The sequence below is a fragment of the Scyliorhinus canicula genome, chromosome 19 (genome assembly GCF_902713615.1).
Source record: "Scyliorhinus canicula chromosome 19, sScyCan1.1, whole genome shotgun sequence".
Taxonomy (NCBI): Eukaryota; Metazoa; Chordata; class Chondrichthyes; order Carcharhiniformes; family Scyliorhinidae; genus Scyliorhinus; species Scyliorhinus canicula.
This window is the reverse complement of record NC_052164.1, coordinates 32,755,100-32,827,188: the sequence shown is the minus strand read 5'-3', so window position 1 is coordinate 32,827,188 and position 72,089 is coordinate 32,755,100.

The window sequence follows — 72,089 nt, the reverse complement described above, 5'->3', positions numbered from 1 at the left end:
CTGCTGGTCACCCTTCTAAAAAAGGCCCTAGGGATAAAGATGGGCAAACACTGGAAGAGGAACAAAAACCTCGGGAGAACTGTCATTTTGACGGACTGCACTCTACCCGCCAGCGATAGCGGCACCATGTCCCACCTTTTAAATTCTTCCTCCATCTGCTCCACCAGCCTGGTAAAATTAAGCTTATGGAGAGTCCCCCAACTCCTGGCCACCTGCACCCCCAGATATCTGAAACTCTTCACTGCCCTCTTAAACGGGAGCCTCCCAATTCCCTCCTCCTGATCTCCCGGGTGTACAACACATACCTCGCTCTTGCCTAAATTTAACTTATAGCCCGAGAAGCCCCCAAATTCCGCTAACAGTTCCATCATCCCCGGCATTCCCCCTTCTGGGTCCGCCACATACAACAGCAGGTCGTCCGCATACAGCGATACCAGGTGTTCCTCCCCACCCCACACTAGACCCCTCCATCTCCCTGACTCCCTCAAGGCCATGGCCAGAGGTTCAATCGCCAGTGCAAAGAGCAAGGGGGACAGGGGGCACCCCTGCCTGGTCCCACGGTAGAGCCTAAAGTACTCCGATCTCCTTCCATTTGTAACTGCACTCGCCATCGGATCCGCGTAGAGCAGCCTCACCCATTTGATGAATCGCTCCCCAAATCTAAACTGCTCCAGCACCTCCCACAGGTACCCCCACTCAACTCTACACTTTCTCTGCGTCCAGCGCCACCACTATCTCCGCCTCCCCCTTCACTGCCGACATCATGATAACGTTTAGCAGTCTCCGCACATTCGTGTTGAGCTGCCGTCCCTTGACAAATCCTGTCTGATCTTCGTGTATCACCCCTGGCACACAATCCTCTATCCTGGTGGCCAGGATCTTCACCAGCAACTTGGCGTCAACATTGAGGAGCGAGATAGGCCTGTATGATCCACACTGCAAGGGGTCCTTATCCCGCTTTAGATCAGAGAGATCAGTGCCCGCGACATCGTCGGGGGCAAAGCCCCCCTCTCCCATGCCTCATTGAAGGCATCCCCACATCCAGGCGCCAGAGCGGGCGCTGGTCCCGCGCCTCCCCCATCTCCAGATCAACCCAGTGCGGAGCATGGTCTGAAATTGCTATGGCCGAGTACTCGGCATCCTGCACCCTCGGGATCAATCCCCTGCTCAGGACGAACAAATCTATTCGGGAATAGACCCTATGGACATGAGAGAAAAAGGAATACTCCCGCGCTCTCGGTCTCCCAAACCTCCAGGGATCCATCCCTCCCATCTGGTCCATGTATCCCCTCAGTACTTTGGCCGCCGCCGGTCTCCTACCCGTCCTTGAACTGGACTGGTCCAGTGTGGGATCCAGCACTGTGTTAAAGCCTCCCCCCATGATCAGGCCCCCTTCCTCCAAGTCTGGAATGCGGCCCAACAAGCACCTCATGAAGCCAGCATCGTCCCAATTTGGGGCATATACATTAACCAGCACCACCTTCTCTCCCTGCAGCCTACCCTTCACCATAATATATCTGCCCTCCTTGTCCGACACCACCTCAGCCGCCTTGAACGCCACCCTCTTCCCCACCAGAATCGCCACCGCCCGGTTCTACGCGTCCAATCCTGATTGAAAAACCTGCCCCACCCACCCCTTCCTCAGATGAACCTGGTCTGCCACCCTCAAGTGGGTCTCCTGGAGCATAGCCACGTCCGCCTTCAACCCCTTCAGATGAGAAAATACCCTGGTTCTCTTAACCGGCCCATTCAGCCCCCTCACGTTCCAGGTTATCAGCCGGATCAGAGGGCAACCCGCCCCCTCTCCCCCGCCGGCTAGCCATAGCTTATCGACTGCTCGCCCCAGGCCAGCTCGCCCCGCCCGACCCGTTCCCCATGGCGATAACGCCTCTCCTCTACCCCCCCGGCCCACACCAGCTCCTTCCTGGTCATTCCAGCAGCAACCCGGTATCCTCCCCCCCCCCCCCCCCCCCCCCCCCAGGCTAGGACCCCTCCTAGCCGCGACGCACCCTCCATAGTACTTCCGTGAGTCAGCTGACTTCTGCTGACCCCGGCAGCTCCCGCCAAAACCCATCCCCTCCCGGCATGGGGTCATCCCCCTCTTGCCACACCTCCTTGGCACTGCTTCAGCGGGGGAAAGAAAACCAGTAGAGGCCACGCCCCCACCGCCAGCTCCGCCCCCCGCCCCACAGCGTGGGAAACCAGAGGAAATCCCGCGCTTTCACGTTGCCACACCCCACCCTTCTGACGCAGCTCCCCAAAATCCAGTTTCACCCCAACCCCCAGCCCCGTACAGAAGAGAACATATAAAACACAAACCCCCAACATTCCCCACATAACCCACAACCATACCCAACAGACAAACCCACCCGGAAACAGAGCAAAAAGAAAACCAGCATAAAAAACACACATGTCAAAGTTGAAAAACAGCAACAGCGAAAACAGCAACGGCTGAAGTGTGTCCCCAGACCCTAGTTCGAGTCCAGCTTCTCAGCCTGTACAAAGGCCCACGCCTCCTCCGGGGACTCGAGGTAATGGTGCCGGTCCTTGTATGTCACCCACAGGCGTGCAGGCTGCAACATTCCAAACCTGACCTGCTTGGCATGAAGCACCGCCTTCGTCCGGTTGAACCCGGCCCGCCGCTTAGCCACCTCCGCACTCCAGTCCTGGTAGACTCTCACTACCGAATTCTCCTACTTGCTGCCCCTCTCTTTCTTGGCCCAGCGCAGCACACACTCCCGGTCACTGAATCGATGGAACCGCACCAGCACTGCCTTCGGGGGCTCATTTGCCTTAGGCCGCCTGGCCATCACTCTGTGAGCTCCCTCAAGCTCCAGGGGCAAATGGAAGGACCCCGCTCCCATCAACGAGCTCAGCATCGTGGTCACATACGCCGGGAGATCCGACCCCTCCAGCCCCTCCGCCAGGCCGAGGATCCTCAAATTCTTTCGCCTCGTGCAAACGTCCAGCTCCTCCAAGCGGTCTTGCCACTTTTTGTGAAGTGCCTCGTGCAACTCCACTTTCCCCACGAGGACCGCGGCCTCCTCCTCCCTCTCAGCAGCCTGCTGCTGCAACTCCCGAATGGACACCTCCTGGGCCGCCTGGGTCCCAAGCAGCTTGTTGGTAGTTGCATTCAGGGAGTCCAGCAACTCAGCTTTCAGCTCCGCAAAACAGCGCAGAAGAGAGGCCTGCTGCTCCTGCGCCCACTTGCACCAGTCCTCGGGTGTTCCGCCGGCCGCCATTTTGTCCTTCTTCCCCCACTTTTCTTGGGGAGCTGCTGCAGCTTTTTCCTTTGCCCCACTCCGGGTGAGCACCATAAATTATGGGGAAAGCTCCACTAGACACCTTCCCCCACCGGGATTCGTCGAAACAGCGCCGTTTGGGGCCCTCAAATCGGCCCAAAAGTCCTTAAATAGCGGGAGCTGCCGAACGTGCGGCTTAGCTCCGCATAGCTGCAACCAGAAACAACAACTCATATTTATATAGCACCTTTATTGTCGAATCCGACGGGAGAGACGACAGGAACGCACGGTAGGATAGTAATGAACAAAAGGTTTATTACATTAGGATTAACACATCCTCATCATGTGCCAGGTTTAGCCTGATACAATTCAAGTTCATCCACCGGGCACACATGACGGTGGCCTGGATGAGCAAGATTTTTGGGGTGGAGGTCAGGTGTGCGAGGTGCACGGGAGGTCCAGCAATTCATGAGCACATATTTTAGGCATGCCCGAAGCTTAAAGGGTTTTGCAGCACTTTGCTAAGGCTATGTCCACAGTACTTAAAACATGAGTGGTTTCGAATCCAGAGGTGGTGATCTTTGGAGTGTCGGAAGAGCCGGGGGTCCAGGGGGCAAGAAAGGCTGACGTCCTGGCCTTTGCCTCCCTGGTAGCCCGGAGACAGATATTGTTAATGTGGGGGGACTCGAAGCCCCCAAAATTAGAGATCTGGGTTAGTGACATGGCTGGGTTTCTCTGTCTGGAGAAAATAAAGTTCGCCCTGAGAGGGTCAATGTTAGGGTTCGTCCGGAGGTGGCAGCCATTCGTCGACTTTCTCGGAGAAAATTTAAAAGTCAGCAGGGGCAGAAATCTAGGGAAGGGTGGAGGGAGCTAGGCTACTGCCTTACTGTTAGGGGTGTGAAGAATGGGATGGAGATGGAATTATTTTATGTACTATGTTTATGTTGCTGTTATCGTTATTATTATTATAAAAACTACAAATACACTAATAAAATGTTTTTTTTTAAAGGTTTATTACGGTATACACAAATAACAAAACTACAATTCCTCTTCCCGAAGGGCCAGGTAAGGGTTTTTAAACTGAATGCTTCCCCCTTATTCAGGGGAAACACCGCCCCCAATTAACAGGGGTGTTCATACTCAGATGTGTAAGGAGGGAATCGTATAGAGCACAGTGGGGAGTTCTGACGAGTGGAACTCCCCAGTGTATAAAACGGGGCGATGTGCAGCCTCGGTCACATGTTCCCCGTTCAGGCCCCTTACACAACGTGAATTGTGTTGAATAACCACTGCGAGTCCAGGGAAACACACAGCTAAACACGCTTGGTTTGGGACTTTGTTCCCAATTAGTTGAATCATGCCCATTAGTCAGATGATCGGAAGCTTAGTCAAAAAGGGAAGTTTTAAGGCGTCCATTAAAGGGGAAAAGTATGACAGAGAGGCAGAGAGCTGCAGGGAGAGTATTCCACCTCATAGGGTCCAGGCATATGAAAGTACAGCTGTCTATAGCAGAGCAATTTAAATTGGGAATGTCCAAAAGGCCAGAATTTGAGGAGCTCAGATATGTCAGAGGGCTATGTTGTGATGGAGGTGATCCCATGTCGATAGGGAGGGGCAAGGGCATGGATAGATTTGAAATGAAGATGAGAATTTCAAAATCAAGACTTTGCTTGATGAAGAGTCAATACAGATCAACAATCACGGGACTGATAGGGGAACGGGCAACAGATTCTGGATAAGCTGAAGTTTGTGCAGGCTAGAATATGGGAGACCAGCCAGAGTGCATTGGAATGGCTGAGCCTAGAGGTGACAAAGGCAGGGATGAGGATTTCATCTGTGGATGTGTTGAGGTAGAGGTGAGATCATGCAATGTTACAGAGCTGGAAAAATGCAGTCTTAGTGACGGCACAAATATTTTTCCTTTAAAAATGGACAACTTCACATTTATCCTCATTATATTCCACCTGCCACATTCTTGCCAACTCAGTTAACTTGTCTAAATCCTTTTACAGTCTCTTTGCATCCTCTTCGTTGCCTATTTTCCTACCAACTTCATATCATCAGCAAACATGGATAAATTACACTCGGTTCCCTCATCAAAGTCATTAAGATTGCACAGTGTAAATAGCTGAGACGTAAGTACTTCCCTTGCGGTACCCCAGTAGCTACAGCCTGCCAACCCAAAAATGACCGTTTATTTCTAATCACTAATTTCTACCAGTTAATCAATCCTAAATCTATGCTGATATATTAACCCCAAACCCATGAGACCTAATTTTATGTAATAACCTCTTATCAAATGCTTTTTGAAAATCCAAATACATTATATCCACTGGTTCCATCTAATCTACCCTCCGCATTAATATATTCTCATGCTTGAAATGCTCAGATGATCTGGCACTATCTGTGGAGAGAGGAACAGAGTTAAAGTTTCAGTCCGATGACCTTTCGTCAGAAGTTGTGGCCTCCTTCACAGGCATCCTCAAATTGTACCAACTGCATGGCACACTCTCATCTGCTTCCACCAACTGCTGTGCTATCAAATTGTGCCTGTGTGCAAGACCTGTGTGGTACTAGCTCCCAGGCTCATCAACTACTAAAGTCCTCACACTCACCAGCCAGCCAGCAGTTTGCAGTTCCTCAGGTTCCATCTGAGATTTCTCCTCCACCCTGTCTAATCCTCACCGTGTGCTGCCTCCTGAAACTCAGTGAGCTTTCCCGAAGTGAATGGATCAATGATGGTGGGCAATTTACATATGAGTGCAGCAAGATGCTGTCAGCTGCTCAACTGGACAAAGTTGCCTATTCTGCCTGGGAGCCTACAAGAGGAAAAGATTACATTTTTAAATTCTGCACCCCTTTGGAAAACAGGTTGTGTGAAAAGACAGAAATTGCAATTATGCTGCAGAGCATGAATCAGCGTAAAGTAGCAAGGTAAAGGATGAAGATTCAGGGATAATCCTGCTATAATCTAGGGTGACTCCTCCAACCAGACCTTCCCTCATTCTTTATCATCGCCACACTCAGCTATTTATTTCCCCCTTCCACTGCAGGATTCAGCGCGACCAATAGCGAGACAAGCTCTCCCCCCCTCCCCTCCCCCCCCACCCCTCCTCCTCCTCCTCCCCCCCCCCCCCCCCCCAAGGCAAGTGCAGCACCCAAAGTATGTTACCAGCTTCCACGTTCACACATTGGATATTTAGGGCTGAATTACAATGGGAACTTCTTTTCATTCTACACTAGTTATGAAGAGTCAGGCGTCTTTTAGGTTTTTCTGCAGGTCAGCGGGCCAGGAATGTCACTTAATAATGACAGCACTGTGGGTGGCATGCTGGCACAGTGGTTTGCACTGCTGCATCACTGCATCAGAGACCTGGGTTCAATTCCAGCCTTGGGTGACAGTGTGGAGTTTGCACATTCTCCCCGTGTCTGTGTGGGTTTCTTCCGGGTGCTCTGGTTTCCTCGCATAGTCCATGGATGTGAAGGTTAGGTGGATTGGCCATGCTAAATTGCCCCTTAGAGTCCAGGGATGTGCAGGTTAATCAGGGTTACGGGGCTAGGGTAGGGTAGTGGGTCTAGGTAGGGTGGTCTTTTGGCGGATCGGTGCGGACTAGATGGACCGAATGGCCTCCTTTTGCATGGTAGGGATTCTATGATCCATTAATGGAGGTACTATGGTGACAGCAACAAGAGCAAATAGATACGTCTTTAAACCTCTGGTGCTCCGTGGACATGGAGAAGCTGTTCCAGTCAGCTTTTCTTCTCGAGGATATGAAGTAAATTCATCGACATGAGATAGCGAGCTTGCACCACCAAGCAGTTTAAAATCCTCTGGTGACATCAGCACTTCTAATTCAGCTCTCAGGGATATGGGCTATACAGAGTACGGGCTGCCCACTCTTCTCAATGTGGATGGACTGAGGAAGACAAAGGATTGGAGATTGAAGAATCAATAATGGAACAAAGCATGGCCTCTGTGATGAAATACCATTCTGTGAACGAAAAAGCACAACCTTTATCACATATTAATGCAGAATTATTGATCTGGGTGAAATAATGCAGCCTCTTTACAAATTACAGAGCAGGTATTTTAGCATTTTCTCTTGATCTGCGGTGCCCTGAGAATCCATTCATGCAGAGGCAGATTAATAAACCCTAGTATTATTGAAACCCAGTTGTGAGCAGATTCAGTACCTTTAACACCATCAACTGTTCAGTCCGATCGGAAATACAAATGGTGGTTATTAGAAGAAAAGTGCCTGCTTTCCTGCAGCAGATTAAATATAATCTGAGGAATATTACATGAATAAATCCAGCACTGCACAGAGATGTAAAAAAATGCCATCAATCTTGCAACAAGTCGGACGCAATAACCGGGTTGAACCACTTTATTTCTGAAAGTCTTTTAGCTATGTTTGTTGTGTATTCATCAAGAGACAAATAAACATCTATCAGCCCATCCAACATTATTTGTCCAAAAATGTGCAGATTGGCCACACTAAATTGCCCCTTAGTGTCCGAAAGGTTAGGTGGGGGTACTGGGTTACGAGGATTGGTTGGTGGCATGGGTCTAGAAAGGATGCCCTTTCAGAAGGTTAGTTCAGACTCGATAGGCCGAATTGCCTTCTTCTACACCGTAGGGATTCCATGATTCTATGATTAGATGGCTAATACTTGGTAGGCCTCAGTCCTTATCCTACCTTCCCATTGTATTTGATCAATTCTCTAAAGTCTTATAATCCTGATAGTGCTGAATGAATGACCTGTCAGCCTTGATTGTCTTCATTCAATAGTCATTCAGTTACTGAGTGGATGACCTGTTCTGTTGGGATATTAAATTAACTGTTTCTCTCCACAGATGCTGCTGACTGTTTCCAACATGCCTTGTTGTTACTTCAGGCTTCCAGAATCCGTAGTATTTTGCTTTTGCATTAGGTAACATGTGTGTTAACCCTCCTACCTCCGGTTTCTGCCTCATATATGGTCAGAAAAATCAATGAAATATTGAAAATTGGACACAGCCGTTCTGACTACATGGGCTAGCAGTCCAAATAGAATAACCGATTTGTAAGTTACAACTGAATTGGCCGAGATCTTCCTGTCTATGGATTGTCGGAGACTGGATGCACAAGCCAAGATGCACATCGGGACTCTGTGGAGGATCTGTTGTGCTGACCTCTGTGGGAATTGCCTGGGAAGTTTGAACTTCCAATGGGAAACTTTGCCTGCTCCCCCTAACCCTCTGCGGATCTTTGACTTCCAGCAGGTCAGTGGGGCTTACCTGAATAGTTACACATGAATGTTAGACAAGAGAATCTTTGTCTAATGCCTGGGTAACTATACAACTGAAACCACAATCACTCACCCTGACACCTCCACCGACTCCCCTGAGACTCCTCAGTTACCTTAGCCAAGGTCCTAAGCAAACTGTCCTGACAATCTCCTGACCACCAAATTGTCCTCCCCAACCAGAGCAGTTGACCGTCCAACATCTGACAACCACCCAACTTGATCAACCTGACCACCCATCCTGACCCAGCCCAATTATTCCCCAAACCACCTAACGCCTCAGGCACCTGCCACCTTACCCGCCTACACCTACCACTCTACACCTGCCACATTACCCACCTGCCAATTCACTCACCTACCACTCGAGCCAACTACCACAATATACACTGAATGCCTCATCCCACCTGCCTACCTACCCACCTGCCATCCTACACAACTAACACTGGGCTCACCCTACCATTCTGCCACCTTGTGCACTGACCACCTCATTCACCTGCCACCCTACCTACCTACCATCTGTTACGACCGATCCCCCGGAGAGGTTCATAATTTGTTAGCTTCCTGAACGGGAAGTTAATCAGGCTGCCAAGCTGGATAAATATCCAAACCCGAGAATTGAAGAACTGTATGCATTCTGCTCAAAAAACATCATTGTTGGTCTTGGAAGATTTCCCAGGAGGAGCTTTCAACAGAGTAAAGCTATTGCTGCATTCCTCAAACCTGCTAGTACACTTCGACCAATCAAAAGAACTGATATTGACCTACGACTCCTCTCCATGCAGTGTTGGCACGGTGTTGTCCCATGAGATAGACAGCACTTCTGAAAGGTCAATAGGGTATGAGTCAAGAACCCTCTCAGAAGCTGAAAAAGGCTACTCACAATTCGAGAAGAAAGAACTATCAATAGCCTTTGCCTTCAGGAAATTCCACCAGTACTTATATGGTAGACACTTTACTATTGTTTCTGACCGCTCTTGGGTCTCTTCAAAGAGGACAAGGCAATCCTGCCTATCGTCTCGGCAAGAATTCAACGATGGGTGTTAACTCTGTCCATTATGAATATACTTTCAAGCACCGATCTGGAACATGCATGGAGAATGCAGATGCTCTTGGCTGCCTACCCTTGCAAGAATGTGTCACATGTCCTCCAGTTCCACAAGAAATCATCATGGCATTTTTCATTTAGATACTTTGCCAGTCTAAACAAAGCAGATCACGAGCTGGACCAATCCAGCACGGTAGCACGAGGGCAGCACGATAGCACAAGGGCAGCACAGTAGCACAAGTGGATAGCACAAGTGGCTTCGTAGCGCCAGGGTCCCAGGTTCGATTCCCTGCTGGGTCACTGTCTGTGTGGAGTCTGTACGTTCTCCCCGTGTCTGCGTGGGTTTCCTCCGGGTGCTCCAGTTTCCTCCCACAGTCGAAAGATGTGCAAGTTAGGTGGATGGGCCAAGATAAATTGCCCACTCACACACGGGGAGAACGTGCAGACTCCGCATAGACAGTGATCCAAGCTGGGAATCGAACCTGAGACCCTGGAGCTGTGAAGCAACTGTGCTAACCACCATGCTGGCCTCCGGGTGTTTCGGTTTCCTCCCACAGTCCAAAGATGTGCAGCTTAGGTGGATTGGCCATGATAAATTACCCTTAGTGACCAAAAAGGTTAGGAAGGGTTATTAGGTTACGGGGATAGGGTGGAAGTGAGGGCTTAAGTGGGTCAGTGCAGACTCGATGGGCCGAACAACCTCCTTCTGCACTATATGTTCTATGTAAGTATACATACAACATAGAACATAGAATTTAGAGTGCAGAAGGAGGCCATTCGGCCCATCGAGTCTGCACTGACCCACGTAAGCCCTCACTTCCACCGGCTCTTGGAAAGAGCACCCTACTTAAGCCGACACCTGTCCGTAACCCAGTATCTCCACCTAACCTTTTGTTTTGGACACTAAGGGCAATTTATCATGGCCAATCCACCTAACCTGTACATCTTTGGACTGTGGGAGGAAACCGGAGCACCCAGAGGAAACCCACGCAGACACGGGGAGAATGTGCAGACTCCGCACAGACAGTGATTCAAACCGGGAATCGAACCTGAGACCCTGGAGCTGTGAAGCAACTGTGTGAACCACTGTGCTTCCGTGCTGCCCATTCGTGATCCATTTCTGTCCAAAGTGAAAGACAAAATACTTATAGGATGGGTAAATGAGCTATTTTCTGAGAAAATGAAACCATTCTTTACCCGCAAGAATGAATTGAGTTGTCAGGACAGCATCATACTCTGGGGAGTAAGAGTAGTCATTCCTGTACCAGGCAGAGAGTTGCTCCTAACTGAATTAGACAGGGCTCATCCTGGCATCTCTAAACACATTAAACACATTGAAACTGCATCTTACCACCCAGCATCAAACAGATTAGCTGAGAGACCAATCCACGTTTTCAGGTCTGGCCTAAAGAAACTGTCAAGAGAAACCTTGGAGACCAAAATCTCACGATTCCTCCTCAGCTATTGCATCACTCCACCAGCGGAATTGCCAATGAGACATCGAGCCTGATCGAAAGGCCTCTCTCTGTCTCGATTTGCGACACACGAGTCGCCTTGCGAGATCTAACGAAATCTCGCGAAACATCGTAGTCCAGATCTCGCCCTTACCGGACGGGATACAGATCTGCATATTTAAGTGAGCAGTTAGGTTCACTTAAATATGCCTGTGCTGGATTCTCCCCAGGCCTGGGATTGAACAGCCACGCCTGGGAGACCTTGCCATGGTGCCGTTTAGCACTGGTCCATACAAACTGGCACATTCCAAGGTCCAGGGCTACGTGCTGAGGGACGCACTCAAGCTTGGGGCAGCTGCCGCCAAGGCGAAATGGGGAAAGACCACTGTGTAAGGTCTTACCAGCAAATGTACACCGAGGGGCTGGTAACTGTGTAAAACCTCTCGGTCTGGGTCATCAACACTCCAATGTATAAAAGAAACATGACAATGTAAATATTTAAGAAAGAATTGTAACGTAAAGAGGGATATGTGTGTAATGTCATCCCAATTGAATGGAAGAATGTACAGTCAAGACAATTCGAAATGTTCTATAATGTTTATTATAGATTTTATGGGGCAGCACGGTGGCACAGTGGTTAGCATTGCTGCCTACGGCGCTGAGGACCTGGGTTCGAATCCCAGCCCTGGGTGTGGAGTTTGCACATTCTCCCCGTGTCTGCGTGGGTTTTACCCCCACAACCCAAAGATGTGCAGGATAGGTAGATTGGCCGCTCTAAATTGCCCCTTAATTGGAAAAAATTATTGGGTACTCTAAATTTTTTTTTTTTTAATTATAGATTTTATGAATAAAGTATATTTTTTGAAAAACAAACTGGTCCATACAAACGTGGACCAGGCATAATGGCACCTGTGGGGGTCTCCTAGGCCATTGAGCCATTAGGTGGTCGGGTTTTGGGTAGGGTGGTACCCTGGCACTCCCACTAGCACCTGGGAACTTTAGCACTGCCAGCCTGTCATCTTGGCACTGCCACCAAGGCATCCTAGCAGTGTCACTTGGCACTGCCAGGATGCCTGGCTGACACTCGCAGCCTGGAAGGGGCACTGTCAGGGTGCCAGGCTGGCATGCCAAGGTGTCCAGGTGCCAAGTTGGTGCTGCCAGGGTGCGGGCCTGGGGGTGTTCCTGCCCTGATGAGGTGGGGTGAAGGGGGTTTGAGGACCCCTTAACAGGTAAATTGGGGAGTTGGGGATGTCCGGAGCCCACGGTGGGGGCTCCAGAGATCGGGGCAGCATTTAAAAATGGCGCCCCATATCCTCCTGCACTGACGGGCTAGTCATTTAAGGGCCTCAACTGGAGCAACGGCGGGCTTCTTGTCTGAGGCCTTGTCACTCCCGGCGGTTAATCACTATGTGGTTGCGGTGGGCGGAAACCTGACGGAAGCGTGAAATTCTGGCCATTAAATCTGTTTCTCTTCACAGATGTTGCACATATCTTATGAATATTTATAAACAGTCAAAGACATGTCCATTGTACGTCTGTTGGCCACAACTGATCATGCATACAAATGACTCAGTCACACTCACACTTATAAAAAGTTGTTGACAGGCTGAATTAAGCCTCTAATCCCTTTCTAATCCAGAGGAGAAACCAAACAAAATACCCGCTAATAGATCTCAGGAACTGCTGGAACACAATTTGTTTCCACATAGCACCTCAAACGGGAAAAATCAACCACGGTGCTTCACAGTCAGGCATGAGGAAAATGGATCTGGAGCCAGGGATGAAGACAGGTGGCTGATAGCTTAGACAGACAGTTAGATTTGAGCAGGTTTTCAAAGCTGAAGACGGAGATGAAGAAACAAGACTCGGAAGAGAGTTTGAGAGCATGGGACCCAGGGGGCGCCTGAAGAACAGTGATGAGCAAGAGACCAGGATAAGGGGAATGTAGTATTTGGGGCAGTCTATAGAAGTGAAGGAGGTTGCAGCAACTGTCAAGACCATGTTAGACATTTTAATACAGTAAGAAATCGTACAACACCAGGTTAAAGTCCAACAGGTCCCTGTGTTGGACTTTAATCTGGTGTTGTAAGACTTCTTACTGTGCTCACCACCAGTCCAATGCCGGCATCTCCACATCAAGGCATTTTAATGTCAATGATAAAGTACTTTAAATTTAAGGTATAATTGGAGGCCGGGGAAGCCATTATAAATCAATAAGGACAGAGGTGCCTCGGACTTGGTGCAGGACAGGGTATAAGCAGGAAAACTTTGGAGCAGTTGGAATTTACAGAAGGTAGAGAATGGGTGTCTGATCAGCGAGCAGAGCATATGAATTGTTGCACTTGTACGCAATAAAGGCTTGTACAAATATGTCAGCATTGCAGGGACTGAGACAGGCCTGAAACAGGCAAAACTATTGAGGCAGCCCATAGCTGACCTCAAGAAGTGCCTTACATACTCACATACTTGCAGCAATTAGATCATGTACCCTCAAGGGGTTGAACTAATGCACACAGATTCACTTTAATCACAGAATAACACATTGCATGATACACGGTGTCAGGCTTGTGTCTTTATAAAGCAGTATTATCATCTGACGTATCATGAGCTACACAATGGGAGGTCCACTAATGGTCTCAATGTTCCCATATGTTTGCCTCCCAATTTCCAAAGACTACTCTTAATGCGTCGCTGCTCATTAGCAAGATCTTCAATCTTACCAGCTATATTGGCCGAGAGAGAATGCCACAGCTCAGTAATTGTTAACCAGAAAGGGTGCTGTGCAATATCAGCGTATGAACATATAACATATTGGTTATGGAACTCATTCACAGTTGTTTTAATGGAAGCGTTATTTTAAACAGATTGATGCCTCCAGTAAAGTAGCAGTCATTTCATAATGTTCCAATGCTAAAATCACTCAGGCTAATTTCAAGGCTTATGTCATTATCCATCTACTAATGATCACAATGAATGTTTCAGCTCTGCAATGATTAGAATAGATGTTACACAGTGTTGTCTGCTAGAATGGGGGATGCCAAGCTAATTAATTTAGATCCCTGTACCTTATTGAAGCATAAGACTGGAACATTTATCATAACCGTAGCGATGAGCTGAGAAATATATCTTCATTATACTACAGTACCTGCCACTTGATGCTGTTACTTATATCTTTATGCCTAAATATTTCAGCATAATTTACATTTTCAGCCACATGCTTTGCAAGCTGTTCACCCATATCTCCCAGAAAAAACACAGGTGACTGACTCTTCACTATTTTGCTGCTGAACATCACAGCAAGAAACACACACTTATTGTTCATTAGAACCTCCAGGCCCCGTGATTAGATTACAGCCTGATCACGAGCTGCTATTCCATAAATGTGCTCTATATTCATATCTAGATTCTGCATCTAAAATGGCCTTCAATGACTTGCTCCCCTGACAACGCATTTTGGGAAATTCCAGATATTCTCCTTCTACCAACAGCACCAACTCAGAAAATCTTTCTACTCCAGCTCAGCTGATAGCTTTGCCACCTCTAAGTGAAAAGGGTTTGAATTCAAGACACATTCCAAGAGTTTGGTATATAATCCAGGCTGTTGCCTCAGTACAGTACAGAGGCAGTGTTTGAGGCACTATCATTTTAGACAGCACATCAAACTCTGGCCATGTCTGGTTATTCATCTCCACACCAGCCAGAGGTGAAGGAGACGTTGGCATAGGGACAATGTTGCTGGATTTAGTCATCTAGATGTCCAGGATAATAAGACCATAAGACATAGGAGCAGAATTAGACCACTCGACCCATCGAGTCTCCTCCGCCATTCAATCATGGCTGATATTTTTCTCATCCCCATTCTCCTGCCTTCTCCCCATGAGCCCTGATCTCCTTATTAATCAAGAACCTAGTGATTTGGCCCCCACAGTTTAGTGTGATTAAATCCATTTAGTCTGAGATTGTGTCGCCTGGTTCTAGTTTTTACTTCAAGTGGAAACATCCTCTCCACGTCCACTCTATCCAGGCCTCGCAGTATCCTGTAAGTTTCAATAAGATTGCCGCTCATCCTTCTAAACTCCAGAGTCCTCAACTGTTCCTCAAATAACAAGCTCTTCATTCCAGGGATCATTCTTGTGAACCTCCTCTGGACTCTTTCCAAGGCCATCACATCCTTCCTTCGATACGGGGCCCAAAACTGCTCACAATACTTCAAATGGGGTCTGACCAGAGCCTTATACAGCCTCAGCAGTACATCCCTGGTCTTGTATTCTAGCCCTCTCGACATGAATGCTAACATTGCATTTGCCTTCCTAACTGCCGACTGAACCTGAAAGTTAACCTTAAGAGAATCTGGAACAAGGACTCCCAAGTCCCTATGTGCTTCTGATTTCCTAAGCATTTCCCCATTTAGAAAATAATCGATGCCTCCATTCCTCCTTCTGGGGGCACAGGTTCAAATCTCACCATGGCAATTGGTGGAATTTTAATTCAATTAATTCAGAAATTCAGAACCTAGACTTTAAATGGTGAATGTGAGACTATGCAATTGTTGTAAAAACCACATCTGGTTGACTAATGTCCTTTTTGAGAAGGAAATCTGCTGCCTTTACCTGGTTTGGCCTACATGCGACTCCAGAATCACACAATGTGGTTGATTCTTAACTACCCTCTGAAATGGCTTAGCGAGCCACTCGGTTGTGCCAAACTACTAGACAAAAGTAAAAAAGGAATAGCTACACCACATGGGGTGCGGTGGTTCGAGAAGGTGGCTCACCTTCCCAAGGGCAATTACCAAGAGCTAACTAGCAGGAAACGGTCAAAATAAATAGGTCACTTACAGGTTGGCAAAGTGTGTCGCATGGTTCAGTGCTGGGGCCTCAACTCAACTATTTACGATCAACATTATTGACTTGGAAAAAGAGATCAACTGCATTGTCAAATTTCGGGTGACTCTTTGTCAAAGCTTTGAGGAAGACTCATCCAGACTCGAAATGTTAGCGCCTTCTCTTTCCACAGATGCTGTCAGGCCTGCTGAGATTGTCCAGTATTTTCTGGTTTTGCTATAAAAATGCAACTTTGAGGCAACAGTGTTCAACTTTGCAGCAGGACGAATGGTGTACAAAGGGACCATCAGATTCCTTAATGGGTTAATAGCTGGACAGACAAGAGTGTTTGAGAGGACAACGGATATTGACTCAATCATCCTGGCTGAGCAGGAGTATCCTGTTTATCTCTATTAATGAGTTTAAGTCCTAATGGGACAATCAAACTCAGGCCAGGTGTGTATATGTATCATGAATCAGTGCTCGCAGAACCTGGATAAAAGAAGGAATATCGGAACACATCAACAGAGACAACCTGGGGAACTCCAAGAGCAACCATTATAGAAGAGGAGCCTTGAGCTCAGAGCTCAGAGAATAAAATATCCACACCGAGTGATAGTAGCCCGGCCAGTCTCCTTCGCTATAGCGGGTAATACCTAGAGTTCAGCTGTGAGTCTGGGTCATATTCTGCGTGATTGATTTGAAGATTGTAATACCCAAATAAAATAGAGTTACAGTAGACAGTGCATGTTTTCAGATGTCTGTCCAAACTGATTGAGAAGGTTTTCTCGGTCAACACATCGAATGCCAAGGGGCAAAGGTTAGATTCTCTCTTGTTGGAGATGGTCATTGTCTGGAACTTGTGTGGCACATATGTTACTTGCCACTTGTCAGTCCAAGCCTGGACATTATCCAGCTCTTGCTGAATTTGGACATGGCCTGCTTAAGTATCTGAGGAGGCAGAAATAATGCTGAACATTGTGCATCAGCTGTCATTTATCAGCATCCCCACTTCTGACCTTACGATGAAAGGAAATTGCTAATGATGAAAGGAGATCCCAAATGTCAACATGCTGGTACAGTGTGTAATTAAGAAGATGTGTGGAATGTTGACCTTTATTGCAAGGGGGATAGAGTATAAAAGTAGGGACGTCATGCTGCAACTGTACAGGACATCGAGGTGAACACATGTCAAGTAGTGTGCACTGTTTTGGTCACCTGACTTAAAGAGGGACAGATTTATATTCAAAGAAGTTCAGAGAAGGTTCCCTATAGGCTAATTCCTGGGATTAAAGGGTTGGTTTGTGAGGAAAGGTGGAGCATGTGGGGCTTACACTCCATAGAATCCATCGAATCCCCACGATGGTGAGAAGGAGGCCATTTGGCCCATCAAGTCTGCACCAACCCTCCTAAAGAGTACCCGACCCAGATCCACTTCTCTGCCCCATCCCTGCAATCCCACCCAACCTGGACATCTTTGGACACTAAAGGGAAATTTAGCATAGCCAATCCACCCAACCTGCATATCTTTGGATTGCGGGAGGAAAGTGGAGCAACTGGAGGAATCCCATGCAGACACTGGTAGAATGCGAAAGCTCCACACACACAGTCACCGAAGGCAGGAATTGAACCCAGGTACCTAGCGCTGTGAGGCAGCAGTGCTAACCATCGTACCATTGTGGCGCCCTCATTGGAGTTTCGAAGAATGAGAGGCGATCATGTTGAAACAATTAGAATCCTGAGAGGGCTTGACAGATTAGCTGTGGAGATGTTCTGTCTCATGGGAGAATCTAGAACTAGAGTGCACAGTTTGAAAATATGGCATCTCCCATTTAACATGGAGATGAGGAGGAATTTATTTTCTCAAAGGGTCGTTAGTCTCTGGAATTATCTTTCCCGTGAGCAGTAGAGGCTGGGTCATTGAATATATTCTCAGCTATGTTAGACTTATTTTTGTTGGCAAGGGAGTCAAGAGTTATGGGTGTAGGCAAGAAAGTGGAGTTGAATCATAGAATCCCTACAGTGCAGAAGGAGGCCATTCGGCCCATCGAGTCTGCACGGACTGTTCGAATGAGCACTCTACCTATGTCCACTCCTTTGTCCACCCTGCCCTATCTTCATAACCGATCCCTGGGCACGAAGGAGCGATTTAGCATGGACAATCCACCTAACCTGCACATCTTTGGGCCGTGGGAGGAAGTCAGAGCACCAGGAGGAAACCCACGCACACACGCGGAGAACATGCAAACTCCACACAGACAGTCACCCTGAATTGAACCCAGGTCTCTGGTGCTGTGAGGCAGCAGTGCTAACCACTGTGCAATTGTGCCAACTCTAATTTAAGGCCACAAGAAGATCAGACATGGTCTTATTGAATGGATGAACAGGCTCAAGGGGCCAAATGGCTTCCTCTTGCTCTTAGGTTTTATGTTCTTAATTATGGATAAGCAACAAAAGACTGTCCTTGCCAGAATTATAAAACTGTTTTTAAAAGGTCAGACAGTATTCTGAGGAGCAGGAATATCTCCTGGCAAATATCTTTCTTTTAACTAACTTGTTATTCATACAGTTAGGATTTATGGACCCTAGGGAGTCTCCCAATGTCACTAAAATAAGGAAAACAAGCATAATTTGGGTTATCACTTGAGGGAATTATTTCAAAGCCACGCCACATGAAATGCATCAGGAAACCTTTGAATTCTTTACATTTTTGATATAAATCAAACTACAACCCCATTCTCCTAAATTAAAGCTGTGTTTGATTTAGATCATTCAGCGAACCGAAGCATTGGGATTTGGAATAAACATTCTTTCATTTAAAACATAATGGGCGCGATTCTCCCAGAGAGGGAGAAATCGTAAGACTGGCGTCAAATCCGGGCGGGTTTGACACCAGCCTCCCCCTCCCCGACCGGGAACCGATTCTGGTCCCCGGTCGGGGCTAGCATGCCGCCGCCGTAAACTCCGGCATCGCGGGCTTAACGAATTTCGTTAAGCCCGCTTGCCAGAGTTTGCGCCGGCTGACGCGTCACATGACGTCAGCCGCGCTTGCGCGGATTGGAAGACTCCAACCCGCGCATGCGCGGATGACGTCATCGCGCATTTGCGCGAAACCCGCGCATGCGCGGGCCGGGATGCCCCTCAGCCGCCCCGCGAAGTGATACAGCGGGGCGGCGGAAGGACAAAGAGTGCGCGGGTATCGGACCCGCTGCCCGTGATCGGTGCCCACCGATCGCGGGCCCATGGCACCCTTGTCACGGCCGTGGTACTGCCGTGCCAATTGGTGCCATGGTTTTAAAAATCGGGACTTTACGGCCGTTTTTACGAATGGCCAGACCAGGTGTGTTTGCCGTTCGGAAAAACAGCCGTAAAGGGCTTGGAACTCGGCCCATCGGCCAGCTGAGAATCGCTGCTGGCCGTTAAAAAACGGCGGCAGCGATTCGTATCGGGAGTCGGGCGTGCCGGGGGGGGGGAGAATAGCGGGAGGGCGTCAGACTAGCGTGGCCGTAAAATTTTACAAACCCCGCTATTCTCCGCACCGTCGCCCAATGGGTCCGTTATTACCAAATGCACCAGGCAGGAAAACATGAGTTCAGGTGGGACTCCCAGCTTAACACCCTGTCCAGCATCATTCTCCATTGAATCGCAGCGTAAATCCCAGCGAGGGTGTAAATCTACTGTTCAGTCCTATAGCTTCCCGATGGGTAGATTAGGTAAAAATTGTCCACGTTGTTTTGGATTTTTTCTTGTTATCTTCAACTTGCAAAATCATAATGAACCTCCTAGATCTTGTGGCTACACGGTGACCACTGCCAGGGCAAAGATCTTCTTCATTTCTTTGCTTAAAATTAAACCATTTTCACAAAATCTTTTTTTTTTGCAAAAAACTGGGCAATTTCTTTTGCGGTATTGGGAAATGCACACAATCGCCCTGGTTGTTCAGGCTTCAGTGAGGTGGATGAAATTTTGTCTACTATTCTTTTGTCCAACCAGCTTAATAAACCAATTTTATTTAACCTTCCCTGAACCCATTTTTGACTCACCTTCGGTCGAAAGGCCTGGGAATAGATGCACAGCTGCCACACTTCGATTTTGGTAGGCTTGTGGGTTGATCACTGCACAGATAAAATCTTTCCACTTGGAGTCATAGAGTATCTGTCGGTGGCAGCAACGTTTTTCTAGCGTAACCCTTCACCAATTTACATTTTTTAAATTTCCACCGATTAATGCATTAAAAAAAAATCAAAATAGCCAAGAGCAAAACGTTTATACTGCGGTGAAAACACCATTACTGAATCCTCCCAATAACGTAAAGTCACCATTGGCCCAGACGGCCATAGGCTGCTTTCCCCTTCGAGGGGGCGAGCTGACTGTTGGTGATTTAACCAGAGGTTCACCACACCTCACATGAGGGGCAAGGTTGCGAAGACAGGGCCCTCAGTCAGTACGGGAATTGAAGCAATGCTGGCAGCCTCGTTTTTCATCATACGCCAGCTGTTCAACCAACTGAGCTAAATTGGATTAATGGAAAGATTTCTATTGGCTAAAGGTGGAGGGAGGGAGGGGTTTGTGGAAGTGGTGTCAGTCGGTAACCACATGACACAAATTTAATATAACTGGCAAAAGAATCAGGGGGAGCTGATGGGAGCGTTTCTTTCCACGCAGGAAGTTATTATGAGCTGGAATGTGCCACATGAAAGGACAGTAAAAAGGTCTTACAACATCAGGTTAAAGTCCGACAGATTTATTTGGAATCACTAGCTGCCGGAGCGTAGCTCCTTCATCAGGTGACTCGCCTGATGAAGGAGCTACGCTCCGAAAGCTAGTGATTCCAAATAAACCTGTTAAACTTTAACCTGGTGTTGTAAGACTTCTTACTGTGCCCACCCCAGTCCGACACCGGCATCTCCACATCATGGCTAACATGAAAGGACATGGGAGCAGATTCAAAGCACCTTCAGAAGAGGATTGGAGATCAACTTCAAATGGAAACTTTTGGAGGGCTGTGCAAAAAGAGCAGAGGAGAACTGAACAAAACTTTTGAAGAGGCAGTATGGATGCAATAAGCTGAATGGTCGGGTGGGCTGTGCAATTCTCCAAAAGTATTTGAATTACTTTCTGAATTTCCAGGTTTCATTGAATGTTTTTTGGTGCCATCTAGTGGTGAATTTGCTCAAATTTAAAGCATACAACCGGGAAAACAATACAGCGGATGTTGAAAATATGCAGACAATTATTTTCTTTAAAATGCTCAGTGCATCACGATGCAATAGAGTGTTGAGTAAGTCTTGGGGCTGGAAACATCGACTTACTCCTGCTTTTTCCAGAGATGTTGAGTTTTGTCAGCTTTCTCCAGCTTTGTTTTGCCAATTTCAATATTCCGGCTAGCGGGAGCAGTGTTCTTGTTTCAGCGCTGCTTGAATGGAACTTTGTGTCAAAACTTATTATTAACCCTTTTTCCTCCTTCAGATGAACGGTTTCTATAAACTCGGAGAAATTGACTTCTAAGTTCACTAAACCTTGAACATTGCTGAAAAGTGACACACGTTGCCAAGACTTTTCATCTTGCACTGATCTGGACAAATGCAAGAATGCCAAATTTCAAATCCTCACAACAATTTATACGACAGGAGGAAAAGGTGCTGAAAGATTGGCAAGTTGAATCTGATTGGCTGGGGTGTTGCCATGGACAAAGCAAAGGGGAACAAAAGGCTTCTCAAGCTCCTGGGTAATTCAGAAAAGGTGCACCACTTGCACATATTAGTTTTGTTTTCAGAAAATGGGACCATATGTATGAATGTATGTTGCTTCTAGCAAGGGGAAATGAGCTATGTTACGAGCTCGACTGGTTTATCTTAAATTTGTTGTTTGTGTAACTATTTGTGCACTCAGGATTATTCAGAAAGTACTGCCTAAACACAGAATCACAGCTAACAGTAGACATTTTGCTTCTGGGTTTTGCATGCATGCACTGTTTGGGTGCAGCCTATATTCTGCCTATTACAACCACCCAGAATAACATGCTATTTGATTCAATCAGCCAATCATACCTATTTGTAAAAGAACTACTAAAAGAGTTAACTTATCTCAATGGAAATCAATTGATTTTAAAATTGTCTAAGCAATTGATCTATTTAAAAGCAATTCTCTCAGGTTTGGCAAATATATTTACATATAATTGCCATTTTTATTTATCTGCCCTTCCTCAAAGACAGAGTAGGAGTTTTTAACCACCTACAGACATAACCCTTCATTACACTTTTAAAAATAGAGATAAATTTAAATTGATTGCATTTTGTGCTTTTTTGTTTGTTTTTAGATATTCTCCTTCAAATCCACTCAAGCTATGCACTACTCAGCAATCAAATGAGCAATCATGTAATTTGCTTCACCTGCCTATAACACAGTGTTGATTCGCCCTCTTATTTTCTCTTTCTCTTTGTCTTCAACTTGTGTTGTCCACTTGACGATGCTACCAGGACTCACAATATATAGGATCGTTGGATGAAAGCTCGACATGAAGAGAATATAAAAACTAGAAGTGTTCCCACGGAGTGGAGAAAGCGAAGAGGAGATTTAATTGTTCAAAACCTTGAAGGAGTAAAAAGAGAGACTATTTCCAGTTGTGCAAGAGTAGATAGCTAGAGGAGACAGATTTAGGGTGATCTGCAAATATACAAGAGGGAAAAATAACACGGTACAGTGTGTTTTTACAACGTAGAATGCAGCACGGTAGCACACGTGATTAGCACTGTGGCTTCACAGCGCCAGGGTCCCAGGTTCGATTCCCTGCTGGGTCACTGTCTGTGCGGAGTCCGCACGTTCTCCCCATGTCTGCGTGGGTTTCCTCCAGGTTTTCCGGTTTCCTCCCACAGTCCAAAGATGTGCAGGTTAGGAGGATTGACCATGCTAAATTGCCCTTAGTATCCAAAAAAGTTAGGAGGGGTTATTGGATTACAGGGATAGGGTGGAAGGAAGGGTTTAAGTGGGTCGGTGCAGACTCGATGGGCCAAATGGCCTCCTTCTGCACTGTATGTTCTATGTTCTAATGCACTGCCTGAAACGGTGGTAGAAGAGGATTCAATGATAATTTTCAAAAATGAGTTGGATATCCACTTGAAGGTGGAATCTTTGCAATGCTATGGGAATAGAGCAAGGGATGATTGGATGATTGTTAATTCTTCCAAAGAAACAGCACAGGCATAATGGGACAAATGGCCTCCTTCTGTTCTGCATTGTTTTATGATTCGATGACTATTAGCTCACTTCCTGTCTTTCCACAGTACCGCATATTAGATCAGACACATGCTCCATCACTGTGCCATCAAATTGATTGCATTATTAACTTCTTGAAAGACAATGTTCTCCTCAGGCGCATAATCCATTTTGACAGCCAGTCTAAAAGAAGAGATTCATTTGCAACTGGAAACAGTTACTTAAAACACGATCAGACTGACTCCATAAAGATTCGATATTACGCAGAATCTCAGCAGTGAGGGACAGGTACAAGTGGCTCTTGAGTGATTAGCATGAGGGATACAGAGAAGAAGCTTTCAAAGCCTCTGGCGCTGTGCTTTATTTAATAAAGACGTGCAACAAAACGTTCAAACTAAAACAAATCACTGTGGCTGAAGACGATATTGTGGAATGTCAGCCTCCTTAACCAGTTAAGCCAGAAAGGACTTGATCCCCACAGCACTTTTTCAAAAGTGGTATTAAACATCATTAGCAAGAAGAAATATGTTACGGGTGTCGTTTTGAAAAGGTTGCTGATGAATGCGTCCACGGATTACAATCATTCTAGAAACAATGGGTATCAAACAGGTACATGTTGCAAGGGTTAATAACATGGTCAATATCAACTGGTCGAAACTTCCCTCTGTAACTCAAAAAAGCCCTTAAGATCTGATTTTCTCCCAAAAAGCCATTTTTGTAAATTTGGGGGTGGAGTTTGGGGGAGAGTTATAATATATATCACAACAATATTCATAATAATCTGAAAATCATGCATATCCTACCTAACCCTTCAAATTCCTTTTGGATGGAAGTCTCTGATCATGGGGTTCACTCTTCCTGCTGGCAGCACACCCCCACCAGTGGGGTTCATGGCAGCATGGGGTCCTTTTAATGGGAAATCCCATTGGCAAGTGGAGGGAATATAGAATCACGTCGGCAACAAACGGCGCGCGGCTGAGAAAAACACAGCTGGGGGAATCGGAAAATCCTGTACTTTGTCTCCTGAAATGAAGGATTCTGCAATAACGTCAGCAAGACAATTCCCCAATATCCATTCATTAATGTGGCCTGACAATAAAGGCTGAACTCACTATTCTCTTTACTTGGATATTGCTGTATTTTTTTCTTATGTCAGTTTGACCTCTGACCATAATGTGACCAAACAAGTTGATTATCAGCCTGTAGATCCCTTCACTTCGCAAAATCTTCCAGCTGTTCACGGCGGCGGGATCTTCCGGTGCCACCGACGGCTCACGTCTGCCACGGATTTCTCGGCAGCGCAGGGGGTGGATTCAATGGGAAATCCCATTGGCAGCGGCGGGACCGGAAGGTCCCTCAGCCGGCCAACGGCGGGCCACATCCCGCCTCCGAGAAACACGCCGCGGGGAGGTCAGAGAATCTCGCCCGATATGTCTGATGGAAGGCGGTAGAAGAGTGGGAGAGTTTCTGGTCAGCCATGCTGCCAACGGCAACGACAAACCACTGCAGTACTTTGCTGTGGTGGTATGATTAGCATAGCTGCCTGCCATTGGTGCAGAACAAGGGCTTACCATTGGCCCTGGTTGGTCATGTGCCTCTCGCCCAATTGGTTGAGACCAGTCATGTGACGGTCCCCCGATTGGTCGAGAGGCTGAGTTAACCCCGCCTCCAGGGCGGGGTATAAATACCCAGTACTCCCGGCGGTCGTCCTTATACTGTAATCGACCGCAGGGCTAACATCTAGCTGATTAAAGCCATACTTTTGTACAGCAACTCGTCTAGCGTTCAATTGATGGTACATCAATTTAACCAGCTAGAAATTTGAAGATGGAGCTCCGGATCAAGCCCGAATGCCTCCGCATCAGCCCGCAAACTCAGAACGCATCGGAAATCTTCAAACATTGGCTGGAGTGTTTCGATGGCTACCTGGCGTCCGCAAGCAGCCTCCCCACCATGGCACAGAAGCTTCATATCCTCCATTCCAGCGTGGGCATGGCGGCCTACGCGATGATAGGGGAAGAAAAAGATTACGACGCAGCCATGGATAAGCTGAAAGGACAGTTTCTTAAGCCGGTAAACCGAGTGTTCGCCCGACATCTGCTGGCTACTAGACAACAGCTCCCCGGTGAATCCTTAGACGATTTGTACCAGGCCCTCGCTGTCCTGGGGAGGAATTGCACCTTCCTCCAAGTTTCAGCCACTGAGCACATTGAACTTTTGATCAGAGATGCTTATGTGGCTGGGATGCAGTCCGCCGCTATCCGCCAGCGGATGCTGGAAAAAGACGACCTCAGCCTAACTGAGGCACAGACTCTCTCCACCTCCCTGGAGGTCGCCGACTTAAACTCCCGCGCCTATGTCCCCAGCCGCACTGCAGCACCCTGGGCCTCCTGGCACGCTTCCCCACCGCCATCCACCGCTCCCGACCCCCCTCATGCCTGCGCCGCGGGACGCCCCGACAAGTCCGCGGGGCCCCGCTGCTATTTCTGTGGGTTCGCCAAACACCCTCGCCCGCGCTGCCCGGCCTGCTCCACCCTTTGTAAGAGCTGCGGGAAGAAGGGTCATTTTTCGTCAGTCTGCCAGGCCAAATCGGTCGCTGCTGTGCCGCACAGCGACCGGGGATCTCCTCCTCCAGGCCTTTCCGGGCCCATCCAGCGCACCGCGCCAATCACTCCCCCCCCCCCGTCTCCGGGCCCCTGCGCCCGGCCTGCGCGGCTCTCTGTCCCCGCTCTCTGCCGCTCCGATCGGCCTGCCGGCACCGCTAACCCCGCCCCCAGCAACCACAAGGGTCCCGCCGCCGCCGCCGCCATCTTGGGCCCCGGACGCCACGTGCGGGTCCTGGGCGCCGCTATCTTGGGGCACCGACTCCACGTACGGGTCCTGGGCGTCGCCATCCTGGACTGGCACACAAGGTCCTGCCAGCACCTACTCGGCCGACGACGACTATGGATCTTCTCCACGGCTCGCGGCCATTCAGCTCGACCAGTCACGTCCACGCACGCTCGCCAAGACGACGACGCTAATCCACCTCAACGGGCACGAGACAGGCTACCTGCTGGACACCGGGAGCATGGAAAGCTTCGTACACCCTGACACGGTAAGACGCTGCGCGCTCCCTGTCCACCCTGTAAAACACAAAATCGGGTTAGCCTCAGGTTCGCACTCCGTCCGCATCACCGGGTGCTGCATCGCAGACCTCACGGTCCAAGGGAAGGTTTTTAAAAATGATAAACTCCTTGTCCTCCCCGACCTTTGCGCACCGGCACTCCTAGGACTGGACTTCCAGTGCAACCTGCAGAGCTTGACCTTCCAATTCGGCGGCCCTATACCCCCCTCACTGTCTGCAGCCTCGCGTCCCTCAAAGTGGACCCCCCCTCCTTGTTTGCTAATCTCACCCCCGATTGTCCTGATGAAGGACAGGACCTTCATCAGGTCCAAGGTCCATAGGTTGCTGAAGGAAGGGGTCTTCGAGGCCAGCAACAGTCCCTGGCGAGCCCAAGTGCTGGTGGTCCGGACTGGGGAGAAAAACCGGATGGTCATCGACTACAGCCAGACCATCAACCGGTTTACGCAACTGGACGCGTATCCTCTCCCCCGTATTTCCGCCATGGTAAACGAGATCGCGAAATACAAAGTCTTCTCCACTGTGGACCTCAAGTCCGCCTATCACCAGCTCCCCATCTGCGCGAGTGACCGCAAGTACACCGCGTTCGAGGCTGATGGGCGCCTCTACCACTTCCTCAGGGTCCCATTCGGTGTCACAAATCTGGTCTCGGTCTTCCAACGGGAGATGGACCAAATGGTCGACAAGTACGGATTACGGGCTACCTTCCCTTACCTCGATAATGTCACCATCTGCGGCCACGACCAGCAGGACCATGACACCAACCTCCGTAAATTCCTCCAAACCGCAATACTCCTTAACCTAACTTACAATAAGGATAAGTGCGTGTTTAGCACCGACCATCTAGCCATCCTCGGCTACGTAGTGCGTAACGGAGTGATAGGCCCTGACCCTGAACGCATGGGCCCCCTGACGGAACTCCCTCTCCCCAATACCCTCAAATCCCTTAAACGCTGCCTGGGTTTCTTCGCTTACTACGCCCAATGGGTTCCCAATTACGCCGACAAGGCCCATCCCCTCATTCAGTCCACGAACTTCCCGCTGTCGTCAGAGGCCTGCCAGGCCTTTAGCCGCATCAAAGCGGACATCGCAAAGGCCACGATTCGCGCCATCGACGAGTCCCTCCCCTTCCAGGTCGAGAACGACGCATCAGAAGTAGCTCTGGCGGCCACCCTGAACCAAGCGGGCAGACCCGTGGCCTTCTTCTCCAGAACCCTCCAGGCTTCCGAACTCCGCCACTCCTCAGTGGAAAAGGAAGCCCAGGCCATAGTCGAAGCTGTGCGACATTGGAGGCACTATTTGGCCGGCAGGAAGTTTACCCTCCTCACAGACCAACGGTCAGTGGCCTTCATGTTCGATATAGTAAGAAGTCTTACAACACCAGGTTAAAGTCCAACAGGTTTGTTTCAAACACAAGCTTTCAGAGCGCAGCTCCTTCCTCAGGTGAATGGCTCACCCCAGTCCAACGCCGGCATCTCCACTTCATGTTCGATAATGCACAGAGGGGCAAGATTAAGAACAACAAGATCTTACGGTGGCGGATCGAGTTGTCCACGTACAGCTACGATATCTTGTATCGTCCTGGGAAGCTCAATGAGCCTCCTGATGCCCTGTCCCGCGGTACCTGCACCAGCGCGCAGATAGACCGCCTCCGCTCCCTCCACGCGGACCTCTGCCATCCAGGGGTGACCCGTCTCTACCATTTCATAAGGGCCCGCAACCTGCCCTTCTCCATCGAGGAAGTCAGGACAGTAACCCGTGACTGCCACATCTGTGCAGAGTACAAACCGCACTTCTACCGCCCCGAGCGCGCGCATCTGATCAAAGCATCCCGCCCCTTCGAACGTCTCAGCATTGACTTCAAGGGGCCACTTCCCTCTAACAACCGCAACATTTACTTCCTGACGGTAATCGATGAATACTCCCGCTTCCCCTTCGCCATTCCCTGTCCCGACATGACCACATCGACTGTCATTAAGGCCCTCCTCTCCATCTTCTCCCTGTTCGGCTACCCCGCGTACATACATAGCGACCGGGGGTCCTCATTTATGAGTGACGAGCTGCGTCAATTCCTGCTCAGCAGGGGCATTGCCTCTAGCAGGACGACCAGCTATAACCCTCGGGGTAACAGACAGGTCGAGCGGGAGAATGGTACCATCTGGAAGACCATACTACTGGCCCTCCGGTCCAGAGATCTCCCGATTTCCCGATGGCAAGAGGTTATCCCCGATGCCCTACATTCTATCCGCTCACTCCTCTGTATCACAACAAATCAGACACCTCATCAACGTCTTCTTGTTTTCCCCAGGAAGTCATCCTCCGGATCCCCTCTCCCGATGTGGCTGGCCATCCCCGGACCCATCTTGCTCCGGAAGCATGTGCGGGTGCACAAGTCCGACCCATTGGTGGAACAAGTCCAGTTACTCCACGCTAACCCACAGTATGTGTACGTGGAGTACCCCGATGGTCGGCAGGACACGGTCTCCCTCCGGGACCTGGCACCCGCCGGCGTGCGGCCCTCCCCCCCTTCACAACAGAACCCCCCTCTGTTCTTTCTCCCCCAGCGCCCCACCCAGACCACCCCACCCCCATCCATGGCGTCTCCACCACCAGCCCGGGTTATGGAGACAGTTCAAGGACCATCGTTCCCGGAGTCCAGGACATCAGCTGAACCACCACCATCGGCTGAACCAGCGTCATCAACTCCACTGTGGCAGTCTGCCAGGACGTCACGGGCAACGAAAAGGCTAATCAAGTCCATTTAACTTTCAACGCCACCATGGACCTTGTATGGACAGTATGTACTGTTGTTAAATGTCTGGGCCAGTGGGAAGCCAAGGATACATTTTTTTTCCTTCTCTCATTACTACTCATACCATCAGTTCTCCCCCCCCCCAGCTCTCGTTGACACCCCCCCCCCCCCCCCGGCTTCTTTCTCCGCAAGGGGTGAATGTGGTGGTATGATTAGCATAGCTGCCTGCCATTGGTGCAGAACACCGGCTTACCATTGGCCCTGGTTGGTCATGTGCCTCTCGACCGATTGGTTGAGACCAGTCATGTGACGGCTCCCCGATTGGTCGAGAGGCTGAGTTAACCCTGCCTCCAGGGCGGGGTATAAATACCCAGTACTCCTGGCGGTCGTAAACCGCAGGGCTAACATCTAGCTGATTAAAGCCATACTTTTGTACAGCAACTCGTCTCACGTTCAATTGATGGTACATCATTTGCCATGCATAATCATGGATCAATCCAATGGAAATTCATGGTTGCAAATGCCCTCTTAGGGATGGCACCTGGAGGAGGAGACGGAGATATTAACATCTTGACAGATGATCCTTTGCTTGGTTTTCATTTCCTGGGATGCAAGAATTCACTATCAGAGCACATTTAATTTTTTCTGAGAACGGACGAAATATTTCAAACAAAATTTGAGTTCTACAGAAGATACTTGCACAAAGATTTACAAGTCCATAGAGCAATAAAATATCCTTGAGAGACTTTCAAAGAGGTAATCCACACAAGAAGGTACATTTAAAAAGCAATTCTAACAATATTAAACAGCTAGAATTTCCAATTCTGCAACTCAAATCTGACTCCTAAGCCTGAATTAACACATAACTTTATCAATGATTTAAAAACATCCACTGCATATTATGACGGGGAGAGAGAGAAGGAAATTATTCCAAGGTGTAATCTAAGCTGATGATTAATGTGCACTTACAAACCAATCATGTTTTGTTCTTCCAGTTGTTGATCATCTCATCTTTAGTTAAGTTCCAGCTTTGTAACTCACTATTTTCTGTCATTAAGGCTTACGTATTGTATTTAATAGTACTGAAGGGTTCATGGTTAAAAACAAATATTGAATATTTCTGGATAAATGTACAGACTGAAAAGGAATAAATATGAAGAAAGCAGTGCCCTGGACAGTAAATACACATCTTACTAGATGTGGTTTTGAGCTTCTGTGACTCCCCATCCATCCACAATTAACCATTGTCCATGAGGGGCTGTACTCAACTCTCTTTGTTCACTAGAATTCTACACATTGTTGTCATTCCTGCCTCCATCCAGTTTCTGGCATTGTCAGCCTTGTAATCCTTCTCCACTCTGGCTGTTCTTTTCTGATGTTTCATCTTCTCTTGTCACCAACACCAGACCCTCACCCTGCCTTTTCCAGAGTGGCCAGATTTTCTCAATGTCCCCATCTTCACTTCACGTAACCTCACATGAGCTGGTTGGCCATAGGTTGGAGTTGTGTTTTACATTTTTTAATAATCTTTTGCACATGATCTCATCCCATCCTTTTTTGGATGTTGAAAATTCCTCTATATGCCTGGGAGATCAAAAGTTAGCTTCATTCAGCTCAGTAGCACTGAATATTATAGATGGAATGACTTTATATTCAGGCTTCTGAATTCTAGGGGTTCCATCCATGAACTTTCACACTGCTAATTCCAGCTCTCGGGAAGTTATACCTCTGTGTACAGAGGCTTGATCAGAACCTACCTGGATTCTCGTTCAATTTTAATCACCATACCTCAGCAGGGGTATCTTAACCTTGGAGGCGATGTGGTGGTACAGAATCACCAGAAAACGGGGCTTAGAAGGGTTAAATTATGAAGACAGGTTGCATGCGCCTGTCTTGTATTTGTCTGAGTTTAGATTTGCCGATTTAATGAGGCATCTACAGAAAAAAACTATTTCCCCCTGTGCGGAAATCAAGAGGAGGGGGGCATAATCTTAAAATTAGAGCTAGACCATTCAAGAGCAAAATCAGGAGGCACGTTTTCGCATAAGTAGGAATTGGGGGAATTCTCCCCAGAAAGTCGGTGGAAGATGGGGATGGAGCACAATTGGAGTTTCAGGACTGAGATCGGGAAATCTTTGTTCAAATATCAAAGGACACGGTGGCACAGTTGTTAACACTTCTGCCTCACAGCACCAGGGACCAGGGTTCGATTCCGACCTTGGGTGACTGTGTGGAGTTTGCACTTTCTCTATTGTCTGCGTGGGTATCCTCTGGGTGGTTTCCTCCCACAGTCAAAACCTGTGAAGGTTAGGTGGATTGGCCATGCTAACTTGCCCCTAAGTATCCAAAAGATTAGGTCAGATTACTGGGTTACGAGGAGAGGGCGGGGGCGTGTTCCGAGGTAGGGTGTTCTTTCAGATGGTTGATGCTGACTTGATGGGCTGAATGGCTTCCTTATGCATTGTCATGATTCTATGATTCTACAATGATCCTATGACTTTGAGCAAAAAAGTGGAGTTGAGGTACAAATCAGCTATTACCAAATGGAATGGCGGACAAGCTCAAAGGGACAAAGGACTTACTCTTGTTCCTAATCCTTCAACATTCCTGATACATTATGGATGCATAGGTTTGCAGGATTTAATGTTCCAAATAGGGGCAGCAGGGTAGCATGGTAGTTAGCATAAATGCTTCACAGCTCCAGGGTCCCAGGTTCGATTCCCGGTTGGGTCACTGTCTGTGTGGAGTCTGCACGTCCTCCCCCTGTGTGCGTGGGTTTCCTCCGGGTGCTCCGGTTTCCTCCCACAGTCCAAAGATGTGCGGGTTAGGTGGATTGGCCATGCTAAATTGCCCATAGTGTCCTAATAAAAGTAAGGTTAAGGGGGGGGTTGTTGGTTTACGGGTATAGGGTGGATACGTGGGTTTGAGTAGGGTGATCATGGCTCGGCACAACATTGAGGGCCGAAGGGCCTGTTCTGTGCTGTACTGTTCTATGTTCTATGTTCTAAATATCAGAAGTTGGTCACCAGGAATCCAAATGAAAACAGCACCAATGTTAAAGTATCCAACAGCTACTTGATTTATTAATGCCGGTTTTTTATTTCCCTTTGTAGCCATCTGGGATGGCCATGTCCCGATTACAAACTGGATACTTTGCAAAGAATGCAGGGAAAATGGACAATGCTGAGAAAGCAAGCAGGTGTAAGGTTTGTCTGTTGATTGGAGCTGTAGCTCCCAGACAAGACCGATACTGCAAAGCCATTACCATACTAATGAGCCATCTCCGGGGACAAAGGGGTAACATTTAGGTAAACTATACTAAAGCAGACACCCCGGCGCCAGAGGAGACTAGAACAAAGCAGGCCAACGGCCACCTAGGGCCCGCCCAGCAATCAGGGCAACCACCCCTTTATTGGAGGAAATCGATACCGATGATCAAGATACAGTCCAATTAATTGGGACCAAGTTCAAGGCCCGCCCAAAAGCACGCGAAGCCCCCTTTGGGTATAAGAAGAAGCCCCCAAGAGAGAATCGCTCTCTTGGCCTTGGTTCTCAGCGATGAGAGGCCCACCTAGCAGCTGCACCAGAACAAGTAAGTCCAAAGTCAACTCACGCTACGAGACAGATGCACCTAGCTACTATTCCGTACCAGCTCGACCCTAGCAGCCTCAGAACCGGACAATGGCCATTGTTCCTCTGACTGAGTGGGCACCCAAAGCTAAGTAGTAGTGATAATTTAGTTGGTAGGGTTTTGTGCATGAGTATATTTGACTGTGTGCGTAAATAAATGAGCATTGATTTCGAACTTACTAACTGGTGTATCGAGTCTTTGATCAGTATTCGGTTTTGAACCTTGTGGCGGTGTCGAAAGATACCTGGCGACTCTTGAGCAAACGTAATGAGAATTAAGGAAGGCGACCATATTAACCACCATAAACAGAGCCAATTAAAAACAGAACACAACGAGCAACACCTTGATGGGAAGCAAGCACTCTAATGGAGTAAAAACCCTCCATTAACGATGAGTAGGAGCGTGCCAAGTTTTCTTTATGAAAATTAAAATCACTTCTTGTCATGAGTAGGCTTCAATGGAGTTACTGTGAAACGCCCCTAGTCGCCACATTCCGGTGCCTGTCCGGGGAGGCTGGTATGGGAATCGAACCATGCTGCTGGCCTGCTTTAAAAGCCAGCGATTTAGCCGAGTGAGCTAAACCAGCCCCAGTTATGACCCATTAGCAAAATCGTAGAAATTAACTTTGCAATTTCTGAGAATGGAATTTCATTAGCAAGCCATTAATTTATCAAGGACTGGCATCCTCCCATTTCTTACTCAAAGAGTAGGAGCATTCCCGGGGCCCCGGTTGTTTCACAAGTCTTTCCACCTGTGTAGCTCTACATTTGTGTAACTCAACAATGAGAACCTCAGATTGTGATTGGATCTACGGGGCAAAACTGTCCGTTTGGGAGACTAAGTGTTGACACAGGGGCTGAATTGTATGTAGTTTGTGTTCCCATTGGGGGCGCTATTTGTGGAGAAACTCAAGACATAACGATGAGCCAGCACTCAGCTGCCGTGAAATCCGGGCAATTCTGGCCCAGCGGGCATTCTAGCCACTGGAGCTGTTTTTAAGTGCTCCAATTACCACACACTCACTGCAGCCACCAAGATGGCTCAGAAAGGACCTCCCCCCAAGTCCGAGAGTCCAAATGGACCCACAGCTCCACAGTGAGGAATGGAGGGACACCCTCTTCCCCCAGCGTGGCCAGCAGGCTAAAGCCTGCCCTCCTGAACATTGCCTGGGAGGTGGCAGCAGAGGCAATTAGTGAGGTCACTCCCGTCAGGAGGAGACAGCTGGTGATCCAGAGGGGTGGGGGTCACTGGTGAGTCCTTTGCCCTGAGGGAGGCAGAGAACCAGGGAGGGTTTTGTAGGCTACGGTGTAAGTGTCCTCTGTTTGGGGTGAGCTCTGCTGATCCCCTGCTTCCTCTGCAATGAGACAGCGCTTCTGAGGAATGCCAACATCTTGTGGGCTCCTGATTGAGCTCGGCCCTTGATGGTACAGCTGGGGTATGAAGATGTCCAGAGGGCCAGTCTGGGTTGGCTCCCAGATGACCAGAGGCCTTCTGAGCATTTCAAGGACACAGGCAGCACTTTGCAGTGTGAGCAGCCAGGACCTTGTAGGTATCACCAGCGGGGTGCACTTAAAAGACAGACTGCAGCAATGGCGGTTTGCCAGGCCACTGCGATCCCGAGGGGGGTACCCCAAGTACACGGATTTGGCGTCATGTCACTACCACGTACCATCCCAGCCCATGAGCGACGGGCGTGGACTCAATTTTGGTCGGACAGCCAATTCCCCACCCGATCGCGGTTCACATTTGCGGCGCCATGTGGCGGAGAATTTCGCTCATGGTTTCCGGTAAGAAAATTATTTTTTTTATGTAGGTTCCTGGCACACAGAACTGGAAAGCAAATTGTGAATGTTCTCATTGAATTAGGCATTGGAGATCACTGAAATGATCTGTGGCCAGAAACTGGGCACATTGATTCATCGGTGAAGAAAAAGAATGCTGCTCACAATTTAAAGACACTGAGGAATTTGGTGAGCTGGCCTAAAAAAAAAAATATTTTTTAACATTGCGCATTTTGAAGTGGTTCAAAAAATGCTCACTTAGTATGTGACAGATAATCATGAGCATTGCCAGTTGGAACGGCAATCTCTTAACAGAAATCACTGGAAACAAATTCTTCTCGATTTGGAATGCTGAGAGATATCAGCCTGCAGATGATGAATCAAGAAAGTCAGAACATTGAAGAATTTTCAGATGGCAATTCACTTTAATTAAATGGTTTCTCTGGATGGTTCAGTGGACACACATGCTGAGTGGTGTGTATAATCATAAAGGCCGAGGTGGTGCCTGGGCCAAGCTACAGTGGATGCTGAATGTGTTGGGTTGACAGTGAGAATGTTTTAACTAACTACACGTTTGACTAGACTGAGGGGAAGAAATGTTAGCCAGGGTCCGTGCTGGCTGACTGACATTCAGAAATGCTGGGAAAACATATCCATCGTGTTACAAAAATATATTACACAAAAATGAATTTATATTGCCACTGCCTGGACATATTACTTTATGATGTCATCAGCTGGATTATATATGTACATATATAAAACCCATCTCGAACATTTTGGAAAGAACACTTTAACACTTTAACTAAGTAAATGACACTTGTCTGCAGCAGCTATAATGTGTTTGTGAAGGATACAAGCCGCTTTCTGGAGACAAGTTATGTTTTTTTTTCTGACTTTATGATCTGATACTCTGCAGAGTTTTAGTTCTTTTTTTCATGGTTGGTGGGGTTGTGTGTGTGTGTTGTTTTTGCAGTAATGGACAGTTGGACATATGTGTCCTTTTCAGGGATGCTTCGTGGACATCCTTAAAGCGTTTCCGCTGTCCTCCTGGGAATCTCCTGCCACGATCAAGTTCCGATTTGAGCTGTTGTTTTGGGAGTCTGGTGTCAGGCATACGAACGACGTATCCTGCCTTAACGGAGCTGGTTTGGAGTGATCAGCATTCGATGCTGAGCATTTGGCTTGAGAGGGGATGTTGCCGTTGGGCTGCCTTTCTTGCCATCTAATTTGGACGATCTTGTGAAGACACCGCTCTTGACTACTCTCCAGTTCTTTGAGGTGCCTACTGTAGGTTGTCCAGTCTCTGAAGAATATAGGACCACCAAGATCACTGCTGCATTAATAATACCCTTAAAGCCCTGGTGCCTTGCCCAAATGGAAATTCCTCACATTTGACCCCAGAACTGTCCTTCAGCTGCCCTGGGAAAAAGATGGATAACGGAGAGAACTTTTAAAGTTCTCAAGGTAAGATATATCAACAAAGTGGTCCTTAGATGATAAGAAATGCATGTTTTAAAAGGCTGCCAATTTTAGGATTGAAGGACACCTCAGCGAGATAAGGGGCGAAATTCTCCGACCCCCAGCAGGGTCGGAGAATCTCCTGGGGCCGCCGAAAATCCTGCCCCCGCCGTGGCAGAGATTCTCCGCCACCCGGGAAGTGGCGGTGGCGGGAATCTCGCCACTCCGATCGGAGAGGCCCCTGCGGTGATTCTCCAGCCCGGATGGGCCGAAGTCCCACCGCTGGGAGGCCTCTCCCGCCGCCGAGGTTTGAACCACCTCTGGAACGGCGGGATCAGCAGCGAGAGCGGGCCCCGGGGTCCTGGGGGGGGCGGGGGCGATCGAACTCCGGGGGGTGCCCCCACGGTGGCCTGGCCCGCGATCGGGACCCCCACTCAGACTCCAGGCCAGTGCCCTGGGTGCACTATTTCTCCTTCCGCGGCCGCCACGGCCTTCACCATGGCGGAAGCGGAAGAGAACCCCACATTGCGCATGCGCCGGCAGTGACGTCAGCAGCCAGCTGCCGCTGACGTCACTGCCGGCGCATGCGCCGAACGGCGAAAGCCTTTCGGCCAGCCCCGCTGCCGGGGGGCGCCGGATTTTGCGCCAGTCTTCTGGTGCCAACCGCTCCGGCGCGGGGCTGGCCCCCAAAGTTGGAGAGAATTCCCCACCTTTGGGGAGCCCCGACCCCTAAGTGGTTGGCGCCACTCCCCTACGCCGGGACCCTCCTTCACGCCGGGTAGGGGAGAATCCCGCCCAAGAAGTTTTACAGAGCTAAGGTCCTGGGATAGAATGAATCTGGAACTTTGTGGTGGCTTTTATTTCAAAAGCAGCAAAGAACAAAGAACAAAGAAAAGTACAGCACAGGAACAGGCCCTTCAGCCTACCAAGCCTGCGCCGACCATGCTGCCCGTCTAAACTAAAATCTTCTACTCTTCTGGGGTCCGTATCCATCTATTCCCATCCTATTCATGCATTTGTAAAGACACCCCTCAAACGTCACTATCGTCCCTGCTTCCACCACCCCCTCTGACAGCGAGTTCCAGGAACCCACTACCCACTGCAAGATGCAGGAAAGAGCAAGATCAGTAATTGAGTATTTTGACTTAATAAAGAATACAAAAACAAAGTTTAGAAGAACAATAGCGTTACATTATGAATAAATTAAAGGAAGATAAGAAAAGTTAATGTGAAGAGAAAGGTTGGAGGTTCAACATGAAAGAAGGATTCGGGCAGCACTGTGGCACAGTGATTAGCGTTACTGCCTACGGCGTTGAGGACCAGAGTTCGTACCCCGGCTCTGGGTCACTGTCCGTGAGGAGTTTGCACATTCTCCCCGTGTCTGCGTGGATTTCACTCCCACAACCCAAAAGGTGTGCAGGATAGGTGGATTGGCCACGCTATATTGCCCCTTAATTGGAAAAAATAATTGGGTACTCTAAATTTATTTTTTTTTAAAGAAAGAAAAAAAAATGAAAGAAGGAGTCGATGACAAACACTGGCCGGGATTCTCCCCTACCCGGCGAGGCGGGGGGTCCCGGCTTGTCGGAGTGGCGTGAATTCTCCGCACCTTTAGGGGCCAAGCCCTCACATTGAGGGGCTAGGCCCGCGCCGGAGTGGTTCCCACTTCACCGGCTGGCGTGAATGGCCTTTGTCGCCACGCCAGCCGGGGCCGAAACACTTCGCCGGCCGGCTTAAGTCCGCTCATGCATCGGAGCATCAGCGGCTTCTGACGTCATACCGGTGCATGCGCAGGGGAGGGGATCTCTTTCGCCTCCGCCATGGTGAAGACCATGGCGAAAGCGGAAGAAAAAGAGTGCACCCCATGGCACAGGCCCGCCCGTCGATTGGTGGGCCCCGATCGCGGGCCAGGTCACCGTAGGGGCACCCCCCGGGGTCAGATCGCCCCACGCCCCCCCCCCCCCCCCCAGGACCCCGGAGCCCACCCACGTTGCCAATCCCGCCAGTCAGGTAGGTGGTTTAATCCGCGCCGGCGGGAGAGGCCTGTCAGCGGCGGGACTTCGGTCCATCGCGGGCCGGAGAATCGCCGCGGGGGCCCGCCGACCGGCGCAGGGGCGATTCCTGCCCCCGCTGAATCTCGGGGGAGCGGAGAATTCGGGACACGGCGGGGGAGGTATTGACGCAGGCCCCGGCGATTCTCCGCCCCCCCCCTGGAGAATCCCGCCCACTATTTGTGTGTCCTGTTCGGGAGTGTAAGATGACATAATACTTCACATTGTGTACAAAATAGCATGTTGTTTGTGATGAATGTGGGAAATTATTTTATATCTTACATATCTGTTGCAGTAATATTTTACCACTCCTGATTTAACGTACAGGCAGGCAATGTGTCTGCAAAATATGCAATTAAGATGGTGGAAAAATGGGATAATCATTGACGAAAACCTTTTTTTTTTACCTATATAAGGCTAATGGACTTTTGTTTATAGAAAGAAGGCTCCATTTGGTATAGATAATTGAGGGGTTCTGTTTCACCTTAGTAAGATCATCATAACCCAGTTATTAAGATAGAGATGATGTAATTAATGGGAGGAGCCATGTCCAGAGCAATTCAGCCTTTAGTCTGCAAAAGACAAAAGGACTTGCAGCTTGTGTCTAAAAGAGTCTCTTCTTTGCAGAAAGCAACTCTCTACACAGAGGTCAGCAAGTATCCCTGTGTTTGCTAACTTTATTTAAAAGTGGCTTTTGACCAGTGGCTGTGCTTAATTGGCGATAGAGAAGTTGGAGTATTACATTTGATTGTTAAGAATTGTTTAACTGTTAATTTTAAGCTATTTTCTGTGATGTTAATGAAGTTGGTTTGTTTTTATTTTTTTTAATTCCCTGTTTGTTCGTGGAACTACTCCTGGGGATGAAGAATTCCTTCCTGACAGTTAACAAATTGCAAAATTGTTGGGTTTCTCATTCAGTATGCTAAAATATTGGCAATCATTCAGGACTCCCACTAATCTCTGTGCCATTTCCAAATAGTACTGCTTGATGCTTTCCTCAGATATTCTACGCCCCATTCAATAGTTTATTTATCTGGCTGGAGGTGAGAGATGGGGGCGTGGGGGGTACACAGTGGTGTGAAATTTAATGCAGAATCATAGGATCCTTACAGTGCAGAAGGAGGCCATTCGACCCATTGCATCTGCACTGGCCCTCCAAAAGAGCAACGTAACCAAGACCTAATCCCCAGCTCTATCCCTATAACCCCACCTAACCTTTGGATATTCAGGGGCAATTTAGCATGGCCAATCAACCTAACCTGCACATCTTTGGACTGTAGGAGAAAACTGCAGCACCTGGAGGAAACCCACGCAGAAACGGAGAGAATGTGCAAACTCCACACATACAGTCACCTGAGGTCAGAATCAAACTCAGATTCCTAGCGCTGTCAGGCAGCAGCGCTAACCACGGTGCTGCCGTGACGCAGAGAAGTATGAAATGAAACATTTTTGTAAGAGGAATGCGAAAAAAACGATAAAGTGCACCATTTTAAAGAAGGTACTAGAAGAGAGGACCTGGTGGAATATGCGCACAAATCATTGAAGGTGGCAGGGTCAATTTAGAAAGTGGTTAATAAGGGATCCTGGGCTTTATAAATAGAGGATAAGGTACAAAAGCAACAAAGTTATGGTGAACTTTTCTAAAACAACTGGGCCAGCCTTAACTGAAGTAATGTGTCCAGTTCTGAGCACCACACTTGAGAAAAGATATGAAGGCGTGCAGAAAGGATTTATGAGAATTGGTTCTGGGGTTGAGAGACCTCAGTTACATGAACGGATTGGCAAAGACAGGGTTGTTCAACTTAGAGGAATCGGGATATCCTCATTGGAGATTACCGGAGAGCACACCTGACCAGTCCAGACCGCGGACACGCACCAAAAAGATAGGCCCCCACCCCCCCGAAATCATACGCGCTCGCGGATCGGTGGCCCCCGATCACTAGCCTGGCCGTCTGTGAGCCCCCCCCCCCTTGTAAAGGATCCCCCCACTCCCCACCAGGGCAGCCACGGACTGATTCCGCAGCAGCCACTGGCCGTTCCCGACAGCCAAAACATGGTTAGAACCACGCTGTCGGGAACTCGGCCAGTTTATGTCGGAGAATCGCCACGGGGGCCTCTGTCAATGGCCCCCGACCCGCGCCACTTAGACTGCGCACGCGCGATTTGCGGCAATTCTCCGAGGACCGGAGGATTGCGGAAACGGCGACAGACCGGATTTAGGGTTTGACGCCCATTTTCAGCCCCCGCGCCAATTGTGCTTTTTGAGCGGAGGCTCGGAGAATCCCGCTCCGGATTTCTTTTTTTTTATAAATTTAGATTAGCCAATTATTATTTCCAATTAAGGGGCAATTTAGCATGGCCCATCCACCTACTCTGCACATTTTTGGGTTGTGGGGGCGAAACCCACGCAGACACGGGGAGAACGTGCAAACTCCACACGGACAGTGACCCAGAGCCGGGATCGAACCTGGGACCTCAGCGCCATGAGGCGGTTGTGCTAACCACTAGGCCACCGTGCTGCCCTCGCCCCGGATTTCTGCCATCACTCCAAATTTTGGTACCTGCTGGTGTGACTGGAAAATCCCAAAATAAAGTTTGTGGCTTGCACAGAATAATTACCTCTCCTAATCTCATTGCAATGTGTTTCTTGGATCTTCGACCCTGTGAGGTAACAGTGGGGGGCATTGATGGCCTGTCCATCCTCGCCACATGATTCGCTGTGTTTCTCGCACATGGGTACCCAATCGGCAGAACCACCACGTATTCAGGGGCTGGTTTAGCACAATGGGCTAAACAGCTGACTTGAAATGCAGAACAAGGCAGCAGCACGGGTTCAATTCCCATGCTGGCCTCCCCGAAAAGGTGCCGGAATGTGGGGACTAGGGGCTTTTCGCAGTAACTTCATTGAAGCCTACCTTGTGACAATAAGCAATTATTATTATTTGCAAAAGTTTAAAAAAAGCAAAGCTGCTGCTGTCGGAGGCATCATGGCTGGTTATGAGGGGCCTTCCCACCTGTGAGTGGATATGTTGTGCGCTTCGAGTGCTGCTGCCAACAACCTTGCCACTGCCATTAGATTCAACCCCCACTTCTATCCCATTATTGGCATCCATCCATATGCTTTTGTAATCTTTCCTTCATTCAATGTCAACAACTATTAGGACCTCCAGGCATCAACCAAGCAAAAGTTCATTGTGAGCAAACTTTCTTATGTCGTGGTGAGATTGAATTTGCCTGAAGGTGTCCATGTTTCTCACTTTAACTTGCAATTTTATTTCTAACAGGTCATGTTAGCACATATCTCTTCCCTTGAATCTTTGTCCAAAACAACTCCGTTAAAAATAATTAAAGAGATTGGGGGAAAAAATCCTTTATGTGGAGACTGGGTGAAATGTGGAATTTTCTGGATCAAATGGCATGTTTCTCTGCTGCAGTATTATATGGAAGCAATTTACCCCTGCATAATGATTGAGATTTGTGTGAGTTAAACTCTGGTCACCCTATTATAGGAAGGATATTGTTAAAGTAGAAAGAGTGCAGAAGAGATTTACAAGGATGCTACCAGGACTTGATGGTCTGAGTTATAAGGAGAGGCTGGATAGGCTGGGACTTTTTTCCCTGGAGCGTCGGAGGCTTAGAGGTGATCTTATAGAGGTCTATAAAATAATGAGGAGCAGAGATAAGGTAGATAGTCAACATCTTTTCCCAAAGGTAGAGGAGTCTAGAACTAGAGGGCATAGGTTTAAGGTGAGAGGGGAGAGATACAAAAGAGACCACAGAGGGTGGTGAGCATCTGGAACGAGCTGCCACAGGCAGTGGTAGAGGCGGGTACAATGTTTTCCTTTAAATTCTTTGTTCTGCTGGCAGCGCACCCCTGCCCACGGATTTCCCGGTGACGGGGGATGACGGTGCCTAGAGTGGGAAATCCCATTGGACAGCGACGGGAATGGTCCATCCTGCTGCCAGCAACGGCACACCACCGAGAAACGCATGACTGGGGATGCGGAGAATTCACCCCGTTGTGTCGTTGCTGTTTATGGGCAAATTCTCCATGTTTTAACCATGCTTTTTACACTTGCAGCAATGACACATTTCAAACATATTCTATTGGTTGTAAAGTATTTTGAGAGGCCTTAGGGTCATGAAATTTGCTATGTAAATAAATGCAAGTTCTTTCTTTGCTCTATTTTACTACAGTTCTCTTTCAAGAATCATTGCATTACAACATGGAAACATGGGATCAGGCTGTCAAATATGTTTCAGTGTTTTCCTCCCTGAGCCACATTTCCAGTTCCATTCTACCGCTTACTTCCTAAATCATTGACTGTTTCTCTCTGCAAGCTACTGTTTAATTCCCTTTTTAAAAAGAAGGAATGGAACTCGTTCCAGAACAGTCGAGGTTTCAATATTCCCACCATCTCGGGTGTGAAGAATTTTTTTCCTTCACTATAAATAATCGGCATTATTCAGGAAGTTCCAAACAAGGACAAGTTGATGAGAGGAATTGTTAAATGTCATCCTGACGCTCCTGTCTTGCCATTTTTCAGTTCATTGAAAAAAAAAGTTGCTGTGCTTCCTCATTTCAGTTTTATCTTACTCAATTTTCAAGCACTTAATTTTGTTTAGAAATGAGCAGGTACTTTCAAATTCCACAAGCAGCCAGGTTTGTAATCCTGTATGTAACTAAGTAGAATCTGACAAATGGCGAGAAATTTTCCTCATTGACTAATAAGCAAAAATAAATTACTTTCTTTCTCTTTATCGGTACAAATATCTCACAATCAAAACAGAAACAATTTGTATTTGCATAGTGTCTTTCACAACCCTGGGGTATTCGCAAAGAGAATTAAATCAAATTAAATTCATTTCAATTCCAAACTCAATTACATTCGAGAAAAAAAACACCTTTTCTTGGATGGAAATAATATTGGAGGACGACTTAGCCACGCTCAATGTATTCAGTTCCTATTTTTCTCTTCAATCAAATATTTCAACAGTGAACACTGCAAAATAATTTTAGGATATCGTTGCTTCTGTGTTTGTCAACCAAAAATAAACTAAGAGAGCCACAGAGCACTCCACAGAGGAGTGTTCAGCTTCACGTTACTGAGTATGGCTGAAACCAGTTGTTATGCAGAGATGGTTTTCAGAGTAATGGCCTCCGGGAACTAGGTAGCCACATCCACAATGCTGAGAATACACTGGCCACAACTTTTTGTTCTTGGCAAGGGTCCTACACAATCCACAAATACCCTCCGGAATGGTTAAGGGTGCCGGTTTTATTGCGGGTTGCGGCTTCCTCACAACCTGGTACATTTTGTAGAACTTCACCACGTCCTTATGGAGGCACGACCAGTACAATTGAGGGCTTGGATTTTCCAAATACCTATGTGCCCTGCTATGAGGATTTTGTGGGCTATCTTCAATATCTTCCTTGGCTGCACCACTACCTGGTGGACCACTGTCCACTCTTCGTCTGCAGGTCTGCGAGGGGGGAGGGGTGTGTCGCTACACACACTGATTTTTTAAAATAGTATCACTCACAAACTCTTTCTACTTCAGCTTCAGGTTGCGCACTTTGTGCTAATTTTTAAAATTCCGATTCTGCTGGACATCATCCAAGGAAGACCCATTTATCACTTCCTGTGTGTCATATAAAGCTCTGAGGAAAAAAAAGTTTGGGATTACCACTTGGCAGGGCCATCCATCTGTGGTGCCAATTCAGCTTCCGCCGATGGGTTTTGCTTGGTCATTGACCAGGTCACCTCACAGTCAGGAAAAATGCCAGGGACCTTCTCCTGTAACTGTTCTGTCTCGCTGATCTCATCTGACTTCTCCGAGACTACTGGAGAAACTGCCACCAAGTGATTGTTAAGGAGCTGGTCGGCCCCATCCACAAGTAAGAGAGCCAGGATTGCGCAGTCGGTGGAGCATCGAACTTTTAATCTTAGGGTCCTGGGTTCAAGTTCCTGTTCGCGCGATAATATTAAATCCCAATGATTGACATTGACTTGAACTCTTAGAGTTTATCAGATGGAAAGAAGCCCTTTGGCCCAGCGTGTCTTTGCCGGCCATCAAACACTTATCTGTTCTAATCCCATTTTGGGGGCAGGTTTAGCTCTAGTGGCGAGCAAGCTGGTTTGTGATGCAGAACAAGGCCAACAGTACGGGTTCAATTCCCGTAGCAGTTGAGGTTATTCATGAAGGCCCTGCCTTCTCAACCTTGCCCCTCGCCTGAGGTGAGGTGATCCTCAGGTTAAATCATCACCAGTCAGCTCTCCCCCTCAACGGGGAAAGCAGCCTATGGTCATCTGGGACTATGACAACTTTACCTTACCATCCACAGGTAAACTGTGGACAATCCCTATGGTCTCACTACAGGTGCACCCAATACAAATGTATGGGTCCCTACATCCATACCCTCCAACCAACCCCGCTCCCCCACTCACCTCTGAGTCTTTTCACCAATACTCTGACATTCAATGTGCTCTCTGGTGGAAACGTCACGTCTTTCCCCTGCAGAAAGGATTGGGAGGACCCTGTATCTCTGAGTATGACTATGGGCTTACCCATCTCACTCGATGGGGAATAGAGTTGCTTTTCCCTCAGACAAAAAAATTCTCAGTACCTCTGAGGGATTTAAGTAATCTCTCAGCGGTGTTTTTACCAGGATTTACTGCTGCAGTTAAGGCCACAGCCTTGTCTGTTCTGCTGTCCATCAAGGCCCTTTTTTCCTACACTGGTCTGGCATATCCAGACAAACCCTATGGATTTTTCCTGTAACTTCCAGCAGTCAGCTCAAAGATGACCCACTTTGTTATAATGGAAACACAGGTCTTACTCTTATTTCTCAGCACCTTCCTTTTCGGTGGCAGGGTGGGAGGAGATTGCCAGCTTGGGAAGGGAGAGAGGAGAGAGAGAGAAAAAACAGTTGCTTGCAGCCAGAGATATAAACCACACATCTCCATCTCTATGTCTATCTATGTAAATGGATGTAGCTACACAGATGCAAACAGGGAACCATTTTAAGTCAGTGTCATTGTGTCCCATTGAAATGCCCCTTTACCAAAAAGTTTGATATGTGAAACCAGATTTTAAATTCAGTCAATGCAGCACATTTTGATGATGTTGGAGATGCACCTGGTGTTGGACTAGGGTGAGCACAGTAAGACGTCTTACAACACCAGGTTAAAGTCCAACAGGTTTGTTTCAAACACGAGCTTTCGGAGCACTGCTCCTTCCTCAGGTGAAGGTGCACTGAGGAAGGAGCAGTGCTCCGAAAGCTCGTGTTTGAAACAAACCTGTTGGACTTTAACCTGGTGTTGTAAGACTTCTTACTGTGCACATTTTCATGAGAGTGGAGATTCTGCCCTCTAATTCCCATTGACTTCAATTCTGCTCAAGCTCCTTGATGCTACACCCAGTCAAATACACTCCCTCTCGCCTCATTTTACAGTAACATTGTGAACAAAAAAATTAAAACCAAACATGTATAAATAAACAGCTATCTGGATATTGATGCGAGTCAAACTCCCTAAACCAGGGGTGGGCAAACTACGGCCCGCGGGCCACATGCGGCCCGCCAAAGGTCTTTAAGCGGCCCACCAAGATCAAGTCATAAAAATAAAAAATAATAATTTTTTTTTTTATTTTAAGGTTAATGGGGGGGGCTGTTGGGTTACTGGTGTAGGGTGGATACGTTGACTTGAGTAGGGTGATCATTGCTCGGCACAACATGTGTTTCATGTGAAGTTTCTACTTTAAAATATTAATTAATAAAAATTAATTGCTTTTTTTTCTTTAAACTGAGTTACTTTGTTTTTCAAATAAATGTGTTTCATGTAAAGTTTCTACTTTAAAATATTGATTAATTAAAATTAATTGCTTTTTTTTCTTTAAAGACCTTTTATTTTGGCTATTTTAAATATTAATTATTTTACTTAATATACTATGCGGCCCTTTAAAATTGTGAATTTCTGAATGTGGCCCTTGCACGGAAAGGTTTGCCCACCCCTGCCCTAAACCCATCAAGTAGTTAAATATAAGGGCTGGTGAGGACCCCACACTGTCTCTTTTCAAGAAGGCCCACCACATCTTATGCTACTCCGATACTTGACAAGCCAGCGGGGGACCTTCCCCCAGGATCAGGGAGAGACCCGGGGGCAGGCATTCCACCTGCTGTGGGCTGTCAGCAAACCTTCTGATTCTGTATCCAGCAGTGCCACCGGAGAGGTGGTGGCTATTGCCAGTACTGCACCTGCCCATGGCCTTGAATTGAGGAGGGGCCCAGGCACGTGAAGGCAGGAAGGGAGTCGGAACGTGCAGGTTGTGGGAGGGGGTGGGGATGGCCAAGGTTGCAGCAGCAGGAGAGGGGGCGGGGAGGGGGGGGGGGGGGGGGGGGGGCGGGGGGGTTTGCTTCCCATGGAACCTTGCCCCCAACACTTGCTGATACCAGCAGGCAAGGCACCAAGTGTCTTTGAATGAGGGAACCATCTCCTAACCCCAGGAACCTGCAAATTATTAAGCGAGGTTAGCTATTCCCAGCATAGCACGTCCCTTGCCCATTGGGTTAATGCGAGCAGCCATGGAGCCCTGAAATGGGCATTAATTGCCCACTTACGGGCCTTAATTGGCATCAGGTGGGAAGGCCATCCGCAGGCCTTCCACCCATGGACTGAATTGGGGCTGGGGTGGGAAGGTGGGGGAGTCCCCTCCCGCCACTGTCCTGCCCAATTAAATCTGCCCTGCCACCAAACTCATCATGAGGCAGGACAAAATATACCTCCCATGATCTCATTATCTGGCATTTAGTGTTTAAACAAACATCCCTGTTTTTACAGATTTAGCAATTACATGCTCCACACAAGGCTGTGGTGGAGAGCTTTAATAGACTCGTTGCGGCTCTTAGCGCAGACTACAATTCTGTCTTTGCTCTCTCTTCTATTTCATCCGCTCCTCCCCTGAGAGTTCTCTAGTTGCTGAAGTAGAAAATGAATATTTTGCACTTCACTTGTCTGATCAATTATCTACAGGCTGTTGCCATACCGTGGGTAGGTAGAGTGCAGCCTCCTGCAGGTAACAGGATGGAAATCTGATGCATATTCATCTGCCCATTGGAGTAGAGAACATGAAACAAATAAGCTCTCAACTATTGCTTTCTGTTGATCAAATGTACAAGGGGTTTAAAAAACGATGTGTGACATTGGTAATTAAAACAGTAATGCATTTGTATGAAGTTCTTTTATTCAATTTTGTTATTAACCCACTCCTTCATTCGAATAGCAGACATAGGGGGCTGGATTCTCCAATTTTGCAACTAAGTGCTTATGCCGATGAGGGAATAGTGGAGTTTTACGACCGGAAAAACGGTACAAAAGGGCCACCGACCCTCCAGCTGGTGGAGGGCGAGCAGGCACTCAGCATAGCGCCCCTGGCTCTAGCTGTAGATATGATCGGAGAATTGCCGGGTCCGTAGCCACGCATGCGCACGGCGGCGGCCTGCAGCGGCCACGCTGGTCAACACGGCGTCCGCCACGTGCGGACCCGGCCTGCCAAATCGTGCCCCCCTTTGGCCATGCTCTCCACCCCCGGACCACCCCCCACCAGTGCCTCCAGCCCCCGCCATAGCCCCCCCTGCCCACAAATCGGCGCCCCCCCCCCCCCCCCCCCCCCCCCCACCGACTGTGGCAGTGCTGGACTCAGTCCGCAGCCGCCACGCAGAGTTCCAGAAACAAAATAGCACGAGTGGCCCACGCCGTCGGGAACTCGGCCCATCGGGGCGGAGCATCGGCGGGAGGGCCTCAGGTAACGTCCTCAGGCTGTACCGACAGCACGCGATGTACTGTATGAGTACGCCATTTTGGAGGGGCGGAGCATCACAAACGTGGCGCCACCCCCGATATTGGCGCCAACGTGGATCCTCCGGCTGATCGCCGAACGCGATTTCGTAGACGGGAGATTCCCGCCCTGGGATTTTACACAAATGCAAATGTACCCCTAAATATGTCCCTAATGTGTCCATGAGCGTACAGGCTAGATTCAACACTGTTAACACTAATTCTGTGTAGCCAGTGCTTTAAATTTAAAATCTATAGGGTTGGAACTTTGCCAGGGAGGCAGAATCAGGAGCCCGATTTGTTTTCGAGTTAGAAACATGCCTTGTAAGGAAACTAATAAAGTTAAGACATTCATGTGGGTGAGCACTTAATTGACATGGAGCTGGATTTCCTGTCCAGCTACGGGTGGTTGTCAGGCCCTCGAAGCTTCAGAGAAGCTCTCAGCTGCAGCACGAGGTAAGTAACTGCAGAGAGCGCCTCAACAAGTAAGTGCACTCAGCCACCTCTTAAAACATCAATTCTTCTCTTTCAACAGGTAGCATCCTTGTTCATTCACTAAACCGCTTCTTATCCTGCGATATTACCATGGGGAAGGGCAAAGAAGCAAGCCCCAAATCTACCCCTGCTGGAACGGGGAATGGAACAGGAGCACTGTTGATGTTATTCTGCACCATGTGAGCTAACCTGCCCCACAAAGCCACAATTGAAAAGCAGAAAAGGCAGCAAGGTCATCACTGTTGATTGCAGCTGTTCGGGGTTGCGTGGGCTGCCGGCAGAAGGGATTGGATAAGAACAGTGGAAAATATGGTGCATTTGGGACAATGCTTCAGTAGTGGCTGGTTGCTGCATTTACAGATGACGATTCATGTGGAACAGCATAGTGAAAGCAGCTAGATAGCCCAGGATATCGAGGTCATTTGTGTCCCTCAGTCAGCATGGACAAGGTGTGAAAAGCAAATCTTAATGTTGTCAGTATTCTAATATTTATTTTAGCCATGGCAACATGAACTTCCCTGGACTTAGAACAACTAAAATGTACATAGGGGGCAATTCTCTGAGCCCCGCGCCGGTTCGGAGAATCGCCGTGACCGTGCCACGACGCCCCGACGCCGGCGTGCAATTCTCCGACGTGCAGAGATTCGCCGCCATTTGCGCCGGTGCGTTTGGCAGGGCGCCAGCCGCGGGACGCTGGAATCGGCAGGGCCGCCGATTCTCCAGCCCAGATGGGCTGAGCAGCCGCGCCGATATGACAGACACCCGCCGGCGCTGTTCACCTCTGGTCACTGCCGGCGGGAAATCTGCGGGAACGGTTGGGGGGTGGTCTGTGGGGGTGGTGAGGGGGCCTCCTTCACTGGGGGGGTGGGGCCTCCGATGGGGTCTGGCCCGTGGTCCGTGACCACCGATTGGCGGGCTGGCCTCTCCCCCCCGGGCCTACTTCCTGGCGCGGCTGGTCCCTGAACACCAACCCCATGTTGAGTCGGGGCCGGCACGCAGAAAAAGTCCCCCGCGCATGCATAGGTTGGCGCGGCCCAACTGCGCATACGCAGGTTGGCTGGGCGCTACGAAAGGTGGCTGGAGCAGCGTGAACCGCTCCAGCGCCGTGCTGGCCCCCTGTGGGGGCCAGAATCGGTCGTACCTGGGCCCTGTTCACGCCGTCGTGAAACGTGATGGCATTCACGACGGCACAAACACTTGGGCTCCATTTTGGAGAATCGCCCCCAATGTCCATGTAATGTAAATGATATGCTGAGTTCAGGGCCTCTCTCCTAGACATGCACGGGTCTTGGAGACACAGAAGATTCAGCCGTGGCCCACTTACTCCCCGCAGCAAATCTCTCAAGTTCCCCCCACTCCCGGGTAGAACTCAGATTTTCCGCCATCTCCAGCCCAAAAATTTACAACCTTTGTGTCTAGTGAAATACAAAAGACAGCTCGTATTTAAAGATGCGTTCAGAGGAATTGGCAAGTGGGCAGAAAAATAAGTACAAGTTTTTGCTCATTAAGGCCAATCATGAGAAACTTTCGTTGAATTGTACAAATGAAATGTAATGGAAAAGTGAATATTGAACTGCAGGTCAGAATTGACATTAGTCAGCTTAATGAACAGGAAGATTTGAAAATGTCAGCAGAACAGTGAATACCCTGAATACAAAAAAAATCCAATCACCTCATCCCTGTCTCATTCAGCTCTGCCTTTCGTTTTTATTACACGGCAGAGATGTAACCAATGTAAAAATATAAATAAAATGGGACTTGGTGGTTTATTAAATTGTAGTGCATAGTAAAACTTTGCCCCTGCAGCATTTCCCCTGCTTTTCTTACAGTAACAATTATATTTGTAATCTAAAAGAAGTAACTGTTTTTTTCCTCACATTCTGTCTAAATCGCCTGCCCCTTATCTTAACTCTATGCCCCTTGGTCATTGATCCCTCCACCAAGGGGAAAGGTTTCTTCCTGTCTACTCTACCTTATGCCCTTCATAATTTTATACATCACAACTATGTCCCCCTTCAATCTCCTTTGCACCAAGGACATAAAACTCTCCAGCCAGGTAACATCCTGGTATCCTTTTCAGTATTATCATATTCCCCCTATAAAATGGATTCCAGAACTGCACACAGTACTCTAGCTGTGGTCTAACCAATCTTTTATACAATTCCAGCATATCCTCCCTGCACTTACACTCTATGCCTCGGCTAATACATTTTCTTTAGTACCTCTATGACTTTCTCAATCCTTAAATCTGATTTCTTAAGGAGATAGATTGTTTGATTCCATCATTCACACAACTCCCAGATGCCTCATTGTCCTTGACATAATGTCATCAGCTTGCAATTAAGCCGTGTTATGGCACAAAATATGTTTGGGCAAATAGATGTACGGATAAGGGATAGGCATACACCACAAGATGTTCTGCTCCAGCAAGATTTGGCAAATAATCTCTTCAGGAAATACTTTTATCATTCAGGCAACTGAGAGGGTAGCTGCAGATGGGTGTGAGTGCCTCAAGGGGAGGGTTCCCATGCAGAAACCCACTAGGTTATTGCTGTGATTCTTGGTGAAATATTGCAGTAGCTAAACCGTGAATCTAAAGACAATTAGCCACCTGAGTGTCAATATTAGGAAAACAAAAAGAGATGTAGAAAACGGTGTGAAAACAGACCAAATACTCTCATCAATCCTCTTAAAATACTTTGTAAATGAACTTCCAGATGGAACACATACCTGAGAAATTCCTGATTTAGTAAGAGCCCTTCCTGTTAATTCCCCTATTTCCCATTTCTTTGACATTGTAGTTATCATTTTGATCCATGGATATTTAATGGACACATACCTTTAAGCCGAACAGAGGAGGTGAGGAATTCAAAAGTTTCGAAATGGTGCATTGTGCTATGGAGGTTTAGCTTCTGAACAAAGAAATTCTTGGCAGCCGTAAGATCCGACGGATTTTGTTCGATTGGTTGGCTGGTGGCCAATGAATTGGCGAAAGGTTGTATTCTGCCCGGTGACAGGTGGTGATTGGATCCGGCCTGAGTGGGATGGTTTTCCGAGGACTCAGAAAGTGAGAGTTGGATCCTGGCTTCTGAGAGGAACAGCTGTGAGTGTCTGTCTGTCTTTCTGTCTCTCTCTCTCTTTCTCCAGAAATGCTGCCTCCTGCTGATTTCTCAACCTGCATAGAAGTTTTTGAGACCTGGATGAATCTATGGTGAAACCATTGCAGATTGACAGCAAAAACCTCGAACTGAAAACCTAGACTAAAGAAAGGTGTACCAGAAGACAACAATCTGAAATCTCGGGAGGTACCTGGGGCAGCAGGGTAGCATGGTGGTTAGCATAAATGCTTCACAGCTCCAGGGTCCCAGGTTCGATTCCCGGCTGGGTCACTGTCTGTGTGGAGTCTGCACGTCCTCCCCCTGTGTGCGTGGGTTTCCTCCGGGTGCTCCGGTTTCCTCCCACAGTCCAAAGATGTGCGGGTTAGGTGGATTGGCCATGCTAAATTGCCCGTAGTGTCCTAATAAAAGTAAGGTTAAGGGGGGGTTGTTGGGTTACGGGTATAGGGTGGATACGTGGGTTTGAGTAGGGTGATCATGGCTCGGCACAACATTGAGGGCCGAAGGGCCTGTTCTGTGCTGTACTGTTCTATGTATTCACCGAGCCTCTGCGCCAAAATCACGATCGACACGGGGGCAGAGAATAACCAGTTGTATTTGCTGCATATTTAATTATAGTTATTATTTTTATAAAAATTATATTGTGTTTAAATTTACAAACCTGGTGATTAGTTATTCGGCAGCCAAGTCCAGAGACATTGGATTTTTTCTAAGAATTATAGTAAGAATTATTTCTTAATTTCAATTGTGTTGCAACTCGGGTAAAGTGGGGCTGGAATTGACCGCACGCTAGCCCAAGGTGTCGTAACAATCTTCATTTGGTATTGCCAAGTACATGAGATATTTTTTAACTGGTATGAATTCCAGAACATTGGGTCAATCAGATTTTTGTGATATATATACAACAAGCTAATTGGCAGGCTCTTCTGGCACCCTTCAATATTGCTATTGAGAGCTTGGACCTATCCCTATCTCCATCACTTTTACTGCAAATTGTTTCAGAAACAAGACCTGCTCCAAAATTGCCTCCAAACTGCAGTGACACCCCTTTGACTGCAGTATGTACAACTCCTTAAACACTGAATGTCATTCATTGCCGTGGCATCTGTTGTGTTACAGTCCAATTTTCACAAATCTGTTTTAATGTGCAGTGATCATTGTTAATGATTTTCTCCAGTCAGCAATTAAATACTTTAAACCCAAATATACTCATTAAGGGCCGTATTTCTCCATTATATAAAATTGTTCTTAACTCCAATCATTAGTACTAGTTCCTAATGGAGCATAACACTTCAAATTAATCAAGTGCTTACTGATATAATCTGTCCCAGGTTATACCCTGGACACAGATTGCAAGTCTCAAGCAAGACAAAGGGAATTGGTCTCAGTGCCCCTGATAGGGAAGGGAAACATCTGGCGGTTATGTCCCAGCAAAAAGCAGTTCCTTCTGAGGAAAGAGGGACAAAATTCCAAGGTCAGAAGAAGGTTCCAGTATTGGTTGGTTCCATTGCTCTATTTCATCCCATCGTCTGAATGCCCGTTCAATTTACTTTTAAAATGATTGATCATCTCTCCTTCCACCATTCTGGTCAGCTGTGAGTTCCAGATCATTCTCACTAACTGCATTAAAAAGTTCTTTCTCACATCGTCCCAACATCTCGTTCAGAAAATTTCATACCTGTGTCCCCTTTGCCTTGTACCAATCTATGGGTTGAGTTTAATGCTTCCCCGGGGAACAGGCCGGGAAGTGGAAAGAATGAGGGGGAAGGGCTGTTCATAATGGGGAGAGAGTGGACAATTGCCTTCTGGACACTTCCCCCTTACCTCCCAACCTCCTCAAATGAAGTTCTCCGTCACTTAAGGGTCTCATTCCACGCGCATTGGTAGTCAACCAGCATTGGGCAGGAACCACACCATGTGGACAAGCTCTCAGGCTTATCCTGGTAGAAATGCCTGCAGCCGAGTAGCAGTCCTTTACTTTGCCCAATGAAGGGACTCACAGACCCATTCAATAAGAAAAGTATACCCAATCCATATAGACCAGTCCAGCAACTTTAAACTCATTTCATCCTTTGCCAAGGTAAGTTGTTATTACTGGGACTTTTTATAGTGATGGCAAAGTATTCTTTCCTTTGTTGATTTGCTTTATATCCATCAACCAGGATATTGTATAGAGAATAATAATAATGAAGCTAATAGTTCATTGTAACTCATTGTTATAATGGAATATATGAAATGAAATGAAAATCACTTATTGTCACAAGTAGGCTTCAATGAAGTTACTGTGAAAAGCCCCTAGTCGCCACATTCCGGCGCCTGTCCGGGGAGGCTGGTACGGGCTGGTATTGAGCCTAACCTCCAGTGGCTACACATGCAATTAAATGAGGAAATCCAGAAGTTGTTGTCAGAGATTTTTTGATCCTCCACAGGTTGTGCTCAACAACCCTCTTTGATAGATACGAAAATCAGTGTGCAACAGAATGAGGTTGGGATGCTTGCCAACTAGTCCTCCTCTAACGATGCATCAAAATGTTGGAGCTTGCTTTTAGGAGCACACAAATACTTAATAGCACGATAAGTAATAATTATTCTAAACAACCTCTAACCCAGAAAATGTAATTTTACAAATGTAGTGTCTCACTCCATCAGATGTTACTTAGTGTTGAATGCCTATTAACATTTTTAGTCTGCCTCTCTTTTATCAATCTCTCATAATTCCATTTGTCTTTTCTTTTTATGTTGGCTTTGGTACATGATATCATCAAAAGTGAAATATTCTAATTTATATTTCCTGGTTTAGAGACTGCACATCTCAATGAGGATTCTTCAATCCAATTGGTTGAAGAGCCTCGCTGTTGCTTGTCCTGCTCACAGATATCAAAGATGCCCTCCAAAGGGCACTGTGCTGGATTGGATCAGTGGCATTAGAGCAAATTTCCATTCTAGAGTCCCCCAAATACTTGGTGGGGAGCTGTTAGCTAGGTGAATAATGCATGCTATTCTTTTACTGCTGACCACATAATCCAGGTAAGTGGCATCCTTTGCCAAGAGTGGTGGCCAGAGAAAAGCAAACCATCTTATTTTCCAATTGAAACTGTTTATATGATCACATCACAAACATCTGTCATTCAGAGCCAACCTCATTCCTGCAAGCAATGTTCAGTGTATCAGACCCACCATCAGCAAAGATATAGATCACACCCTCCTCATTGTAAGGTTCTGATTTAGGAGTCACAGATGATCTAAAAAAAAGAGGGTAAGGCTGGTAAGTAATTTTAAAGTTGTTACTTAAGAAACAACAGTTTAAATACGATGCAAAAGATAAATAGACAGAGAAAATATATAACAGGTGAGAGCAGTTTTTGTGACAGTTACTTGTTTGTTAGGTTCACATTTTCTTTTCTTTTTCTGTCTTCTCCAGCTAACTGAGGGGTGAAGAAATTAGGAATGCTTATTCTGAAGAGGACTTCCTCCTTTCCCTCTACATTGCCATTAATATACTTTATTTCTGGGGACTGGTTGTTTCCTCAAATCCATCACTTATTCTGTCATATCTGACCAATGACCAGAGGACAAGTGCCTAAGGTGTAACGACCCCTGCTTCATCATTATGGGTCGAGGTCACAAAGCAGCTTATCTCATGATTGGTGCCAACCTTTTATATCTACCAGACACTTGTCTTGATAACGGGGTATAAGACTCTGTCCCAGCAACTCAAGGACCTTGAGATGAGAACTCTGACTGCACCATTCACCTGGGCTATTATCTCTATTTGCTCCTCTTCCTGGCTGCTAAGAAATATTTATTTCTGAAGAGAGAGAAAGAGAAAGAGAGCAATCTCTTTCTGGAAGCTCACAATTCTCTGCCTGATTATTCTATAATATTCTGAAAGATCATTGAGAAGAAACTGAACTGGACCAGCCACGTGAATACTGTTGCTACAAGAGCGGGACAGAGGCTGGGAAGTCTGCAGAGAGTAACTCACCTCCTGCCTCTTCAAAGCACAAGGCATCATCCAGGACAAAGCAGTGTTCTTGATTGGTACCTCAACACGATAAACATTCACTCTCTCCACCACCGACGCACAGCGTTAACAGTATGTACCATCTACAAGGTGAACTGCAGCAGCTCCTTCAATATCACTTTCCAAACCTATGACCTTTACCACCTCAAAGGACAAGGGCAGCAGATGCATGGGAATGCCATTAGCTTCACTCACTATCCTGACTTGGAGCTATATTGCCGTTTCTTCACTGTGGCTGGGTAAAAATCCTGAACCTCCCTTCCTAACAGCACTCTGGCTGTTCCTACAACACAGGGTCCGCAGTGGTTCAAGATGGCAGCTCACCAATTAGGGATGGGCAATAAATACTGGTCTGACCAGTGACACCCATAACCATTGAATAAATATGAAAAGGATTTTCTGGTCCTGTCATGGGAAGGAATGGAAAATTTGGAGAGGCAGTCGAAAGTCAAAAGGGGTGTGTTGAAAATCCTGACTGCCATTCCTTACATCAACTCCAAGAAATGGTTACAAGGGACTGATCAGAACATAATTTTAGAGGTCAACTGCTTATTATAAACCATCTGAAGCTCTAAGATTTTTTTTCCTTTTTTAATTTCACCATCATTTCTGTTTTGTAGCATTTTATTTCAATTATTCTGTGTCCCTGTGCATTTCCAGTTCGCACAGAGAATCCGAGTTTCTGTGGCAGCAGGCATATTGCTGTCTGGAGGCTCCAATTTTCTTTCCATCACGCAGCTGACCATGTTCCTCACCAGTGTTCACCCACAGGCCACTGACACATCCTGGAAGGAATTGCAACCCTATTTGGCCACTTCATTCTTTGGCCATCAAGTACTGGGACGATGCTCGAACCCTGAACCTCTGGCTCTCAGAGACAGGACCCACTGCACCGCGTGTCCTCCCCTTCTTCCCTGTGTGGCCTTCTAATAGCATAAAACACATCCTGAGATGTAGTGGCATTGCTTAGAAAACTGAAAACTTGGGAGTGTTGAATGTACTAAAGGGAGTGGACCCTCATGTTAGTATTAAATTGTTATTAATATATAAATTATTAAATCATATATCTGCAATATTACTTGAAATGAGGCAAGAGGATACCATGGCAGGATAAGAACTTAAAACAGTGAAAAGTAAATTAAAATAAATATTAGCAAAAAAGTATTTGTTTTAAAGAGTCACAAATGTGTGGACTAATCTGCCAGGCAGGATATTGGAGGCAGAAAGTGTAGACATTGAAAATGCGGCTTGATATTTTAAGGGGGGTGTTGGCTTATAACAGTGTGATCTTGAATGGCTACCCAGGCCTTTCCTTTTCCTTGGCTTTTCTTATATTCTTGTGTAACCCTGGTGCTAATGTGAGAGAGACATCAGGCCACAACTGAACAATTGCAAAACAACGGCCATGAAGGACTAGCGAGTTAGAGTAGTAATTGCTGGCTGCAAAAGCAGTGCTTTTCATGGCTACTGCTACCAGAATCCTACACAAGTAGTACAGGGTGCCTGGTCCTGTTAACAGCTTGTGTTCACTGCCAGTTCACAGTATAGCTGTGAGAGGAGCTCATATTCTTTGTCTGATCATCGTTACTTTCCACTGCATTAGCTGCAAGAAGGAGTTGATAAGAATAAAACACCTTGGTACCAGCCAGAATGTGTGTCATTTATACTCTATTACAAAGTAAATTATCATTTCAATCCTACCCCACTAAAATTGTGGCATTCAAATTAAGTGAAAGCTGTATTTTCAGATCTAGTTAAGGATGAATAGAAGAGATGCTCACACTCCAGGCTACATCCCAGTCTATGCAAAATCAATTATACTTTTTCCACATAGCCACACAGTGAAACTGTTTCTATTAATTTATATATTTGAGCCACATTTCTGCTCTTAGCAAGAGCACAGTATCAGTGCTAGAAAATGTAATATTTTTTAAATTTTACTAACCATCCAGTCATGGGGCAGGACTCTCCGTTTCAGTTGACACTGGGACTGAATCGGTGGGCTTCTACGAGCACTAAATTGACGCCGGACCCGGAGCAATTCATGATCCATTAATAGGCTGGCACCAGTGCCACCTGGAACTCAATCGATTCCAATGAAAAACGTGTCTGATTCGCCGGTGTCGGGATTGCTACTTGAGAAACTGCCAACCTGCAGCTGCGTATTATCCCTCCACTCCCCGTGCACACTCATCCCAGCCACCAGGATGGCAGCCCAGAGAGCAGCACACCAGTCTGAGCTCGAGACCCTGCTGGACATCGTGGAGGAGAGGCAAGCCACCCTGTTCTCCGGGGTGGGAAGGAGGCTGCAACTTGCCGCTGTTCACCAGGCCTGGGCGAGGTGGCAGATGCTGTGAGTGCTGTGGGTCCTGATGGGTGCTCTGGATCCGTGGAAGACATACAGGCTACCAACACTTAAAATAGTACAACACTATTTTATTCAGCTAGAAACTGTTGAACATACTTTCACTGTGGGTTAACATGATGTTAGATTAAACTAAAGACCTATGCCTATCCTAACCAGTCTATGCACTCAGCACATGGTGAAGATCTGTGCTGTGAGCTGTAATCGGGGCCTCACGGTAGCATGGTGGTTAGCATCAATGCTTCACAGCTCCAGGGTCCCAGGTTCGATTCCCGGCTGGGTCACTGTCTGTGTGGAGTCTGCACGTCCTCCCCGTGTGTGCGTGGGTTTCCTCCAGGTGCTCCGGTTTCCTCCCACAGTCCAAAGATGTGCGGGTTAGGTGGATTGGCCATGCTAAATTGCCCGTAGTGTAAGGTTAATGGGGGGATTGTTGGGTTACGGGTATACGGGTTACGTGGGTTTAAGTAGGGTGATCATTGCTCGGCACAACATCGAGGGCCGAGGGGCCTGTTCTGTGCTGTACTGTTCTATGTTCTATGTAAGCTCTGTCCTTCTGAAAGGCTGCATCCCGAATGAGTGGGAAAACTGATGCCCTCTGTCTTTATAGTGAGTGTGCTCTAACTTGTGATTGGCTGCGGTGTTGTGTGTGTTGATTGGTCTTACTGTGTGTCCATCAGTGTGTGTGTCTGCACCATGATATACTGGTGTATATTGTGACAGGTCCCACATCCAGGACCGGATAACAGTGTAAGAAGAAGCTGCACGACCTGCTCAGGGCGGCCAGCATGAGTAAGCAGCACTGTGCCTCTGGCACAAACCCTCGTCCCACACACCTGTAACCCACCCTCCCCCCACCTGGAGGGCAACCGGACCCCACTCGTCAGCAATGTATGTGCATCCAACCCTTCACCATATGCCAGCACCCATACCGGCCACCATGGGCAGGTGCACTGGCCACGAAGGCCACCAGCTACCTACCCCTGTGCCGCATACATCTGAATGCTGAACCCTGTGCTCTTTCTATCTCCCCCCAGGACTGGCAGATGTCCACGCTTAAAGCCCTGCTAGTGGCAGAGCTGGCTGCCACGGTCGTGCCATTGCAAGTCCTACATCCCCTGTCTCCATCATCAGCCATGGCTCCTGTTTCCTGATTTTTTAAAACCACATGTGAAGCTCGCCATCGGTAATACCTTCTAATGGAGGTGGAGCATCACAGAAGCCCCAGAGAATACCAGGTCAGGCCTGCTAATGATATGCCAATGGAGTTTACTGTATGTGCGGAGTAGAACACATTGACACCACTGTTGAGGCACTGGAGCATGGTATTCTATTGGGAGCCCAGCGCCTGCTACTTTTTTTGCCTCACGTGCGATTCTCTGTCCAATCACCCTTCCCGATTCCGCCGTTGGCTGATGGAAAACCCGCCCACTATCTATACCTGCTATTAACTTAAATTAAGCAACTCAATACAGTTGAAATGCTACTTACAAATAAAGTTTGCAAACAGAGTACTTGCTTAGCTGTGTAGAGACTGTTGGATAGAATTCCTTTCAAAAGTACATCCAATACAACTCTGCTCAACCTAGCGGCATTTGGCAAAACCGCTGTTCAAGTCAAACTATTCTTTTTTTTTTAAATTTAGATTACCCAATTATTTTTTCCAATTAAGGGGCAATTTAGTGTGTCCAATCCACCTACTCTGCACATTTTTGGGTTGTGGGGGCGAAACCCACGCAGACACGGGGAGAATGTGCAAACTCCACATGGACAGTGACCCAGAGCCGGGATCGAACCTGGGACCTCAGCGCCGTGAGGCTGTTGTGCTAACCACTAGGCCACCGTGCTGCCCAAGTCAAACTATTCTACTGTAAAATTACAAACAGACCTGGCTCCTCCCATTAATTACATCATCTGTATTGCATTAAGCTTCACAATCTGCTTAACTAGGACTAAATATCACTCCCTCATAAATTTTCTACACTCCAGAGAATCTCTAGCCATCAAAACACAATGATCCCTTTATCTGTAGCCTAGTGAGTGGTTGGAATCAATCATGACTTCACCTTTTACAACTCCTTAGCAGACATGTGTACCTTATGCTAGATCCATTAATAATATTACTGCCACAAATATATATCTAACCCTAGGCTTTTGAAAACGTTACAGAAACAGATATAAAATATAGGATGGGAGTCTCTGGTCTCCCAACCGCATGCAGGATCCAGGCTGGCGGTTGGATTCTCTCTTCCTGTGAGTTGTTAATCGGATTTCCCATGATGTCGGGAAACCTGTCGGAGAGGGTGCGTTGCCAGCAGGAGAAGAGAATCCCAATGGCTAGAGTATTCTGGCCATAATATATGACAATTTCTACATTCATTACAATGCCACCAGTTGCATTGTGTTGGTATAGCAATGAATCAATGCGCAATATTTATCATAGGTACACGCACATGATAACCTGCTCAGCAAGTCCACAGTATTGACAATGGCACTTAAATGCCACTTTTACCACATAGAACCTCTTTGTATTCTGGTGAGGGAGTAAGGTAAAGTAAAGTCACCATAGTCCCAGATGACCATAGGCTGCTTTCCCCTTTGAGGGGGAGAGCTGACTGGTGGTGATTTAACCTGAGGATCGCCATATCTCAGGCGAGAAGCAAGGTTGAGAATGCCGGGCCTTCATGAATAACCTCTGCTGGTACGGGAATTGAACCCGTGCTGCTGTCCTCGCTCTGCATCACAAGCCAGCTGTCTAACCAACTGAGCTAAACTGACTAAACCGGTGAGGGAGTACAGTCAAAATATTAACCCACCTTCCAATTTTAGATATCGATTGACCCACTGTGTACTTGTAATCCTTCATGTTCATTACTTTTAGATTAATTAGATCAATCATTAATTGGGACTAAGATCCTGCCAATCGTGATTCCAATACCACATTCAAGCCAGGCAGTAAACAGTCACCACTGACACATGCGTTCCTGGTCAGTGTCCAGGTTTAAATGTACAGCACATATAGAACATCTTACACTTATGTATATATATAAATTTGGGATGGGCCAGTGGTAATCACTGCTCTTTTCCAAACAAATCTCCACAGAACTGGTTGAGGTTTTTCTCTCTGTTGTGCAGACGTCCAGCCACTTGTTTTCCCCACAATCTGGAATATTAATTTGTGTTATTCTTTCTCAGGAACATGATTTGACATGTCCATTTCAACCTCACCATCTGGAGCCAGTTATCAATGCCAGCTTCAACATGAGCAGGGAAGCGAGCCTCGGAGAGCATTTCAACAGAGTTTCAAGTGAAAAATATTAAAGTAAGCTCTTAGCAAAGTTAATGAGAAAATCTCTTAATGTAATCTCCCCAATTGAAAAAAATGGTGTCTGTTTGAATGCATTTATGTCCTTAGTTACTTTCTGAATGGTTCATGTTAACCGGGGATAATGGCAGCCATTTGTTTAGCAGACACCATTTAGACTCGGGACCAAGATTCGACAACAAGCACAGAAGGTAGCAATTACGGTTTCACACCAAACGCCTTAGTGATTTGGAATAACTTTGACTATTAAAAAGTTTAAATTAAAATTTAGCTAAATAACTAGTAGTATCTGCAGACAATTATAAATTGGTGCATGTATGACTCAATCAGAGGCTTGAAAATGCTCAATGCCTCATGACAATTCATGTACAAGCTGAGCCGGAGGCACCAGCTGCTAGGGCTTAATCAATGGACTTGCTTTTCATTTTAAGCCTGTGATTCAGCGAGAATGACAAATTTCAATGATGAGTGTGCACTTGAGGGTGATTGTAATATAGCTGAGAGAGGGTATATGATGCCTGAAGAGATTGTATGTACCTGACACAAACGTACATGGAGTTCATTGTGCGTGGCAAGGGTTGTGATATTGAGTGCATACTCAGCAGAGCGAGGGTTAATGTGGGACTGAAGAGTGGCACCGCCCACGGTGTGATGTGTAGAGTCACATGGCAACAGGCTCAGAGAGAACACTCTGGAAGCCTACCTAAATGGAGAAGCAGTTCAAGGCATGTCACTGACCTGCGATCTGTAAGTAATTGAAAACGAACAATAAACAGTTCATGTTTAAATATAGGAGTCTCAAGATCTCATCATTGAGACATCTAAAGAACCCATATTACAACAGCAACAGCAGGGTGAAGAACGCAAGTCTTGAGAAACAAAACAATTTTTCCATTTTGGACACTGGTGAGTCTGTTGTTGCATTCCCTGAGGACAGTGACAGCGAGAAGGGTACTCTACATGGCCACAGAAAACACTTCATTTCAGCGTCAAAAACACTGCTGTCTTGTTCCAGTGTAATATTTCCAATTTCTGCACAAACCAACTTAACAGCCTCTGAGGAAGACACATGCTGCTACCAACTTGAACTGAATAATAAATACTTTTATGCCATGGGCTCGCTTCCATTAGAAACTTCATATTTATCCCAGCCAGGACTAATTTCACAGAAAACATTCCCTTCTGGTGAAAAGGGAATTCTCATCCCATCTGTTTGAAGTTGAAGCCGGATGCCAAAAGCAAATGGGTCGCTTTGCATGGCACCACCTTTTGCTGCCATTTCCGACTAACAACATTTGGTCTGCAGACCTTACTCTCTCAATCATTTCATTTCATCAACCCCATCATGTTTTGCAGCAGAATATATTGAAAAATACTTTGTTTCAAGAGGTGCAACCCAACCCTTGGAACCGTTTCTGCTACTTGATGTCCATTGTCACTGAAAAGGTCCCTCACCAGAGACAAAATTCTGATCTGAGGGGAAGATGTTTCTTGACAGAAACATCTTGCGATATTTTTCATCAACAAAAAAGGTGCTACCTTAAATGACACTTGTGGATAAAAGTTTAGAGTGTCAGACGAGCATATCTCAGTCACAGCCAACATTGTAGTTTGTAGGTTAGCAGAACGGCACTCTATTCATTAATGGGAATGGGAGCGTCGCTGACTGAGCCAACATCTATTGCCCATCCCAGAGCCAACCACATTGCTGTGGATTTGGAGTCACATGTAGACGAGGTGAGGTTGGCAGATTTCCTTCTATAAAGGACAGTGAACCAGATGGGTTTTTACAACAATCAAAAATGGTTTCATGGTCATCACTAAACTTTTTATTCCATTCAAATTTCACCACCTGCCATGGTAGGATTCGAACCCGGATATCCAGAACAGCACCCTGGGTCTCCGGATTACTAGTCTAATGACAATACCACTACCTCGTAACATTCCTCTCCCCTAGCCAGCTTTGCAGTGCTGCTTTGGGCTGCAGTAGAGTGCCTAAGTTGGAGTTTGGTGAGGAGGGAACAAGGTGATCCTTCGTACGGCTGGTGATCCTATGAGTACTGTAAGTAAGGTCAGGTAAGTACTTACTACTTTTATTGCCGATAGTTTTTAAGGTCTTATTTTGTGGTTCATCATTTGTAAGGGCTATATTCTGTAACACTGAGGAGCAGAGAAGAAGGGCCCTAGAGTAATTGATATTATTTTATATCAAGTATATTCCAAAAGGTTTAATTTAATTTAAAAGGGTAAATCATAGCAGGAGAGCTCAAAGCGATGGTGGGCTTTTCCTGCTCCATTGTGGGAAACGGAGAGCATTTCCAATGCCCAGGACGCGCATACATGCAGGAAGTGTCTTCATCTGCAGCTTCTGGAAGCTGGGATTTCAGAGCTGGAGCGGTGGCTGGGGACACAGTGGAGCCTCTGCAAGGCAGAGAGCATTGTGGGTCGCACGTGTAGCGAGGTTGTCACACTGCAGACAAAGGGTCCACAAGCAGGAAGGGAATGGGGACCACCAGAAAGAGCAAGAGGGCTAGGCAAGCTGTTCAGGGATCTCCTGTGGCTATTCCCCTGAAAAATAGATATACTGGTTTGGATACTGCTGAGGTGAATGGCCTCTCGGGGGAAATCAGCAACAGCTCTGTTTGTAGCACCACCGCAGGTGGCTCTGCTGCAGGGGAAGAGTAAAAAGTATGGGACTGCAGTAATTAAACGGGATTCAATCATAAGGCAAGTAAATGGTCATTTCTGTGGCCACAAACAAGACTCCAGGATGGTATGTTGCCTTCCTCTTGTTTAGGTGAAGGATATCTCAGAGCGGCTACAGGATTTTCTGAAAGGGGAGGGTGAACAGCCAGTGGTCCTGGTGCAAATGATATAGGTTAAAAAAAAAAGTGATGAGTTCCTAAAAGCAGAATATAGGGAGTTAGGAAGTAAGTTGAAAAGTAGGACCGCTACTCAGTAGTATTACTACCAGCTACTCAGATTAGAAATAGCAGGCTTTATCAGATGAATATGTGGCTGAAGAGATGCTGAGAGAGGAAGGATTTTTGATTCCTAGGACATTGGGACCGGTTCTGGGGGGGAGGCAGGATCAGTACAAATGGACGGTTGCACTTGAGCAGGCACTGAGCAGATGTCCTTGGGGCAGTATTTACTAAAGTGGTTGGGGAGGGTTTAAACTAAAATGGCAGGGAATAGAAACCTACGCAAGGAGTCAGAGGAGGGGGGATCTAGGACAAGAACAAAAGACAGTAAGGGGAATAAGAAAAGTGATGGGAAGAGAAATCAAGGGCCAGAATTAACAAAGCCTCAGTGAAAAACAAGCCATAAGGCTTTTTTGCCTGATAAGGCAGAGCATTCACAATAAAGTGGATGAATTAATCGCATAGGTAGATGTGAAAGGGTATGATATAGTCAGGATTACAGAGACATGGCTGCAGAGTAGCCATGGATGGGAATTGAACATCCAGGGATATTCAGTATTTAGAATGGATGTACAACAAGGAAAAGTTGGTGGAATTGCATTGCTGGTTAAAGAGGAAATGAACACAATAGTTAGGAGCTCAGACAATGTGAAATCTGTATGGATAGAGCTGAGAAGCACTAAGGGGCAAAAAAACGTAGTGGGGGTTCTATATAGTCCTTCAAACTATAGTGGTGATGTTGGAGATGGTATTAAACAGGAAATTAGAGATGCATGCAATAAAGGAACATTTGTAATAATGGGTGACTTTAATCTGCACATAGATTGGGCGAATCAAATTAGTAACAATACTGCAGAGGAGGAATTCCTGGAGTGTATGTGGTATATGGTTTCCTGGATCAATACTTTGAGGAACCAACTAGAGAACAGGCCATCCTAGGCTGGGTATTGTGCAATGAGAAAGGAATAATTGCCAATCTAGTTGTGTGAGGTCCCTTGGGGATGAGTGACCATATTATAATAGAGTTTGGGCAGCACGGTAGCACAGTGGTTAGCACAGTTGCTTCACAGCTCCAGGGTCCCAGGTTCGATTCCTGGCTTGGGTCTGTGTGGAGTCTGCATGTTCTCTCCGTGTCTTTGTGGGTTTCTTCTGGGTGCTCCGGTTTCCTCCCACGGTCCAAAGGTGTGCGGGTTAGGCGGATTGGCCATCCTAAATTTTCCTTAGTGTCCAAAAACATTAGGTGGGGTTACTGGATTACAGGGGCAGGATGGAGGTGAGGGCTTAAGTAAAGTGCTCTTTCCAAGGGCAGGTGCAGACTCGATGGGCCGAATGGCCTCCTTCTTCACTGTGGTTCTATGTAATTCTTCATCAAGCTGGAATGTGATGTAGTTGATTCTGAGATAGGGTTCCGAATCTTAATAAAGGAAACTGTAGTGTTATGAGGCACGAGATGGCTATTGTAATGAACTCCAATTGGCTTTATTGGTTGGCCAATTGGAGTATGAGCTCCCTCAATGAGCTGGGCCCATATAAGCACCTGTGTAGGCTTTGTGAGCCAGTCTTAAGTTGACTGGACTGCTAGCAGCACTGTTTGTAGCTGCTCCTGTAATATCGTTATTGTAAATAAATATTGGTGTGGTGACGGAACTCCTGCCTCTCGTGGATTACTACAGTGGCGACGAGGTAAACTAAGAATTTTGCGGAGACCAGCTGCCGCACTCGGAGGGTAAGCCTTGCCATTTTAAAAATGCCGGTTTTTGGGAGGTTAGAGGCATTCGACCCGGCTATTGAGGACTGGTCCCAGTATGTGGAGAGAATCTGTTACTTCTTCCGGGCAAATGATATACTGACGGATGAAAGGAGACGGCTTATCCTGCTGTCGGCGTGCGGACCCTCAGCTTTTGTCATTATACGTAGTCTGACTTATCCCGATGCGCCGGACACGAAAACTTTCCAAGAATTAACGGAATTGGTGAAAGAGCACTACGACCCAAAACCACCCCTCATTTTGCGTAGGTACAGATTCTACACAGCGAAGCGGGAAGACAGGGAGTCAGTCACAAATTTCTTGACCCGCCTGAGAAGGCTGGCGGAAAAATGTGAGTTCGGCCCGACGCTAAATGAAATGCTTCGGGACCGGTTAGTGTGTGGTATAAACAACCTCACAATATGGAAACGCCTGTTGGCGGAAACGGAGCTAGACTGCAGGCAGGCGTTACAGCTCGCACTGTCCCTAGAAAAGGCAGCAAGTGGGGCACAGGAACTACAGGGCACGCTAATGGAGGTAGATACCTGTGAGAGGCACTACCACAATGGGTCCTGCTACCAGATAGCCGCTCTCAGGAAAAGCCTGAGGAATAGAGGGAAAAAGGAAAACCCCAGAACTTCCCCCAGGTCTGCCAGGACTAACTGGAGACAGAGGGAAGTACGGGCTGAGGCTCCCCCAACTGAGAAGCACCGTTTCTGGCACCAGACAGAGTGGGGTAACAGCGACAGAAACCCTAGAAGGAGGTGGCAAAAGAGGAATAGCAGGTGGGGACGCAGGGAAGTACACAACCTAGACACCCCATCCTCCTCTGAAGGGGAACAATTATACAATATTGCAACGAAGAAAGCAGAACCCATTAAGATTACCCCACGGGTGAACAGGCGGCCGACAATAATGGAAATAGACACGGGTGCGGCCGTATCAGTAATGGGAGTGGCAGCATTTAGACAAATCAAAGATGGACTCCAGCCACTAACCCTAACAAAAACATCGACGAAACTTAAAACCTACACGGGGGAACCCCTGGAAGTTCTAAGCACGACTCATGTACCCGTGGAATATGAGAAACAATTGCTCAGATTACCGTTGACGATAGTAGAGGGCTCCGGACCAAGCTTAATTGGACGAAACTGGCTGAAAGACCTAAAATTAGATTGGATGAAAATTTTCCAGAGTGGAAGCGGGCAGTTGAGTGGAGTACTCCAAAAATACCCGGAGGTCTTCCAGGAAGGTTTGGGGGAAATCATAGGCGCCAAAGCAACTTTGCACGTGGACCCAGAAGCCCTTCCGAAATTTTGTAAGGCCAGGCCGGTACCTTTTGCATTAAGGAAGAAAGTAGATGACGAAATAGAAAGGTTACGGCGCAACGGCATTATCAGACCAGTACAGTTCTCGGAATAGGCAGCGCCGGTGGTACCAATTTAGAAGCCAGACGGCTCGATACATCTCTGTGGAGATTTCAAACAGACGGTATCCTATTACGGGGAGCCCGGGTAATAGTCCCAGCTCAGGGCCGTCAGGCAATCTTAACCGAGTTACATCACGGACACCCAGGGGTGTCTAAAATGAAGATGCTAGCTCGAAGCTACGTTTGGTGGCCAGGTTTGGACACAGACATAGCAGCCTTGGTACGTCGGTGCCAGGAGTGCCAACAGGTGCAAAGAGTGCCTCCAGCGGCGCCATTGCACCCGTGAGAATGGCCAAGCAGACCGTGGACCCGCCTGCATATTGACCACGCCGGCCCTTTCATGGGCTCAATGTTTTTGGTGATAGTGGACGCCCACTCCAAATGGTTGGACGTCCACCGGGTAAACACGGCAAGCACAGCATCGACAATTGAAAAGCTCAGGGCCTCGTTTGCAACACATGGACTTCCAGAGGTATTGGTGTCAGAAAACGGAACGGCATTCACAAGTGGGGAATTTGGAAAATTCCTGAAAGAAAAGGGAGTCCGTCACATCAAAACGGCCCCTTACCATCCAGTGACCAACGGCCTGGCAGAGAGAGCGGTCCAGACACTTAAAGCGGGACTCAAGAAGCAGCCGGCAGCGTCAATGGACACAAAGCACTCCCGCTGGCTGTTTCACTACAGGACCACACCGCATTCCACAACAGGCATACCGCCAGCTGAACTCTTAATGGTAAGGCGGCTGCGAACGAGGCTGAGTCTCCTTTTCCCAAATTTAACGGTGGAAAGTGGAGAAACAACAGGAGGCCCAATGCAGGGGGCATGATAATAATCGGCAGCAGCGACATTTCCAGGTGGGGGCACTGGTTTGGGTCAAGAATTATGGGAATCGACCAACATGGGTCAAAGGCACGGTAGAGTCCCAAACAGGGCCCATATCCTATGAGGTTTCAATAGGAGGTAAGGTGCTGAAGAAACACCTAGACCAAATAAGGGCAGCGGAACCACACCTGGAGGCAGGCGAAGCAGGAACGCCTCAAGCTGGGATAGCCCAGACGGAAAGGATACCCACACTCCAGCCCCGAGCAATTTCTCCAGACCCCGTCATCCAGTCGTCAGAGTCGGAGATGGACACGTTCGACGAGGCCGCCGCGACACCTCTTCCCAAGGAGGAGGAAGAACAACTTCCAAGGGGGTCGTCAAGGAAAAGACGGGAACCGATAAGGTACACCCTGCCCACTTCGGAGACCGACCCAGCGGACGACACAGAGGTGACAGACCCAGACATGAGGAGCAGGAAGAAGCTCAGAGGAATGCCAGCTGGCAGGAATTCCTCGGACCTTGGGGGGGAGGGGTGTAATGAACTCCAATTGGCTTTATTGGTTGGCTAATTGGAGTATGAGCTCCCTCAATGATAGCTCATTGAGGGGGCCCATATAAGCACCTGTGTAGGCTTTGTGAGCCAGTCTTAAGTTGACTGGACTGCTAGCAGCACTGTTTGTAGCTGCTCCTGTAATATCGTTATTGTAAATAAATATTGGTGTGGTGACGGAACTCCTGCCTCCCGTGGATTACTACAGCTATGATGGATTAGGAAACATTACTTAAAGGGGTGACAATGGATAGGCAATGGCAACCATTCAAGGAGAGCATGGGCGAACTCAACAATTCTTTATTCCTGTCTGGCACAAAAGTAAAACAGGAAAGGTGGCCAAACCATGACTTATGAGGGAAATTAGAGATAGTATTAGATCCAAGGAAAAGGCATATAAATTGACCAGGAAGAAACAAGATCTGATTATTGGGAGCAGTTTAGAATTCAGCAAAGGAGGACCAAGCGATTAATTAAGAAGGGGGAAAATAAAATACGAGAGTAAGCTAACGGAGAACATAAAAACTGACTGGAAAAGTTTGTATAGGTATGTGAAGAGAAAAACGAAAGAGAAAATGTTGGAAAATTTCAGCAGGTCTGCCAGCATCTGCAGGGAGAGAAAAGAGCTTCTAAGAGTTGGCGCTCAGGCTCTGCGAAGTAGAGGTCAGTGCGCCAGACGACAACAGCACCCACTTTGTCGGCAGGTTTGATGACAAAGTCGGGGTTAGACCTGACGGATTGAAAAGCAGAAAGTTCGGAAGGAGAGAGGTTGGAATGGGTGAGGGGGGGGCAGGAAAATTAAGACGGCCTATGTCCCATCGACAGTTCTCAATGAAAAGGTCAAGGAAGGTAATTGTCCCGGTGGGGGGGGGTCCACTTGGAGGCAGAATATTGGAGGTACATGAAAGGATCAGTGGAACGGGGGGAGGATTCTTGCCCAAAGAAGTGGGCACGGAGACGAAGGCGACGGAAGAGTTCAACACCACGTCGAGCCCGCAATTCATTGAGGTGGGGATGTAAGGGTACAAAGTTGAATTCTTTGCTGGGAACAGCAAGCTCATCCTCAGAGAGGGAAGGTCGAAGGGTATGGTGAATACGCAGCAAGGGCTGGGGTTGGGAGAAATGGGGTACGAGGGATTGGGACTGGTGGAGGGCCTAGGCTGGGCAGTGGTGTTGCTAAGTTGTTGAAGCTTGTGAAGAGACTCCTATGAAGAGAAAAAGATCGGTGAAGACAAATCTAGTTTCCTTACAGTCAGAAAATTGAGAATTATAATGGGGGACAAAGAAATGGCTGATCAACTAAGTACATACTTAGGTTCTACCTTCACAAAGGAGGACACAAATAACATACCAGAAATGTTGGGGAACACAGGGCTCATTGCGAGAGAAGAACTGAAATAAATCAATATTAGTAGGGAAATGATGTTGGAGAAATTGAAGGGATTGAAGGCCAGTAAATCCCCAGGGCCTAATAATCTACATCCCAGAGTACTAAAGGAAGTGGCCCTAGAAATAATAGATGCATTAGTGGTCATCTTCCAAGATTCTATAGGCTCTGAAACAGTTCCTACAGATTGGAGGGTAGCTAATGTAACCCCATTATTTTAAAAAGTGAGGTAGAGAGAAAACAGGTACTAATAGACCAGTCAGCCTGATGTTGTAATGGGGAAAATTCTAGAGTCCATTCTAAAAGAATTAACAGCCGATCACTTGGACAACTGTGGCAGGATCGGACAGAGTCAGCATGGATTTCCAAAAGGGAAATCATGCTTGACAAATCTAGTGGAATTTTTCGAGAATGTAGAGTTGACGAGGGATGTGCTTTATTTGGACTTTCAGAAGGCTTTCAACAAATATGGAATAAATGGGTCTTTTTCCAAATGGCAGGCAGTGACTAGTGGGGTATCGCAGGGATCGGTGCTGGTTCCTCAGCTACTCACAATATATATTCATGATTTAGATGAGGGAACTAAATGTAATATCTCCAAATTTGCAGATGACACAAAGCTGGGTGGGAGGGTGAGCTGTGAGGAGGATGCAGAGGTGGTTCAATGTGATTTGGGCAAGCTGAGTGGGCAAACGCATGGCAGATATATAATAATATAGATAAATGTGAGGTTATCCACTTTGGTAGGAAATAAAGACGGCAGACTATTATCTGAATGGTCATAATTGAAAGAGGAGAATGTGCAACAAGACCGGACTGTCCTCATACACCAGTCGCTGAAGGTAAGCAAGCAGGTGCAGCAGGCGGTAAAGAATGCAAATGGTGTGCGAGCCTCCATAACGAGAGGATTCAAGTACAGGAGCAGGGACATCTTGCTGCAGTTATACAGGGCCTTGATGAGTCCATATGTGGAATATTGTGCATAGTTTTGGCCTTATCTGAGGAAGGATGTTCTTGCAATAGAGGGAGTGCAACAGAGGTTTAGCAAACTGATTGCTGGGCTGGCGGGACTGATATAAGGAGAGATTGATAGGATTATATTCACTGAAGTTCGGAAGAATTACATGGGTTCTCATAGAAGCATATAGAATTCTAGCAGTACGGGACAGGATAGGTACAGGAAGGATCGTCTTGATGGTGGGGGTGTCCAGAACCAGAGGTCACAGTCTGAGGATCGATCAGGTAGACTATTTAGGAGTAAGATGAGGAGAAATATCTTCCCCCAGAGAGTGGTGAGCCCGTGGAATTCGCTACCACAGAAAGTAGTCAAAGCCAAAATATTATGGGCTAGATTCTCAGCTTCCAACAGCAGAGTTCTCAATGCGACAGAGAATCCAGCATCGTCCATAAAATGGGGGCCAATCCCATTCCAATGCTCCGGATTAGGGGCAGCACGGTAGCATGGTGGTTAGCATAAATGCTTCACAGCTCCAGGGTCCCAGGTTCGGTTCCCGGCTGGGTCACTGTCTGTGTGGAGTCTGCACGTCCTCCCCGTGTGTGCGTGGGTTTCCCCCGGGTGCTCCGGTTTCCTCCCACAGTCCAAAGATGTGCAGGTTAGGTGGATTGGCCATGATCAATTGCCCTTAGTGTCCTAAATTGCCCTTGGTGTTGGGTGGGGTTACTGGGTTATGGGGATAGGGTGGAGGTGTTAACCTTGGGTGGGGTGCTCTTTCCAGGAGCCGGTGCAGACTCGATGGGCCGAATGGCCTCCTTCTGTACTGTAAATTCTATAATCCCTGCTGGTGCAGCTCCGAGGTTCGCACCCTGCCTCAGTGGGACAATGCAAATGCGTCAAGTTGACCCATTTGCGTCCTATTAACAGGTCGGGCACTGGATTCTCCAAGCCCGCGTGAATCTTCGGTCCTCTACGCCAGGATTCACAGGGGCGAGAATTGGTACAGGTATTTCCCAGCATGGCCTGGGTGCAGTGGACCTCGAGGTAAACCAAGAGGGTAAATCTTTAATGAAGTCTCTCCCTCAGTCCATCGGAGGGCTCCCCTTCACCAACAATGCAAATCCTGCCCATCCACCCTCACCAGACTACCCCACCAGACCTCCCCCCACTAGTGACCCCCCCATTGCAGAAACCCCACCAGACACTGCCTGCAACCCCCCCCCCCCCCCCCCCCCCCCCGCCCCATAAGACA